Source organism: Sander vitreus, chromosome 23 (assembly GCF_031162955.1).
Source record: "Sander vitreus isolate 19-12246 chromosome 23, sanVit1, whole genome shotgun sequence".
Taxonomy (NCBI): Eukaryota; Metazoa; Chordata; class Actinopteri; order Perciformes; family Percidae; genus Sander; species Sander vitreus.
This window is the reverse complement of record NC_135877.1, coordinates 14,155,510-14,227,598: the sequence shown is the minus strand read 5'-3', so window position 1 is coordinate 14,227,598 and position 72,089 is coordinate 14,155,510. Positions and strand designations below refer to the sequence as shown.

At 40.6% G+C, this 72,089-nt stretch overlaps 2 protein-coding genes and 1 long non-coding RNA gene across 4 annotated transcripts; 2 read left to right on the top strand and 1 right to left on the bottom strand.

Annotated features, from left to right (window-relative positions):
• Nucleotides 1–1,834: 1,834 nt before the first annotated feature.
• LOC144512023 (troponin I, slow skeletal muscle-like) lies at nt 1,835–11,055 on the bottom strand. Of its 2 annotated transcripts, none has more exons than XM_078242554.1 (6): nt 11,035–11,055; nt 2,992–3,033; nt 2,608–2,739; nt 2,441–2,530; nt 2,164–2,346; nt 1,835–2,006 (listed from the first exon to the last, which is right to left on the bottom strand). In XM_078242554.1, exons 1-6 carry the CDS (start codon nt 11,053–11,055, stop codon nt 1,911–1,913), a joined length of 564 nt encoding a protein of 187 aa, XP_078098680.1. In that variant the 3' UTR covers nt 1,835–1,910. The 2 variants fall into 2 exon arrangements, with proteins under 2 accessions (XP_078098680.1, XP_078098681.1); XM_078242555.1 differs by lacking the exon at nt 11,035–11,055 and adding an exon at nt 3,510–3,536.
• A 2,063-nt stretch (nt 11,056–13,118) lies between these two features.
• st8sia1 (ST8 alpha-N-acetyl-neuraminide alpha-2,8-sialyltransferase 1) lies at nt 13,119–28,796 on the top strand. The gene is made up of 5 exons (XM_078242824.1): nt 13,119–13,907; nt 14,966–15,110; nt 19,787–19,896; nt 22,120–22,212; nt 23,426–28,796. The coding sequence occupies exons 1-5, from the start codon at nt 13,729–13,731 to the stop codon at nt 23,904–23,906; spliced, it is 1,008 nt and encodes a 335-aa protein (XP_078098950.1). The 5' UTR covers nt 13,119–13,728; the 3' UTR covers nt 23,907–28,796.
• Nucleotides 28,797–44,779: 15,983 nt separating this feature from the next.
• Nucleotides 44,780–46,470, top strand: LOC144512243 (uncharacterized). The gene is made up of 2 exons (XR_013500976.1): nt 44,780–45,839; nt 45,979–46,470. It is a non-coding gene; the product is annotated as an uncharacterized LOC144512243 (long non-coding RNA).
• Nucleotides 46,471–72,089: the final 25,619 nt, after the last annotated feature.

Genomic DNA, 72,089 nt, shown 5'->3' with positions numbered 1-72,089 from the left:
GTGTTTTGCTCTCAAAAAGGCAGTAATTGACTTTCTTCCTACAAACATTTTCTGTTCATAGAATTAAGTAGTTCCTCAACATTTTCTACAAAAAGAAAATATATACATTTATAACCTTTTGAATTGTTTTCCAATATGAACAACAATGGTTTGTCATGATTAAATTAAAAAAAGTTACCAGATGTAAGAAATAAGCTTTCTTTTCAGACACTTCAGTTTTGTTGCTAAAAATCTAGACAATTGCACATGCAAGCCAGAGAATGAAAATGTGAATTTTAAATCTGAACACAAGTCATTTAAGGAATTTCCATAGCTCAACAAGCTCTTCAGCTAAGTTTTCAATATTCATGGCAGTAGATGTACTGTATTCCTCTGATTGTGGACTGCCACCAAGTGGTACTGACAATAAAGCACAGTGTGTTGCATCCCTTAAGCGCATGAGTGATACTGACTGTGTAGGTTTGAGTTTTGGCACATCAAGCCACACCTCAAAGTGTTTGTCATCTCAACAAGTTTCGCGGAAAACTCCAGCATTGTGACCTTTTTGCATTTCACAGTCACCACGTGGTGTTGACACAAATGAACTCTGGATAGCACATCTGGAACATTTGTTCAACGTGAAGGTCGCTCTAATCAGTGCCTATTTATAGATACTAAGTGTGCATCGAGACCTGGGTTGCTTTTCATTATCAGCTTTCTAAGCCTGTGTGCAAGAGGTCATATATCAGCTTTTCAACGTGACTAAACACACACACACACACACACACACACACACACACATACAGTGGAAGTTGATAAAGGGACAAACTAAGAAAGTGACTTTTCACCATCCAGATTTCAGTCATTAGACATTGTGGACTTCTGGCAAGCGTGAGAAATGTGTATCAGCTGTCCATAACCAGCCCATAAAAGCATACAATACACCCACTGAAGCTATTGTTGGTGTTGCTGTCATATTTCAAATAACAAGGGCTTGGCGACAGCAGCCAGTTGACCCATACAGACCGAAGAAGCACATGCATGCATGCAATGTGTAGGTGAACAACAGCGGTGGCTTTTGCTTTCCAAGGATAGGTTATGGAAATCTCCTGTTGTTTGTTTCTTTCATCAAACTACTAAACTCAAAATACAACTTATCAAGAAGTACTGAAGAAGTAGTTCTAGTATTTTTTTTCTTTTTTTTTCATTATTTCTGAAATGATCAAAGTCTGAAAAATGAGCAAAACATAATTCTAATGATGGTTGAAACTATTATCAGATTGGAGATCAGTTTTCTTTGTTTGTTCAAAATGTGTTACAATCTGGTAAAAGAAACTGTCTTCATCATTATTTGTCACTTGCAATTGTCATTTAAACTTTTGTTTAAATATGTTCTTTCCCTTTTTTATGTGTCTGCAGGATGTATTTAAGCATTATGAGGTTGTATTTAGGTAGGTAACACCTGTTGCACCCCCCTCCCTTGAGTTATCATTTTCCTTTTTTAATCCATCATGAGTTTAGCTGCTTTCCATCCTCTTGCGTGCCACACATAAACTGACGGGTGCCAGTAAAGTGAAACATGATAAAGTCAAAGACTGAAACTTTATTCATATCCATTGTAATTGTCTAAAGATGCCATAACAAAACAAAAATAATGTACTTTGGTAATAAAAAAACAAAACAATGGGTGTTTACTCATTCTACACTTTTCTTTAAGTGCTTTGAGTCATTGCACAGAAATTGGCCATCTAGCAAATGGAGGCAAAGCTGATGTACTCGTGGTTATACATGCTTATGACATTTATGCTTAATTCCTACAGCTTTCAAGTCACTTAGCCTTCACATAACTATTCCATATTTCTGTCGGGACACCTTCTTTTTCCCTGCTCGTATTGACCAGCTTCATCGTTTGCAGGATTCCTCACAGTGTCTCACTGTGCTCCGCCGGCTGTATCGAACATCTTCTTGCGGCCCTCCATGCCTGACATGGCCTCCACGTTCTTACGCCAGTCTTCACTAGTGAGCACCTGGGGTTGAACAGAAATGAACAATCAAAATTGAAACGCATCATCTCCCTAAGGCATTTTTTTTTATTATTATTACCTATTATAACATTTCCAGGCTACTGGGGGAAACCTCAGGCTAAATGTTCGGGAGTGTGGAAACCCAACCAACCAACAGTACCTTGTCCTGTTTGCCATCCTCCTTCTTCACAGATTTAAGGTTGGCTCTGAGGTCCATCGAGCCCTTGTGTTTGGAGCCCAGGAGAGCTCTCATCATCTCATCTGCCGACACCCTCACCTTCCTCAGGGCAGGCTTTTTGAACTTGCCTCCAAGGTCCTGTATCTTCAGCTTCAGCTCATGGATCTGTAAAATATGACAGAACAAATATAAGAAACGAGCACAAAAAAAACAGATAAAATGTGTGTTCAAGCATTAAATATGGTGTTCAGAGACTTACATCTTTGTTGTGTTTGCCCACTTTGGATTCGCAGTCATATCTCTCCTCGTCCACAACATCAATTTGTGAATGAAGCTGCTTGCACATTTTCTGAGGGGAAAAGGAGGGTTTTAAACATGTTACTTAAACATGTTCATACATTTTCTGCTGTAGTTTATGACACTTACTTGTAGTTCATCCAGTGATAATCCAGACAGTTGCAAAGGGGGCAACTTGTCTCCTAGATAGCGCACTTTCTCCTCCTCCCTTTCCTGCCTCTCCCTTTCCAAATCCTCACAGGCTCTTGTGAGGAGAAGCATCTGATTTCACAAAACATATACCAATCAAAACTTGGCCAGAAGATCTGAAGAAAACAACTTTAGTCTGGTAATGTAAACGTACCCAACAGACACCAAGTTGCTAAAGAGAACTTACATCATGGCAAAAAGGGTGTCTTGGTTGTACATAAATCACAATATCTTGTATAATATATAGCAGTGATTCCCAACCAAGGGTACTTCTGCAGTTGCCAGGTGATGTACGTCCAACAAAAAAGGTATGTCCTAACTCACCTTGAGAGAGAGCTTGCGAGAAGCCGTAATTTTCGACTTCGGCTGTAGAAAAAAAGGTATTTGTCATTATTATTTCACGACAGAATAGACTATATTTCAATGATCATTAATCAAATAGTTAATAAAATGATTCAGGTTTGTAAATAGGCACATTTTAAAGAGGACAAAATTACAAGTACACCTTGCACTATCATAAATTGCAGAGTTTTTGAGGACTTTTATTTTGGAATCACTCCAAGATGTTCCTGCTTAGCTCACCAGCAGTTGTGATACATGACAAAGTCCATCGGCTGTGCCATAAACAGTAAAAATATGTATTGAAAGACCTGTGAGTGTCAAACTTGACACCACCTAAGATAATGCTTTATTATTAGGATGAAGTCAAGGGGAAAGCTCTCAGAAATGCTGATAACAACTCCTGCCAGATAACCGCTGCCAGATCTTTGCCATGTGCATCGGGACAATGTGTCCCCTCTCCATGCATGGTGGATTAACACTGTGGAATATAGCTGGCTCACCTTATCCCCTTTGGGATTCATGGCTCTGGGTCTGTCAGGCTCCTGAAACAAAAACCGGGGACAAATGCGGGCAGTGATGCTAGAGGCAATTAGGTTTATATGAGAACATAAAAACAGTTGTATCTATTTAAATAGTGAATACAGCAGTTCATTACACAAATATCAGCCATGACAGTAGCATTTAGGGATAGAGGATTCATTTTCTCATCTCACTTCAACTAGAATCCCAAAAACAAACACATGAGAGAAATAGAAGTGCGTAACAGCACAGTTTAGGGGTAAGGTGGCGCCCCGGTGAACCGCAATGTAATTTGATCTATCAAGGCGCCACAAACAGTCCTTAACATCCCTTGACAAGAGGATTAAAGCAAGGACATGACAAGAGCATTTCCCTTCACTGTATTCAGCATCTCAGTTGGGGTGATTTTTTTTTTTTTCAGTATGGCTACCGACACCTCAACAGATTTGTTAAAAACCTCTCAATCTGACAAAACAGACAGAGCCGTGACTGCAGTATTCACAAGTAGAAGATTTGGCGAATCAAAGCTTCTCATATTTTTACAAAGATCTAGTAATTATTGCAAGGGTAATACACTTGAAAAATAAAAGCATTGCCACTGTAAAACTGTCAAACCATTGTCCCACTGTTTATAGTAACAGCTACAGTACAATATTGCATCAGACTTTCATTGACTTAAAACAGAAAGAAAAAAATGACAATTTACTGAAAGCCTTAAATACTTCAAACACACAATAAAGCAATGGTTGTTTTACCTGTGAATGGGTGTCTGTAAAGATGTAGAGAGTCAAACAGTGGCTGCTGAAGACAATGAGCAGCTTTTTATGTGAGCCGCGTGGCGCGTGGAAAGCAGATATAACGTCTGGTCCCAAAAATGTGCTGGCACGGGACCAAGCATGAAATATCATCTCCCCTGACACTGTGACAACACAAGGGGAGGGTAATAATAAATCATGGGCATTACCTTAATGGTATTGTCTAGGTATTGCCTCCTTTTGGATGAAATAATCTTTTTGCCCTCCCTTCCCCCCACCCCTGAAAATACATCAATGCATATAATAGTCACAAATATTGACACATTGTATCTTTCGCATTTAAGAGTATAACTTAAAGTGGCTATATGTAACTTTCAGTTTGGGTTGATTCTAGCGGCGGCTTTGGACAAGTTTGAAGTTTTTACCACACCTGCTGTCGTAAAGTACTTTTCTTTACGGTGCTGTATTGCCCACTGAGTTAGTGTTACCGGGAGGTCATAGTTGCGATGAATATTTTGCTCAGACAGAAAATCATTCATTTACTATAACAGAATACGTTACGGATGCATTGTTGCATTTCAAGTGTTGCTTACGGTAACTTAGCCTGGATATATCGTGAGCTAAACCAGGTATCACTGTCACTGTGTCACGAGCCACAGCAGTAAGAGATTGTTGTAGCAACCAACGTAATAATAACTTAGATTAATATAGCGCATTTCATGAAACCCATGGACAGGGGGACAAGGGAAAAGAAAATAGTAGTACAACCACATTGCACATTGTAAAGTTATTTTATGAATGAAATACTACATATTAGATACCTGAGGGCCAATTCGGGGTGGGTTTTGAATCTTTTACAATCCCTTAATCTGTTGAAAGCCCGACCGAGTGTGACTCGGTTTGCGGCCGTTGTCTGTCACTTTCCCTTTTAGCTTTTAGTTGTTCCTTTTTTTCTTTGGTGGTCCTGGCCCAGTATCAGCCATAACTACAACAGATAACTTCTTAAATAGAATTAAAATGCAATTAGGCTTTTCCGGTGTTACGCCGAAATCTGTGACTTGTCAGAATGTTTGCTCTGTAGCACCACCTACCTGCCGTAAATCATTTTGGGACTTTGCGGGGGAAAATCGGACCCGGGCAGAGGCATTAATAACAACTACATAAAAATTGTGTTCTTTTCACTGTTAGTCTCGTTTGTTGTTACAGGTCATTTATGATCATCAGATGAAAAATTAAACCGTTTCAGAAACATTTAAAAGTTACATACAGTAACTTTAAAGGAAAGGTTTAAAAGCCTTTTTAATTTTTTGACAATAATTAGTGAATATGTAGCTGGAGCCAGATGCTGGTTGGCTTAGCTTAGCATAAAGTCTGGAAGCAGGGGGAAACAACTAGCTTGGCTCTGTCCAAAGCACAAACACATAAACCAGGTGTAAAAATGTCAGTTCGTATTTTTATGTCAGGTTATATAGGACTATTTCTTGGCAAGGACCAGTGGCTAGGCAACAAGCGATACTTATACTCTTTGTTTTTGTACCAATTAAACAAATAAAACATGGGATAAAACATGTTAATTAGTGAGCTTTAGATTCATTTTGTTATCTGGCTGTTCGCAATAGCTTTGTATTAAGCGTACAAAAGTAAGAATGGTATCTTCTCATCTAACTCTTGGCAAAAATGCAAATAAAATATCAACTGTAATGTAAACTAAACATGTAATCTAAGTAACATTCATGAGTTAGGGTAAGAAGAAGAATGACCCAAAACAGGGCCAAGAGTTTTAACTCTATCTAAGTTATAATGCATTTGATGAGCACAATACAGACGACCTCCCGCATAGCAAAAGCACACAATCATAATCTAAAAATAGGTTAGGCCCCTCTCCCATCATAAGCTGCTTTTAACTTTCAACACATAACATCAGATTTAAAGAAACAATTCACTCAAATTACGTTGTGTTCCTTTTCTGACTGGTTCTGGGTATTTAGTCAAACATGTCACCAAGTACCAAGGTTAATTGCATGCAGGCCGTACATTTGTCAGCTATGCAGAGACTGTTAGCTCTTGTCACTACCACTCTGATTAATCTGAGGGGCAACTGTAGAGTGACATAATCAAGGTTAAATAACAGGAATCACCTCCTGTGATATTTGATCTATTTTAATCACAGTTATTAGGATAGAAAATACTGGTTAGTATAATTATGTAGCGTCCCAAAATAACATGAGTTTGTTCCAATTTTTGCCACATTGGCTCTGAGTTTATCAGAAGACGAGAATAGATAGAAATACTTTATTTATCCAGTAGGAAATTAAGAAGGTGGAATAGGAGGTTTAAATAGCTGCTAGAGTAAAGATATATAAGTTGTTCCAACAGTCTCATTAGGTAGATGGAAAACAGATGGAAAAAAAATGAGACGCAGTTCTTCGTTCTATCCAGATCACTTTTTAGCGCTCTTAATGTTACTCCTGCAATGGCTGCTGTTCTTCAAATGTCCTGGCAGTGACTCTTAAACAGACAGATATTCAAATAAATGTCCTTAAGGGAAATATGTGCAGAAAGCTGAAGTTTGTGTCTAAGTTTCTGTGATTCCAGCTACATTGTTTTATTTGACAATTCCATCATTTCACAGTCAACCACAGTTTAAATAGTTAAAAAAGTGGTAATTAATAAGAACTTTTGACTTAGGTCATGTTTTAGGTCAAGTTTTAGGTCAGGTTTTACTCAGGAATTAACGTATGTTCGAAACTAATTGTTTGAGAAGGGCTGTACTCAAAATACTGAGAGGAAAAAACAGCAGACTGTTGCCATTACTCCACTATATCTTATATTTAAAAATGTTTGTTTGATGCTATATTAATGTGTTGAATATCGAGTACAGACCCTTTAAGTTTGAAGCAGAGACTATGGTTGGTAAGAAGTTACAGTTTCAATGTAAGTTCTATTGTAATTAGATTATGTAACTAATAAATGACAAACAAAATCCCATTTAGAAAACCAGTCTAATTACAAAGCAGATTTTGTTAGATGTTTTTTTTTCTTTATTTCCTGTGTAGCCTACATATCATAACACTTGCTACAGATACCACACAAAATTAACAATGTAGAAAAGTTGAAAAGCTGCAAAACTAATGTCATTCCATTAGCCTCAGCTACACTTTGTCTATAATGCTAATTATCAATCAATCATCAATCACATAATATACAATGATCAGAAATTAGCTAATATTAGCATGCTAACATGCTTAAGTAAGATGGTGAACATGGTAAACGTTACGCCTGCTAATCATTCCCATGTTAGCATTGTCATTGTGAGCATGTTAGCATGCTGACTTTAGCATTTAGCTCAAAGCAAAGCCGTTCTGCCTCACAGAGCTGCTAGCGTAGCTGTAGCCAATGCTATGTTTCTATATGATGATACAGATAAAGTATATACAATGAATTCATTCATTTGTTCATTAAAATTTCTGCGTTCTCCCTGAGGCCTCCTCACTTAAGTTGACTTTGACTCTGTGTCCTTTTAAATGTGTGTTTTGTATTTACATCTGCTGTCATCAATTTCTTGGCCTGACTTCATCAAGATTTCAGAGCATGAGAGCTAATCTTGTCCTGAGCTCTGCCACTTCTTGCAAATCATTTAACCTCTCAGCATCAAGTTTCTCTTCTTTCCACTGGCTTATAATGGAATAAAGCTGATGCAGGTGTTAAGGAGTTTTTGGTAAACTAAGCATTAGCTACAAGGACAACTTTGTAGAAGTCACACACACAACAGAGAAGAGTCCATGTTGAACCTTTGTTCTCAGTGAGTTGTGAGGGCTTCTTCTCAGAGATTAGAAACCAGAGTGAAAATGAAAGAGAAGATATGTCTGCAGGAATAGCATGTTCAAACTTTCTTGTGTCTGAATCTGATTTATCTGCAATTGTTACCTTGAATATCTCATGCCATACGTCATGTCACCCCCATACAAAAATCTAATATATGGTTATTATGTAAAATACTTATATAATGTATGTATATATATATATATATATATATATATATATATATATATATATATATATATATATATATATGTCTCTAGGTATATATGTCTCTCACCAATATTCAAAAATATGTGATACATACATGACATTTAAAAATATAGCAATAATTGCCATTTTCATACATTTCTTTACATATATAGACATGTTTAATAAAGACTATATAAATATTCATATTGGGAATGAATATATTTTTCTTTATATTAATTAACATATATTCCAAAATGTGTTTTCTTTTGTCTTGTATGTATCAGGCTTCAACATATATAACAGACAAATATTGTACCCATACTGTAAATTACTATATTGAACTTAAAATCACCAAATTTAATAAATGCACACAAACCAAGTCAGTTTATTTTTTTATTTATAAACACAAATGTCACCTGCTAATAATAATAAAAATCTCATAATAGGTGTATTATACAAACATTTGACAGTATTAATACATTCTTATACTACGCCTTATACACATACATGAACATTTTCAGTCTGAATTAATTTCTGTAGTTTTCCAGGGTACACTAGCAGACATATAATCTATTTGATATATGCAATCAAAGTTCCTAGTTAAATTAGCGCTACAGTGTCAAACACTATTCGGTGTTCTGCCACTAATACAGTGAGTGAACTGGAGCCTCAGTGAGCAATGAGAGCCAATAAAAGGAGGAAGACACGGGGGACAACAAATGTTCTATCTTTTTTTTCCCGTGATCCTCAGCAGGTGGGAGTGCTATTTCTGGTGCAACACAACTCCCTTCTGTCTCCACACAGACACATACACATACAAAGAGAAACACAGGGAGGCCTTGGTATCAGGGAAGTGCTTGTAATGCACTTTCTACTATAGCATAAAAAGGTAGGTGACAGTTCAAGTGTCGCCCCATAGTTCTCCTTATGTGGTCGTAAATCTAAACAAGTTGAACTAATTGTTAACCTTTTGGGATGGAAAGAAAGAAAGAAAAGGGAACATCCACTAAAGCCACATTATTCTCTAAGGGACAGTGTTAATGCATGATCTTCAAGGATTTTAGTCCATTCTCACCTGCTCTTCGAAGGATTATTTTGTTTTGTCAGTTGTCTGCTATGCAATCCATGTAAACCTATTGTCATGAGCCAGAGGTCTGTGGTATTATTTGAAACCACTGTGTATTGTACATAACATGACCTAAACAATATTCACGACTATTATATAAGAGATACAGTGCACTCAACGTACAATGTTTCAGGGACACTTAGACATTTCATATTTGTATACTCAGTAATGGAAAGTACATGTATTCACATACTATACCTAAGTGCAGTTTTGAGGTACTTTACTTGAGTGTTCCCATGTTATGCTACTTCATACTTCTACTCCACTACAGTTCATTCATTCACAATTCATACTTCGTATTTACTTCTAGTTGCTAGTTACATTCAGAACCAATCATCAGTTTATTAAATATGATGCATTTGTTGTTACGGATTAAACTATAAAACTGTATACCAAATGGTTAAAATTAGCTTCATCTTGACCAGCTAAAATAAAATGCTACGCATTAATGCATCAGTAATAATAATCTAATAATATAATATTGCACTGAAAGTTTTCATTACTTTAAGTACATTGTGCTAATAATACTTTTAATTCAAATGTCAACTTCAATGCAGAATTTTAAACTACATTTACTTAAGTAAGAATGCCCATACTGCTATTTACTCCTCATATATAATAAATAATCTTTTGTTTAGAATCAGAACATTGATATCTAACAGGATGTAGGTGTTTTTATTTTTATTTTTTCCATCTTTTTGTATCTCTGCATCCCTGTCTGTCTCCTCACACTTTCTGGATCTTGTACAGACCTGTACAGTGGCACTGTTGTTGGACACGGTGCACAGAGAGCAGCTGACACATGACTTCAGCCAAATGGCCTGCCATAACATCCCTCTGCCCACTGGTCTAACCTTGCTCAGCCCTCGGAGATCCTCAACAGGGGGCAGTGGATGCCCTGAGTAGCAAACATTTCTCGGCTACCCGCACTTTGATCAGCTTTTAGGCTATATCCGGATGAAAAGGGGTAGGGGGGCAGTGAGATAACTGTAGGATGGTTCTTGTTATTGTGTGCTTGGTTGTATAGGACTAATTTAAATGTGTTTGTATGCGTTAAGATTATAAAGGTGTATTTTTACATGTTTTTTTTGAGTAGTATTATGAAGTGTATTCTATGGGGTGTCTGTTTTTAGGTCTTTGTATACGCTTTTAGCTTTCTACCTCTCCTGCACAAGCTTTTGTTTTATTTAATGTGATGTATATGAGAATATGTATGTAAAAATGTCTTTGTATATAAGTGAATGCTTTGTGTACATATGATGTCTTTTATAAGAGTTGTGTTTCTTACGGTGGCCGACAGGGGCAAACGCCCTGAAACTTAAGAAAACACACGCAAATAGACAAAACACAAGCAAATGAAGAAAACAACTTCATTAATTTGACAACACATGCGCAGCATCCAGCAAACGCACTGCAAATACACACAACACAACCAAATACATAAACGCGCTGCAAATATGAAACGATGCAAAAAGAAAAGCACGCAAACCCAGAAAACAAATGCAACAAAAAAACACAGCATCCAGATTATACAACGGAAGTTCTCCAGACCTCTAGAGGGAGCAGCTAGTGGAACAGCTTGATTTTCGACCCCATGGGGAGAGAGCGCTCTGCCTTTTTAATAGAGTCGGGCATGGCTGCAGCCTGGAGAACTCCATAGACTGTATATTAAATTCATATTATTATTAATAACATAATATATTAATAATATAAAGTCTATGCTCCCGTCTCATGCCCTCCCGGCTGGTGCCGTCCCGGAGCTTCAGCTTTTCAAAATAAATGCTTGCGTCTGGTCCGCTATGTGTTTGTACTTTGGTGTGTTGGATGTTTGTGAACTAAACAGTACGGCAATCATGCTAATGAATACAATAACTTTTTCAGCAGATGTCTTACTTACAACACGATAGAGTTAGCAAAGCAGTTTTGTGTTTATATGTGCGAGCGGGATTTATTCAGTTTGATAAATCCCACGGTAAATTGGCTGGTTTACTAAACAGGGAGGGACTATAAATCCTGTCTGTTTTTTGTATTGTCGAAAATCCAGCTGTTCCACTAGCTGCTCCCTCTAGAGGTCTGGAGAACTTCTGCTGTGTAATCTGGATGCTGCGTTTTTTTGTTGCATTTGTTTTCTGGGTTTGTGTGCTTTTCTTTTTGCTTCGTTTCATATTTGCGTGTTTATGTATTTGGTTGTGTTGTGTGCATTTGCAGCGCGTTTGCTGGATGCTGCGCATGTGTTGTCAAATTAATGAAGTTGTTTTCTTAATTTGCTTGTGTTTTGTCTATTTGCGTGTGTTTTCTTAAGTTTCAGGGCGTTTGCCCCTGTCAGCCACCGTAGTTTCTTAATGTGCAAACAAATAAAAAAGTGCAGCAATTCCTTTTATTTTTGAAGACATTTAGCCCTCATAAACACATCAGAATCAGAATATGACCGCATTAAATTAACATTGAAGATACCAACTTCTCACACACAAATACACATCCACACATTGTGGGAAATAAAGCAACTGCAATGAAGTCTGAACACTGACTTTGTCCACATGAGGGCAGCAGAGGTTTATTTTACACAGCACTGCAGCTGCTGGTGTGAAAGAAGATATATAATAGAAAATGTAATATGTCAGGGCAGAATGTGAGTGTGCTGTTCTATATTGTAGAACAGAAATTGGTATAATATGTCTATATTAAATTAAGATCATAAAATGACTTCGGATTGGAGTTAGGGTGTGGTACTGTGTCTGACGGCTGCAGTGACGTCTCTATCAATCATTTTAAAGATGTTTTCAGTCAGTGAAGTCAAAGTCCAGCAGGGGGCGGCAGCGCTTCACATCACAGATCTCAGCGGGAAGCCAAAACGAGACACTGCAGCCGTTTGCAGCAGCCAGCGTGAAACAATTTTGACAGTGAGGGTTGTAAAGCGGGACTTTCAAAATAATATATAATACCTATGTTAACAAATTTAAGTGGGATAAAAAGGGAAAAATTATCCATAAGGAAGAACCCTAACAAAGCCCATTTTAATGGTGGGGCTGTCATTTCCAAAAGGCTATAAATGGAGAAGCAATGCCATGTGTTTAAAGCAGTGTCCCATTTTTCCACGGACGGTTTGTAAGACAAAGGGCCCCTGGGCGCGCTATTTTTTTTCCCATTATGGCCACGCCAAGACCCGCCCTTCAATAGCTACTATTGGCCAGGCGTACATGCTTACGGTAAGGCAACGTAACCTGATTTGTATAGGTCCTATCCCCTGACCAATCGGCTATCCTAACCTTAACCACTCGAGGTGAAATGCCTAACCCCAACCAATCAAGCTGCTTCGTAGGGCGGGTCTTGGCGTGGCCATAGTAGGATTCGTAATTTTGCCCCCTGGGCACAGATATATAAAATGGCCCCTCTGATAAAACTTTGAGGTGACAGAACTCTGTTATGCATGAGTCATGAAAAGGGATTGTACATGACATTCAAATGGTGCAGCTTTTGCAAATGTGTTTTCTTGACGATTGTCGCTCTTTATTCGGTTTGAATCATTTCAAGCTGCTCCTTTATTTCCATCAGCTGGTGTGGATGCTAACATGTAGCTTTAGCCTAAATGAGGAATAATTGATGCTGTGTGCGTTCTGTGTACATGTATTTATTTTGAAGGTCGACTTCCGTTTTCACCCGTGCCTTTCTGGCAAACTTGACGCGCCTCCAACAGCACAAGAAGCACTTTGTCTCGGCGGAGGGGAGTTGACAGGCGAAAGAGAGGGATGTAGAGGGAGACTGAATTGGACTGGCCCGGTTCACTTGCACCGCAGACCCCGCAGAAGGACGAGGACAGGAGTCCCGAGGAGAGGACCGAAAGGCGGGAGAAAGAGCATCAACTTGGACCGGATCGGGGACCCTCGGGGACCCTCGGAGGATTGGGATACAGAGGGGCACCACTGGGCGGGGAGGGGGCCCGCATGCATCCTCACGATCAGGCTGTTATGATGGTGGTGATGCACCGAGAACAGAGCAGAGGATTCCTGCAGAACCCGACACATTGCACCACAACCCCGCAACCCAGTGTGACCTTCTGCAGGGTTAGACGCTTCTGCTTTTCTTCTCACCATCATAGCCTCATCAACACAAAACCGGATTTCCAAACCAAAGCTTGACCCAAGCAACCGGGTAACGTTAACAGTGTACCCTGCAAGCTCCACTCATTCTCCACCCCGTTTTCGGGGTGAGACGGGGATTCGAATCTCGACGGAGAGATTAGCTTTGAACCGAGGCTGCCTTTTACAGCACTGGATGTTTTGAGCCGTGCAACAGATAAGAGGAGGAAAGATGTTGGTGCGATGCTACCGGGGAAAGCTGTCGGTGTGGGCCGCTCTGTGCGTGCTGGTGCTCTGCTGGTTTTACATTTTCCCCGGCTACAGACTCCCCCGCGATAAAGAAATAGTTGAGGAGGTGCTGAGGCAGGGGGAAGTATGGCAGAAGAACCAGACGGGCATTGATGTATACAGGTTAGTCTCAGGTCTCACATGTCTTTCCATTTGTTTAAAAAGGTGTTTCCCAAAGTGCGGCCCGCGGTCCCCCCAGATTTCCCTTTTTGCCGCTGATTGTTTTACCCTGTATCCACTACAGAGCGTACATGGGGTTCTCTTTGAGTGCCTGTGACCTCCTTTGTCTTCATTTCATTTGGAGTCCCATATGGGCATAATGTCATTATGATTAAACTGTAATATATACCGAAATGGAAAGTAGTTTATATTAGTATTGCATAAAATCCAGCAATTCTGCACAAAAAAACTGTAATTCTACAAAAAAAAACATTCTTAGGTTTGAATCTGTCAAAACTGTAAATATATCCTACAGAAATATTACAACTGCAAAACCACAGGAGATACAAACATCATAAACACTACTTATTTACAGTAACATTAGTAGCCTACCACAGACACTGTGTGGGTCTTTCATTTAGACTAGACTAGATTTTAAAAGCAAACCAGATCAACAGGGCATGTTAGTCACCCTGTGGCAGCCTTGTTTAAATCTCAGTCAGTTGAGAATATGTGCAGACAATTCTCCAAGGCAAAGGCGATAAGGATACTCAGAGAAGGTGACACCTCCCGAGCAGCAGACGGGGCCTACAGGGAGGATGTGACGCTCACTTGGGGCTGTAGCTTTAAAGCCATGGAGCTTTTTAAAGACCTCTGTTTGGTAAAGTTTTTCCCAACGGATTATTTGAATTTATCAGTTGAAAGAGTGAAAAAGCTGAGGACAGTCCCCACTTTTGAACATCCATTTCATGTTATTGAATCTTGATATCCTTAAAACTCCAGGCGTATATAACCTAAATAATGTGAATATTTCCTCTGATGTACAGCACTTGACCTCACACACTGGTTCTTTGTCTTGTCATATTAACACACATCCTACTCTGGCTGTCTCTTGGCAAATAATCAAGCAATTGTTGTAGCCTGTCTTTTATCAGAATCCCAGCTGTCCTGTTGAATCCAATTTGTGTCTAAGTGTCCAGATATCGCCAGACTTTATTATTCCCCACATCCTCTCTGCACAGGAAGTTGCTGACAGAGTGCTGCGATCCGCGGAGGATGTTTGCAGTGACCAAGGAGAACTCGCCGATGGGCAAGGTCCTGTGGTACGATGGCGAGTTTTACCACTCGCACACCGTCAACAATGAGACTTACCCACTCTTTGTGAAGGTATGTTACATAGCTGGAGGAGGATGTGACTCAAGTATTTCCCTCCCAAGTTATTTCCCATTTCTTTTCCATGTCGAGAATGTAGAATTGTGCAAACATGGACAGTGTTTCCCACAGGTTAGAAAGCAATTTGTGGCGCGGGGGTGGGGTGTTATGGGGAGGGTGGCTTGAGCAGCACTGGTTGAAGCCTGAAAATATTGTAAACAAATGAATAACATAACTAATTACACTGGTCGGACTGTTCAGCTCTGTTTCAGACTGATACCTCGGTTCAGGCTGGTCCTCATCCTCAGCACGTGCCTTTTTCAGTCACGGAAAATACTTTTCAATACTCATCTGGATTGAAGCAGCAAACATTCAGTGTAAGAGTAAAAAAATGACAACATTATATATAATAAGTTTATTTGATTCACACAGCTGCTACATATAGTGTTTTGACCTCAACAACCCAACTGCATTTTACCGCAAACTTCCAACTAGTTAACTTTCTAAAGCAGGCGCAATCGCTTGTTTGCTGAGAGTCGGGTCGGGACTCCAACATTAACACACTAACAACATTGTATTCAGAATATAAAATATTTTTATAGCACTTTTTAATGTGTGATTGTGTAAAGGTGTTCACGAGATACCAACCTTTCGTGAACTTCTCAATTTTGCCAGCCATCTTCTCTCGTTTTCATGGAGACAGACGCTGTGTGCACGGAGGGGCTGTGTGTGTGTGTGTGTGTGTGTGTGTGTGTGTGTGTGTGTGTGTGTGTGTGTAGCCTATGTGAGAGAGACGTGAGTGACCGAGAGACGGAGGAGAGCAGGGAAAGGAAATGCAGCTGAACGAATACGCTGCACGTTTTAAATAGCGTTAAAAAAAAATATATAATATGTAAAACGTAATATGTGGCGGCCGATGTTGATTGTGTGGCGCACCGCCACAAATTAGTCTATGTGTGGGAAACACTGATGGACCTAGAGTGTGTATTTATGCCTCTGTGGATGTGTATCTGTATCCATATAAGGGCTATTTTTACATAGCTTCATGCTTGTGTGTGGGTGCGCATGTGGATGAGGGTGTTTGTGCCTGGAAAAAGGAGTAAATGAGAACCTTTGGTGTAAGTGCTGTTGCCGTGGTTTTGTATCCAGGGGCAATACACCTCACTAATAATGAAGATTGGATCCCTATTACTGATGCCACAGATTTGTGGTCTAATATCCTGGTTGGTAAATGCGATGAATATGTGACCCTAATTTGCAGGCGTGAGCTGGGCATGTTCATTCATGAGGGATGGGGGAGGTGAGGGCGAATAAATGAAGAAATGAGAATATAAAGCGAGAGTGGCCGAGCTGAACCACAGTGTGGGTGTGGGTGCATGAACGTACTGCAATGGGTTTTAAATGTTTTTTCCACACTGTTTTATTGCTGATAAGTGTTTATGCTGTGAAATCAGAATACATTAGTTCAGCCAAATTAGAGCTAATACAATGTGTTAATTCATTGATTATTCAATCGAGAAGATTAAGATTAGATTAAAAACTATTTTGATCATTTTTCAAGCAATAATGCCAAATATTTGTTCTCAAATGTGAAGATGTGGTTCTTTTCTCTGTTTTTTATGATTTGTAAACTAAATATTTGGGGAATTTGGACTGCTGGTTGGACAAAACAAGCATTTTGAAGACATCACCTTTTTTTCATCTTTACTGTTTTATGACATTTTATTGACAAAAGCGTTTAATTGATTAATAGAGAAAATAATCAACACATTCATTTGCCCATGAAAATTATCTTTAATTGTGGCCCTAATCCATATTACACACAATAAAACATTTGAAAACATTTACATTTGAAAAGCTCAACAGCATTGTGTCTTCCCAGAAGTAATGTCCTGGTTTATTAATCTACATTATTATGGGTGCTGGTAGACTCTATGAAACAGATATGTCAAATCCTCATTAAATGAATCCGAACATATTTGTATGGCTTGACCCCACTAGAGAAAAGCAGGATGATGATGCGTTTTATTGTAATTTGGGCGAACTGAGCCTTTAAAATGAATCATAAAAAGGTATCCTTAACTAGTTTTATGCAGGACATCACTTTCCTTTCATTCCTTGTTCACACACAGGTTGAGTTATGTAAGCTAATCTTTTCACTGTGTTAAGTCACTACTCTGTCACTGGGATGTAGCTGGTTTTTTATTGTTTTACACTCCAGTGCATCACCCTGCCCAAGGTTAGCGTGACACCCGGCTGCATTGTCCATCTTAGTGCTTGTGTGAGTGTCCATCTAACGATTGCATGGCCTATTTTTGGAGGTGTGGTTTCACTTCCTCTACAAGCCTATATTGTGGCCAGTTGTACGTGTGCTTTTAGATAACTAGTAGTTAGGTGGGATGGACAAAGCACAAGCTCACACACACACATTCTCTGCCTTTTTAACTACCAGTGCTATGATTGCAGGTTTAACCACAGACAACCAGCCACACTATGCCAAGCTGGCAACAGCTACAGTATCTGGGCATCTGCCAGGGAATGTGCCAATTAGGGCTTTGACAGTTAATTGCTGGTTAGTTCAATGGCTCAAACAGAGCATCCATACATACAGTTCACTGGACTGTACAGTAGATTCCTATGATCTCTTCTTTTCTTTTCAGCATCCTAAAATGTTTGACAATTACACATACAAATCTGTAAGGAAGTACAACATATTGTTGTTCATCTACAAAATATGGCAGCTCATTCGCATGCACACTGAGGATCTGCTTTTCTCTCATTATGAAAGTGACACTGAAAACTAAACTATATGTCAAAACAATAGCTGGTTCCAGCTTCTCAAATGTGAGATTTGCTGCTTTTCTCTGTTTTATATCATGGTAACTTGAATATCTTTTAACTTTGGGCTGTTGGTCAGACTGTCAGAAAAAATATGAATTATAATAGGGTACTGTTTCACCAATTCCTGGCATGTTATGGACTAATACATTTATTGAAGGAATAATCAACATATTGAAATTAAATTAAAAATGATTGTTAGTTGCAGCCCTACATTAAAATGAACAACCCAAACCAAAATCGGTCAAGATTTTGGATTAATAACTTTCCAGAAATAGCTGGACCACGTGCTACTGTAATAAGTGTCCCCCTTTCAAATGTTCAGCCCAACTTGCTGGTTCCCCTCCCCTGCTTGATGTGCTGTTAGCAGGACATTGTCCTCTGACTCAACCCCCTGTCACGCTCTAAAAGAGACCCTGAGGCAAGGAGATGTGTGTGTACGTTTTTGTGTGTGTGTGTGTGTGTGTGTGTGTGTGTGTGTGTGTGTGTGTGTGTGTGTGTGTGTGTGTGTGTGTGTGTGTGTGTGTGTGTGTGTGTGTGTGTGTATGTATGTATGTATTCTCAAGTGTGTGCACTCCAAGGGGAATAATGAGCACAATTGTTTCCGCCATCCCGCGTAATCCATGCCTCTGACTTAAATGCAGCCAAGGCAAAAAGAAAGGACATCTTTGGCCCTTGCCTCATGAAGTGGTATTTCACTGTTCTCTGTAACAACTTTAATACTATCCTATACAAGGCTTCAATTGAGATGATGATAGGGCAGTGATTCCCACCCCAGGAGTTACTTGTACTTCTGCAGTTGCCAGGTTGTGTGCTAGAGAGATTGTGAAGTGGCTCAACTAATTACAATTTTTTTTAAAGTACTATACAGTATATCCACATATTAAGTCAGGTGTGACACCTGAACACCACATCTTGCGAGTGAGTGTGTAAAAAGTAGTTAGCAAGCTAGTAGAGAAGTCATAACAGTTAGCTAAACATGATGAAAAAACTTTTCTGTTAGTTAAAAGTAATAAATAAAAAGTTCAACTATTTAGCCAAAAGTATAGGAAATTAAGTAATATATAAACAGTTGAAATAGTTAGCTAAAAGTAATGGATAAAAACAGTTCCATTCTCTAAAAGTAATGGAAAAGCAGTTAATGGTTAAATAATGTGTAATTTAAAAGCAATTTAATTGAACACCTTTGGCAGGTTGTACAAAGGGGTGCTTAAGTTCAGGCTGCGGTGGTATGTTAGATAAAAAAGTTTTAGGACCAGGCACAAACACTGTGCAGAGACAAAGGAAGTGACATTTACCAGACCATAGATTTTATTATCGCAGGGTAGAAGAAGAGTTATCGATTGTGTTTGTTTCCATCTTTGACATTTGTTTTCTCTGAGAAATACTGTGGGTACATTTAGCTTTAAGTTCACATCTATGGTGCACATGTCTTAAGTTAGTCTTGGAACATTGCAATATGCAGATCCAGTTCATTTGTTTTTGTTTACAGGCGTGAGGAAAATGTTTTTTTGCATGGCAGTACATCCTTTTCTTTGCTGATATGTCTATTGTCTGTTTTTCATTTGAAAATGTACTATGTATAAATATAGACTTTGCTCTTGATGCATATCCCAGAAACGGAATCTAATTCATAAACTGAATGACTTTGACTCACTTCCTTGCTTCATATCTCGATGCTGGTTTGTCTGTCAGCACAAGAGGCTGTGAAGGGAAATTAGCAGTAGGCCAAGGTCCTGTGCATAGCTGAACACAGGGTGACTATTTTTGTGCATGTGTGTACGTGGCTTTGTCTGTTAATGTCCAGGTGCTTGTGTGTACGCTAACAGAGCTGCATGTTTCCTTCTGCCCAGGGCAACCCTCTGCAGCTGCCCCTGAAGAAGTGTGCGGTGGTGGGCAACGGTGGCATTCTCCGACACAGCAAATGTGGACAGGACATTGACCAGGCCGACTTCATCATGCGGTGAGACACAAGGCACTCTGCGGGGCTGTTAGTGCAGGCGTGTGCATTGTATATGACTTCTTCACTGCTCCTCCAAATGTGAATCGCCCTTGCCCAAGAGAGTAGCCAATTACCCTCAGCCATAAGTGAAAATGAGTGCTGGTGTCAACTGTAGGCAAGAGAGAGAAAGACAGAGACAAAAAAAATGGGTCACAGCGAGGGCAAGAGAGAAAAAGAGGTTAGGCATGAGTCAGCGACTATGAAAACACTAAGATGAGGGAGGCGATGAGCAGAAATGCATTAAGCAGAATAAAACTGGTGAAGCAAAATAAAAGAACACTTACTGAAAGTAAGAAGAAAAAAATAATATGGAGCCACAGATAGCTGGAAGATGCAGACAATATGCTGTCTGTTCTGCCATGAAGATCAGTTTTATTTTACAGCCGTCTCAGTCACAAGGCACAACATGCATAATACTACTCCTGTAATATTTAAACAAGCTCACTTCATTATAGTTTATAACAGATCTTTTTGACAGCAGCCATGGAGGAAATCTGACCTTAAAACTGCTCAATCTGCCAAACGGCCTGAACACGCCAGATGTCCATCTGATCGTCCGAGAGCAAGAATGTTGAATGTTACAAAATGAATGAGGGATCGTGCCAGAACTGGACTTCCCATCACAACCTTAGCAGGCAGACGGTTACTTTGCATTACCAGCAACAGCAATTTCCACCTCTAGACCCTCTGAGGTCTATTATTTTCAATAAGTGCAATGCACTCTAAGCCTAACAAGTCCCAACCCATCTGGTAACACTAAATTCTAGGAGCGTCTAGGTAGCCGAGTGGTCACAGCGCATGCCATTTAACCGCAACGTTCAGGGTTTGTTTTAACCAACAAACCAACAGAATTCCGTTTTGGGGTCAAATATTTGATACGCTGAGTCTGAAATGGACTGTTTGAATAAGATAATTTTACCAGCCAGTCAACATCACTACTAAGTAGTAAGTACTGCCTGGTAGAGATAAGAAAATGGCTGTTCATCATATATACTGATTTCTGCCAAACTGTGACGTAGCACTTGTAGGCCCCATCTACACATGAATCGACAGTAGTGGTTCAGGCACCCAGATTGAACTGACGGCGATGGCCAGAAAAATGAAAATTGAAAGAACGAGTCAATGTAGGAAACACTACAGCAAGGACACAATGGCAGTATTTAACATTCACAAAAAACAAAGAATCCTTTCCAGCTGTCCTTTATTTCCTCCTTTCCATCTGCTGATCATAAACAGCTCTGATGTGATTAACCACATATGAGACTTGCAGGAGGTAATTATTCCATAATTGTTGTAATTTACTCTACTAAACACATTATCTTGCAAACACGAAATGTATGTTTAGGACGGTAATGTCGTTGTCAATTTAAATTACCATTATTACTGAAGCTGAGACACTGTTTGTTGGTGACAGAGAGAAACTTGTCTGTCAAATATCTGAATATGTTTAACTAGTCATCACTGAAAAACAGGGTGTAAGTACAAAGGGACAATGTCACTCCAGTTATTAAATATGTAAAATATGGCAACCATGCTGCCAGCGTTGTTGTGCAACCACTTCTCAGCCATGTCATTCCACTTTTAATATCTCTCCTACTGTTGCTGCCTGTAGTATTCAGGACTGCCTGAGTCATTACGACTGCGCACAGAGAGACAAAAACAACAAAAGTTTCACTAGAATTACTAGGAGTTTTGGCCAAGAGTATGTTACCACGTGAGTGACTGAAACAAACTGGCACTGGCTATCTGGATCTCAGGAGTACTTGTGCTGGGGCTTGATTAGGACATCGCTTGCAGCTGCGCTGGAGAGCCAGGTGCCCTGGTGAAAACTACGCCTGCACACACACTCCCACAAACACACACACACACAGAACACCAAAAAAAGGAAACACTAATGCATGAGTCACAATAGGCCGTGACAATATATTGCTATACATGGTTTTCATCAACAAAGTCAAGCAGTCAGATATACAGTAAATGAACTCCCCTTTTCATTGTATCTGCTCTTAAAAAAAGACACTTCCTGAATGTAGCGGAGTTTGAACACAACAGACAAAAGGCAAACAAACAAAAACGATTTGAAAATCAACAAGTAACATCAGTAGGCAATAATCGATGCAATGATTCATTTCAACACCCCTAGTGTGAACTGTTAAATATACCGTGTGTGTTTTGTTCATTTAGGTGCAACCTTCCACCGCTTTCAAAGGAATATGTGGATGATGTGGGAACCAGAACACACCTGGTTACAGCCAACCCCAGCATCATAGAGAAAAGGTAAACAGTCAGAATCAATTCTGTTCTCAAACAAAACACTCATCAGTTGTGCAGAGATATTGATAACTTACAGAACAGAGGACATTAAAGGTGCAGTAGGTATGTCTTATAAAACTAACTTTCTGTCATATTTGCTGAAACTGACCCTATATTCCAGTAGAACTACATGAAGCAGGTCATTAAAAGAAAGCTGGCTCCTCTGGCACCACCTACAGCCTGTAGTGTGATTTGCAAAAATCCACAGCTCCCTGTTCAGATGCACCAATCAGGGCCAGGGGGGGTGTCTAACTGTGTGTCAATCACTGCTCGTGCACACTCATTCATTCTCCCTTGTGGAGGGAGGGGCTTAGGAGACCGTTTGGGCTTTAGCAGAAAGGGGGGAGGGACTGAGAAGTTGTCGATGTTCCAGTTGTTTGGCTAAGTCCTGGATCTTCACAATCCTACCTACAGCACCTTTAATGTACAGAGTAAGTTTGAGCATACTAGAGCAGGGTTTTTCCTGACTCAGAATGGGGGGGGTAATTACGCACAACAGTAAGCTTTGGTTTGCGTACAGTAAAGGCAGTGAGTCTGTGTTACCTTATTTGAAAGATATCTATGCATTTTCCTGTTATTTCTGATAATTTGATAAACAAAGATGTCTATTACGCTTGAGTAAATGAAACCCCAATCAACAAACCTGCTTAAGAAAAATAATTAGTATTTAAATACCACCGTTAAAATCACCGGGAGAGTCCGACCCAGCCAGACTCTGGAAGGTAAAACTGAGATTAGCGCTCCTGTTCAAGTTTATGCTCTGCTTTTCAACTGTTGTTTGGTAAATTGCTCTTAAACACAGTCGAAGAGGATTTGAATTGCTATTTCTTCTCTCAATTCTTAGCATTTTGGCACTGATTTTCCTTTGGTGCTGACTGAAACCTCTTTGGGGGGTGCCAAAATTTCACTCTATGCAGGAAAAACCCTGCTCCAGCGTACATAGCTAATGAGTTATGTTGTGGAATCAGTGTGGTGATTTGAGGAGATGTACTGTGAGGTAGTGGGCAAGTGGCAGGATCCCCCATAGTGTTCCTGTGGTGTTACACAGGAAATCTGTTTCCTTTTTTTTTAGACAGGCAGGAAAGGAAAAGGGGAGCACACAGCTCTACAGATGAGTCGGCCAGACACAACATATAGCATAACTCCCATTCTTTCTCTTTATCACTCTGTCTCTCAGATTTCAGAACCTTCTGTGGTCAAGAAAAGCTTTTGTGGAACGTATGAAGGTCTACGGCTCCAGCTACATCTACATGCCAGCGTTCTCTATGAAGCCTGGCACTGACCCGTCACTGCGGGCGTATTACGCCCTGGCGGACACCTCCTCCAACCTCACCATGCTCTTTGCCAACCCCGAATTCCTGCGCACGGTGGGAAAATTCTGGAAAGCCCGCGCCGTGCACGCCAAGCGCCTCTCCACGGGGCTCTTCCTGGTCAGCTTGGCCTTGGGGCTGTGCGAGGAAGTGACGGCCTACGGCTTCTGGCCGTTTTCCGTCGGCCTGGATGAGCAACCGGTCAGCCACCATTACTACGACAACATCCTGCCCTATAAATGGTTCCACGCCATGCCTGAGGAGTTTGTCCAGCTCTGGCACCTGCACAAAAGCGGCACACTGCGCATGAGAGTGGGACACTGCCCCCCTCAGGAAGGAGGGAGTTAGAGCTTCTTTATGAGTGAAGGGACAGCTGTCAGTTGATGTGTAGCGGGCTACAGGAAGCAGATGAAAAAATTTGGGGTGTTAAGCGGCAGGAAGTTGTTGTCATTACAAAAATGGGTGCAGATAGTTCCTCTGAGGAACCTCGGCACTGCACCTGTGTCCGAACACACTGCTGCTGTACCCCCCCCCTTAGCTTATCCCTAATTATAATGAGAATGTCCTCCACCCAGACCAACAGCATCTGTGACAGAATGCACACTGACACATGCAGCCAAACACACACACACACACACACATTCCCAAAACTTGTCATATCTCCTGACATTGATTGTGTGTGTGCATGGGTGCGTGTTTGTAGAAAGCCTCAGCTGAGACTACTAGGGTGAAAGTGGGTGGAGTTGGATGGGTGGGGGATGTTTTTTAGTTTTTTGTAAGCTGACTACTGTATCTAACTGAACTATGGGGCAGCTGGACCAAACCCCCCTCTGGGTCTTTGTCAAACAGATAAAGAAGGGAGTGGAGGACCAGGGGGAATAATAAAAGGCACTGAAACACTGGCAAAATGCTAGGAACAAGGGAGAGATAATGGTGTCCTGGTACCTATTAGCTTGAATGGGACTGAAATTGAATGGAGGAAAAAAAAGACAGAGTGAAAGAGTGAAAGCTGGCTGGTATTTGTATGAAAGGATTTTTCTCTCTGCTTTTCTTCAACCGAGCGCTTGATTGGCATTCTCTGGTGCCAAATAGAGCTCTGTTCAGAGCAGGAACTATTAGAAATGGAGTCTTAAGTACTGTATACCCCAGAATGTTTAGCCAAGTTGCATTTAAACCCTTCACTGGAAAGGGAAATTGAGTTGTGGTGTCCACGTATTGTTTTTGCAAAATGTGGTTTTCAGGAGTTAATGTGAATCATTTTTTAAAGGTTCATCAGTGGCCCTGAAAAGAAGGGAGAAAGCATTATCAACATTTGTAACCAGTAGGTACCTCACCTCAAAGTGGACATTGTTACCTGACTGTCTATTTATATGATCCACTAAAAACAGGCTTCTTAGGTAAAGAAAAAAAAAGTTGTCTTTTGGTATCCGTACTATACTTGCCAAGTGCCAAGCCAAGGGAACAGTGGTCTCTTTGATACCCACTCTCGCACTGTCCTTGTCCTCTCAAATGGCGAGACACTGATATAAAGTGAGGTAGTGACAGAAAAAGACTTGAGGACTCGATGTCCCAAAATGGCATTTTAACGGCTGGCTTTTTTTTTGTTTAGATGCCGGACACCTGCATCTGAGTACAGAAATAATTTAGCCTCTGTGCTTCTTTTATAATTGTGATTTGTTGTTTTTTTTTGTTTTTTTTGTGCACAAGGGAAAAACAACTCGCTTATGTAGAAGCCAACACGACAGACACTACAGTTGTGTGTTTTTTTTGTACTTGCAGATCTTGCTGATGAAAAACTTGATTTGAAATAATTTCTTTCTTTTAAAATGTTTTATTTAAAGGTGCTCTAAGCGATGTTGGGTGACATCACTTCTTGTTGACGTTCGAAGTAATGTCAAACAAAACGAGGCTAGCTCGCCCCTCCCTCCTCCTCATCCCGTCCCCTCCCTTCCGTTCTTCCGTGCACTAACCCCCCAACCCCCACCCCAAAATCCTTCTTGTCGGTTATTGGCTGGAACGCTGGAACTCTGTTATGTTTCGTGGTGCAGGTTGGCACAGTTTGTTTTTGTTGCTGTTTGTGGAGCCTGGGCTGGCCACAGAGACCATGTTTTTTTTTTTTACAGTGTGTTCAGGGGACAGGCAGCTAGCAGATAGTGAGGAGATGTTTGCTGTATGTGACAAAAAAATGTTGTAGCCTAAAAAACGCGTGACATCGCTTAGAGCACCTTTAAGAGTGATAAATGTGACTGTGCCATATTGTCGATACCGCAACAAAAGGGCTACTCTGCATGGAAAGCGCATGGAGAGTACCGCAATCTTTGAAAATACTACTCAGACTACTCAACGTACAGAACATGTCGATAGTTTAGTGCTTTATGCTTTCATTTTACTGTAAACGGAATAAGGTCCAGTGCCTTTTGAGTTGTATTAAGGCAAGAGGGATCATTCAAACGAGGGATATTTGTAATGCTGACCATGCTCTTAAATGTGTTTTTGATTTTCTTGGATCTGCAGATCAATCGATATGTGATAGTGACCCCTGCTATTGTGTAAAATTAAATCAAAGTGAGCTACATACTGCTGGACAAAGTGAAACAGAATCTAATAGTTTGCAGTCCAAATGCACATGTGGCATTCCGAGACTCGTACCTGATGAACACTAGATTATTTTTTACTTATTGTGATGTTTCTTATTTGCACCTTGTTTATTTTTTCTCTCCTGCCCAGTATTGTGAATGAGTGAGATGTGACAATGTATGAATTTTAAGTAAGCATGATGATTTTTAAATGTGTATGTGCTTTTGGTACACAGATTTTTTTTATCTATTTCCATTACATTCTGATTCGTGCTCTCATTCCATCCTATCTAAATGATAAAAGAAGCTGACATTTCTCATCAAAAGGTAGATGAATCTGTCATGTAAATATTGGTCTGTTTGTGTTATGACCAATTAGTTTTTAGTTCTTAAAGCGTTCTTTAAAAATATACTTTGTTCTGTTCCAAATAAACTGCAGTTGTTGCCAACAGAAAACATCTGAATCGTTGACGCTGTGCTCTTCCTGCTACACAGCTTACATTTGCATATCATGTGCAACAATATTTCAAACTTTATATATTAAAATCACAGGTTTCATATAGAGTGGTTGAACACAAGATGTGCTCTACAGTTGCGTAATCATGTTTGTGTTTTTTTTTTTTTATCCCTTATCGTCAGTATCAAATTTCAGAAAATGTATTGGAATAGTTTACTTATTTAACTTCTAACTTTGACAGTTAGACGAGAAGGTTGATACCACCCTCATGTCCGTTAAAATGTGAAGCTAGCAGCCGGTTAGCTTAGCAGAAAAAAACTGGAAAAGCTCACTAATGATCATGTCATATCTCCTGTGTTAAATCTGTGAGTTTTACCTGGAATTTACAATTAAAGCAAGATGACAGCAGACATTTACTAACCAAAAATGTTTTTTCATGTAGGCTCCAAGGACAACAATCAGCACAGTTTTTGTTCATGATTCACTGATTATATTTCGGGCGGAGAATCTGCCTACAGTGAAACTACCGAGCTCATAGCCTCACTGGGAGCCTCGATCAATCCTTACCGATACCGTGAATAAGTTCAGAACATATAAAGACAGAGCTAGCTGTCTTCCTCTGTTTCCTGTCATTAAGCTAAGCTAACTGGCTGCTTGCTGTTCCTTCATATTTAGCATACAGACATGAAAATCATAATGTCAAACTATTTATTTGAAGCTGACAGCATTAACATGAAGTCTGTGAATCACAAAAAGTGGAACAGGACAGAACGAAATAGAGTATGGCACGTACACAATGGCAGTATTGTGCATTTGGGCAAGCAATTGGTTAGAGTCCGGTCATGGAAAAGGTCACATTTTGGATCCCCGTAGCAAGCCATATTATCGGCTGCAGTGTCCTTAAGCAAGACGCTGATCTCCTACTTGATTATTCTTTCTTTTTTTTTTCTTTCTTTTTTGGGCATTTTCGGCCTTTATTTTTGACAGGACAGATGAAGACATGAAAGGGGAGAGAGAGGGGGAATGACATGCAGCAAAAGGCCGCAGGTCGGAGTCGAACTGGGCCCGCTGCGTCAAGGAGTAAACCTCTATACATGGGCTGGGCTCTACCAACTGAGCTATCTGGGCACCCCCCTACTTGATTATTAATATGAAACCTGCCACTGTGTTTTTGCCAAACGGTTATTTCTGTAGCCTTCTTTCATGATGATAATATCTTCTGCTGTTTGGTGGGAAAACAGCAAGTTCATGCTGATGTCTTAGTGCAGGTTTAACACAGCAGAAAGTCCCAGATGTAGAGCTGTAATCGTTGGGAGCCAAGTTTTTCTGTCATGTCTTCCCCTCCAGAGTGTGAGGACATGCTGTGTCACAAATGACAACCTTAATATAAAGTGGGTCAAATAGTAACTGCAAATACTTTTTGGCATTTGTTTTAATCTGATGGAACTGCTGAATGTTTAGGGAGGGAAAACAAAGCTGTTATGTGAAGGATGTTACGATTATATCTTTAAAATGATTCAGATGTAGTTTTTGTCTGTAAAGAATGAGACAACCCGGGTGAATATTGGTGCAGTCCATGTGTTGCTTTCAGCCCATTCAGTCATGGTTGACTCGGTAGAGGGAGGGGAAGGAGGACAGCGGTGTACATTGCTGTCTTGGAGGTGACAAAATCCTAATTATTTAATCCTACACATAGTGGCTCTCAAAAACTTTAATTAAATCCCATAGTTGAAGATTAGGAATATTTTAGTTCTCTGATTAATAATTGACACCATTTTAGTTGTGGTGATACAGTTAATTAGGTTTAAACAAATACAAATAATCATTTGTAAAGACTGTTTGACTCATTTTTGATCAATAGTGGACCAGAGCACTGAACTCTTTTACATATTTAAATATTTGATGTTTTGCAAAGCTTGGTTATTTTAAACAAGAGATGTAAGTGTGCTTTATTTGCCTTGACTGACTGAATTTGTTACATAAAAAAAACTCCTTGAAGGCATTGCTGTTTGCGCCATACTGACCTCCTCTGCTCATTCATGACATCTGATGTGAACAACCCTGCCTGAGCATGTAAAAAATGAAATCAGAACTGCCGTTCAAAATGGATTTAGCCAATTGTATGTGCCACCTGGATTTACAGTAACTGTGAAGGATACATGCAATCATATCCATATATGAGGCGAGCACTTGTACCCAATAAAAGAAGGAAAATAAAAAATGCTTACAGCTTCGTGGTTTCCTTTCACATGATGTTGGAGTGCTAGATGTTTCATATACTTATCGTTCTGCTTATTTTTTAGGTGATAAGTCTTGTTTTATAGCCAACTATTAATGTGAAACAGAAGACAGAAGTAAAACAGTTGTGGTTGAAATCGAGAAAGACCTTTTTTTGTCATGAGTGAAATGTTTATGGGAAACAAAAAATACTATTTCTAGGCTTTTTCTAGGCCCATTTTTCAGGCCCTTCCCTTTGTGTGGGTGTACAGGAATTTTGCTGCCCACATAGTTTGTTTAGTGGTTATGAATATTTCTGCTCCCAGGGAATGGCTTCAGTGAAACCCTCTGCTTGCCACAGCCCTGTCTGCATGGCCTGTTTTTTTGGGGTCATTCATTTTTTAAAGATGTGTCAGTAGAAGCTACACAGCTGTCTCCCAGGCCCCAGTTCCCCGCTGGACCGTTCAGCTTCACACAGCTGTTTTTTACGATCAAGGCGTGGTGAGATAGCTAAGAGGACGGAGCATATTAAGGATGATAGAGATTTAATTATGCGTGTGTGTGTGTGTGTGTGTGTGTGTGTGTGTGTGTGTGTGTGTGTGGGCTGCTGCATGCAATAAGTCCTGCATTAAAAAGGGACAATTCAACCTTTAGGGAATGGTAATATATTTTCTTTTATTAGACAAGTGCAAGTCTTGAACTGACTGTATGCAGTTTGACAGTGTGGTGAAAGGTGAGATTAACTTGTATGTAGGCATGCCATAAATCCAGACTGAAATATAGACTCAAATATATCAGTGAATATTGGATGGATTGCACAAAACTTTGTATAGACATTAATGTTCCCCAGTGGATGAATCCTAATGACTTTGGGGATCCTCTAGGGCCACCAGCAGGTTGACCGTTTTGCATTTTAGTGAAGTTTTTACTATTTAATGACATTTCATACAGACATTCATGTTCCTGTGTTAGCATTCTAACACACTAGACCTGTAGCAAAAAGACATATGTATTTACACATACTTTTTCAACTTTAATAAAACCTTGAGAACTGTCGAAATAGGAGCTTCATGCATTTTTTCCAACAACAGCTATGTGTAATTTTCTGTATGGTTATTTCTCACTTATTTTTAAATGCTCTGCAAGAAGCATGGCAGTCTGAGAGCAGACATGCCTTACTTTTTCTCCACTTACCAAGTCTATGTCTTATGTCTATTTCTGGCACTACTGCAGCCTACCCATAGAAAGTAGCAAATGTTAAAACTTGAGTGGGATTAAGAATCTCTCTGCCTCCCTCACATGAACGTCGTCTCTGCACTATTAAAGCTTATAATAGCAACTCTGGACACGGATGAGTGTTTTTGCCTTTTCACAGTAAACAGTTCAGCCCAAGAATTCACATCACATGAAGCTGAATATAAGGTTGTGTGTGTAGCGTGATGCTTACATTTAATAAGCTAGAAGATATGGTGCTTAGGTTCAGTTACACTGAAATGTAAACACAACATTGTGAATCTCTTGGTTTATTCTTGTCTCAGATGTGGTATAGCAAATATAATTCCAGTCTAGGGAAGACTCATGATTTGCTATGAGTGGTGACTGGACAGTGAATCAACTGTAAATACTATTTTGGATGGCCAGATCACCTCCTTTAAGTCTATAATGAAAGACAGTGGTTATGTCTTTATCTACTTATCATGTCATCACTGGTTCTCTTAGTTTGTGATTCTGCTTGTCTTTAGATTCATCTGGCATCTTAATAAGCTGCAGGATTCATATAGGCTTTTATAAGTACACGGAGGCATGCACTCAACACATAATAGAATTCAAGCTTTGCCAATCTTTGGCCCTGCCAGTGATTCCAGCAGATAGTTCAGTTCAATTCAATTCAATTCAATTCAGTTTTATTTATAGTATCAAATCATAACAAGAGTTATCTCGAGACACTTTACAGACAGAGTAAGACAAAGCCCCAACAATTACAATAATTCCCTCAAGAGCAAGCATTAGTGGTAGCTATTGCGACAGTGGCGAGGAAAAACTCCCTTTCGGGAAGAAACCTCGGACAGACCCAGACTCTTGGTAGGTGGTGTCTGACGGTGCCGGTTGGGGGTGTGATGAACAGTGGCAGTAATAGTCACAATAAAGATAATGGAGCAGTGACTACAATGGTAGTCGTAGTAGTTCATGTCATACTAGGGCACAGCAGGGCGTTACGGGGTGTAATGTGGGACAGCACAGCATGGGTGGACGCAGTAGGACGCAAGGACGCAGCCGGACACTGCAGGGAATCGCAGAGCATAGCAGGGTGTAGCAGGTCCCTAGCGACAGCTGCACCCAAAACCCAGGTCTTGGTGCCACCCTAATCCAAGGCGATATTCTGGGTGAAGAAGAAACATAAGGACTCCGGGGAGTAAACTCCCCAGAGCTAGGTTAGTAACAAGCATTTCTGGGAGAAGGATGCACATAAAAGGAACAAATGAAAAGAGAGATGAAAGAGCAGCACATTGTGTCATAGGGAGGAAGGACATTCCCCAGCAGTCTAGAATTATAATAGCATAACTAAGAGAGGCAGGCTAAAGAGAAGTGTCTATGTATTGAATGTAAGGTATCTTGTTACCTTTATACTGATGGATTTTTGTATTTTTAGCACCAATGTCACAACTTAATTCTGATTAATGTTTTGAATTGTCTTTTAAATATAATAGAGTAAAATGTGCAAGTTTTCTACAGACACGCCAGTGGCTCTGTAAGGCTGTACTTTGCGCTCAGTGCTAACAGTAGCATGGTAACAGGCCCATAGGGACAGTGATAACAGGTTAATGTTTAGCTGGTATAATGTTCACCATGTTTATTATCTTAGTTTAGTGTGTTAGCATAGAAACATTTGATAATTGGCACTACACACAAAGTACATGCCATGGGACCTTTAAAAGCTATTCGTTTTGCAGGTATTTGGTACTAAACTACTGAACAAAGTATGATCTGATAATGGCGCTAAAGGAAAAGTGGGGGCCATGAATGTCTGCACCAAATTTCACGGCAATCCATCCAGTGGTTGGTGAGATTTTTGACTCTGGATTGGCTGGCATTGCCATCCCTAGAATCACATCACTGGCATGGCCAAAAATCATAAAAGTTAATTAAAAGATAGAAGAAAGAAAGATACATGAAATGTACTCAAAAGCGCACTAATCAAGTAAATGCTATTTGATACTTTCCATCATCACCAAATCAGTACATTATGTAGCCTAATATGGATTTGGCCTTTTAGTGTCCCGGTCAGATGTGCAGCGGCGCTATTAAGTATCAGCAGCTCAGCACAGGTTGAAGGACGTCTCTGGAATTGATCAATAGTATAATTCCACTTTATGGTGGCCACTCATATGGTGCTGGATGATATTGTGTTGCAGGCACACATAGAAACATATACTCTGCATCCAACTGCCCACACAGAGATTTGACTATTAAAACAATGGGGTTTGGAAGTGAGCACATGGATTTCCACTAAATTCCACTTCTCCACTTCCTTCTAATGACCAGGAAAAAGTGTGTATGCATAACATTCGTGGTATTTATGCCATTAAGCACGATATCTTAGCTGCTGGATGTTTCTGGTTGATGCTATTGTTATGATTTTAATCTGGGTCTTTCAGGAAGTGGGCAAGGTCAGACTGATGTGACATGAGGGGGGAGTGGTTGTGTTCCGATAAACCTCGAGTCACAGGTGTGTGCGATGAATGCGAATCTTGGAGAAGGTTGCTTTCAGCTGAAGGTGAGTCGAAAAGACCTGGCCTCAAGCGAACGGCTGTAGAGCAGATGTCGCAAAACGAAGAACACTATACAGAAGACAAAGGACCGAAAGACTTTCTTATTTCCCCCACTATAAACTTTTGTATATACACCTTTTAAAATCTGAACTGCTGCAACAAAGAAGGAGCAGGGCTGGCCCGGCAAGGACGCCGACGGAACGGAGCCAATTAAGCACCAGAGGGGTTCTCGAGGCAGTTGTTGTCTTCCGAACGCGAACTATCAGAGTCTGAGGTGAGTCAGTATCTCCACGCAAACCCCTCCAGAAGTAGGAAAAGCATTGCACTTACCAAGGTTGGTTAGTCTCACACTCACGTTGAACCCAACACGTAGAGAAAAGGAGGCAGAGGGATTTTTTTTTTTACCAGCTAGGCTATATTAATCAAACAAGTAGTCATCCAAGTTCATAAATATAGATGCACTACTTGTAGAGACAATAAAATCTGCGAGTCGGGCAGCAAGATGCTCCGCTTCTGAGAAGCTCCTGGTGTGGTATGGCGCATTGTGGAGGACGGAACAAAACCATAACGTAGCCAGAACAAAACCAGCAGTGTGACAAATGCTGCTGCAAAGTGACATCATATACCAATGGCTCAACACATTTTGTATATCCATGATATGACACGAATGCACATGTTGCTGTTGAATGAAAATGTGCCTTATTTTGTTCCTTTCTCTGTTGTACAGTCAGTAGCACAAGGAGTAATGTAAGGAATCAAATAAATGGTTCCTTTTTAATGACTTTTCTGTCATTCCATATTTCATGCTCTATGCATCTATATTTAATTTTCTCTGTTGATAAGTGGCAGTACTCTCGCCCCCTTCACATGCAGGCACATGTACCAGACATACATGCACAGTGGCCATGCCTGAGCTCTCTGGCATCCTGTAAATGCACAAGGGAGGCAGGGGGGGAGACAAGAATCCAAGGAGAGGCCGTTGGGACATGCAAACGCAAACATGTTTCCCCACCGGTGCCCAATGTCAGCTCTCATTACATCCAGCAGCAGGCCCACTGGGCCAATTAGGGTGAGGGGTGCTCTCCTAAAAGCTATGGGATTGGCCCGTCACTAGTAACCCCCTCCCTAGTGTTGACATTATGGAGGAATAATAAGGGAGACTTGGGTAGGTCAGGAATGTTTCAATTAGTGAGTGGAGGGAGTTAAAGGCATTGAAACAGGCTTTTAGAGCTACTCTGTTAGTTTCATCCACTCTCCACTGTGCTCATATTTTCATATTTTGAATTTTTACCTTCATACAGGCATACAGTGGGCTGAGAGCAGAAGCAGGCTAGCCCATGTTCCAAGAGAGGGAGGGTGAGAGGCCTTTTAAAGAGCTTTCTGTTTTCTATTCAAATCATTTTATGGGCGGTGTGAAAAGAAAATGTAATATTATTTGTTTAACAAATACTGACAAACAAATTACTAGTGGGTCACAGGCTAATGCCTTGTGTGTCTTCACATGACAAATGAGGGCCTTTTTGCTAAAAATGTTGATTCTGCTCAAAAAATGTGAATAGAGAGAAAGAAAAGAGCCATCATCTGTAGTTCTCAGCCATCTAGCTCTCCCCCTGGTGGCATGCCATTTTTCACTCCATCCAATCCATAATGTATCACATAGCCAACAGGGGTGGGGGGGGGGGGGTGGTAGCAGAAAGCCTCTGGGATGATTTCCAAAGAATGGAGGGTAATTTGAAGAAAGCTTGAGTGGTCCATTTGAATTGACTGGTAGGAGATGAGATTTAGGGGCTGCAGTACAACTTTGGCCACTTTGGAAAGGAGCTTATTTAGCAGATTGTAATTCTGGGGTAATAATTCAAACCAAGAGGGGGCTAATAAGGGAACCTGTGCACCCAGCAAATACACAAATGAACCAGTTAAAGCTGATATAATCAATATTTTTATGTTAACAATGGATCAAATGTCTCTGTGTAATGTGAAAGGGATCGCTCATAGTGACAAACCCACAGATCATTATTACTAGAATCTTCAGTTCCCTGCAGCTTTACGGAGCATTTTAGCATCTAGGGCCTACACAAGGCCTACATTCATCATGTAGACAGAAACACAACTCCAAATGAATGCTGATGTTGCTTCCTATCTGCTATATATGTAACAAGTTAGCCATAGCAACTTAAAAGGTGATGTCAATGTTGTATTCACAGCTCGTTTTACTAAAGCTTATTTATCAGCAAGCTAACTGTCATTGTGAAATCCACACCTCATTTATTGGTGTGATCTTTAATGGTCACTAAAGGAAACATAATCACATCTGGACAAAGTTAACTTCACAACTGCTCTGTGGTTTAACATGTTCATTCATGACAATGTTAATAGCTCAATACTACATGCGTCAAAGTGTCTTAAAAAAGTCAACCAACACTTTCTATAGTTATTTCTAACTACGGAATACAGTTTGTGTTTTTATTGCTACCTCAGCAAGTAAGAGACAACTGGCAAAAGAGGGACATAAGTCAAACAAGAACAGAAGCAGAGTGAGGAGTTGGAGAAGACAAAGTGGCAGCTTTGAGATTGTCTCTGGACTAATCAAGTTGTCCTGCTCTCTGGACCAATGAGACCCCCACCCGTCTGAATCAGGACTCACTGTATCTGAGTAAACGTCCTGGCTCGGCGCCAGCTGTGGGCAGAGCCTGGACATAAGGAATGAGAATTGCTAATTCAATTGAGGGACGGCATGACCCTCCTTAGGGCCAACAGAAAAAAAAAATCAATGTGGTTAAAAGCATTGGTAATTGGAAAGAAGATGACAAAATACAGCTGCTGACATACAAATCCAGCCATCCGTCTGAGATCTTTACTGGCAAATCAATGTGCAGCACTCTAAAGGGCCTTTCAGACCAAAGGCGGCAACAGCATCGCTGCGCTCTGTAACCCATTGTTTCTAATGGCTTGCGCCACAACGGCATCAAGCTGCATCGAGCAAAGCGTGGCTGCATAGTGCTGTAGATGTGCGTTGAACCCAGCAGCATGTGCAGTTTAAGCCGTGTTTGGTCTGAAAGGCCTATAAGAATTGGCTACATGTTATCTATCATTAGCACAAGCAGGTTAGCTTTCATTCAGGCTTAAAAGCTAAACTGCCCAAAGTGTTTTAAATGGTCAACAAACATCAGTCAAGCCACCAGAGGGAGATCGGCATATTTTGGATTCACTATTGGGGAGCTGTCAAGCTGTCCATCTTTATATACAGTCTATGCTCAAAACTCGCAGTAGACAGTTATAAAGACAGTTTAATCCGTTCCTTACATTTCTGGTGTTGTGTTTTGGGTTTTTGAAAGGTGATCAAACCACCCTCCAGAATTTTTAGATACAGATTATTGCTCTTATTAACAGTTGCTTCATACATTAAACTAGGTCTGCTTTGGAGCAGGTTTATGCGACACAGCATATAGGTCCATGAAAAACACAAAACAAAGCACTAATTACTATTGCTATTAATATTGCTCAAATGTGTCATTTGGTGTTCCACTAAAACAAACCTGGACCAGACACTTTTGACGATAACATAAATTACTTCAAGCTAAAGTATATTATTAATAGTCCAGGCAAAGTAGCGTTTTACTACAGACTAATTGTAAAATAATTTTTTGCAGCTTGGATTGACTAGGATTTCTTAGGACTTTTAGTATGTTGTTCTGGACACCTTATAGAAATGCTCTATGCTGAAAAACATTCTTTTACAATTAGTTCTATTTTTGGCTCCAAAATTAGTTACTTTGCTTGGATTATAAGTAAAGTAGTTTCAAGTGGAAGTCTGTCCTGCATACTTGGCACGTGTAACAGTTGAACGGCTGAAACCACATGATTGAGATAATTTGACGTGCACAGAAAGTTCTTTATTCAAATAATGTAGTTTTTGTGTCACTGCAAGTACAGGTCATTAACTGGGTTAAGGGTTGCAACTGATGCTCGGCTGGGAAAAGGCATGTACCATGTAACCACTATATCCTTTGTTTAAATCTGTCCTCGAACCATATATAGTCAACTATAATCTCCTCCTATACAATATTACAGGCTCATTTGATGCAACAAAGCATCAATCTTTCCAATGCCAAGTGTAATTGTGAATTCAAATTTGCCACCATAGGAATAACCCTGCCTACCACATGTTATCTTGTGACTTAGAAGCTGAACATGCACTTCCTTTAAAGTAATACTGTAATTACACATGTGACTATGCAGAATCATTTTGATTCACAAGTGTCCATGTTGTGACATTTTACCAGCCTTTAAACTCATCACCGTGGCGGAATCACCATTTGCATACATATAAGCCATTAGAGACTCTTTACTTGTTGACTTTTGTTTTCAACTGTATTCCTTTCTAGTGCAATAAAGTCAGGAGGAGGATCCTCTTAGCATCCTGACAAAACTTAATATTTTCTCAAACCATTGAGGAAGACTAAATCCTTCAGTTTTCTTTGGAGAGGGACAATAGTGCTTTAATCTGGTAAAGGTGACAGGCTAAGTGAGTTTTGGACTGAAACATTACAGCCGACTACCCTGCTACCCTGCAGAGACCAAAGCCCCTAAATTATAACTATGAATCACCCTCTTTAGAAATGTGTATGCATATGTGTTTGTAGGCCTAGGTGCACATACTATAGTATGTGCAATCAATCAAGGCTGTTTATATATATATATATATATATATATATATATATATATATATATATATATATATATATATATATATATATATATATAAACAGCCTTTTATATATATAACAGCTGTTTATATATATATATATATATAACAGCTGTTTATATATATATATATATATAAACAGCCTTGATTGATTGATTGATTGATTGATTGATCTGTTAGCATCATCTTTTATTGCTCCTCTTTGCACACCAAGCCTTTTTCCTCTCCTTCTTTAATTTAATGTTGTTGATGCTATCACGAGTATTGACAGGGATATTTTGACACCCATACCAGCAGCCGTGACTCATAATGTTGAAGCTGGAAGGCATGTGTGCAGAGCTTGGAGAATATTGACAAGTGGGTGGAAAGACGAGTAGGTGGGAGAGCAGGCAAGCAGGGGGTCTGTGTCTGACTGTGCTGAAGAGCTTTGTTCATAATTTATTTGTTTCTCCATCTCTCTCTCTCTCTCCCCCCTTTTCCTTTCTTGTCATTCTCTGTGGGAGAAGCGATGGGAATAAGGGCCATGCATTCATGTGTGTGAGTTTGTGTGTGCGTGTGCAGAGGTTGTGGTCTTGTGAACGCGAGCCAGGTCTGTTCCAGGATATTTATAGCTCTCATTAGACACATCCCGCTAGAGCCAGGGTCACAGCAGAGTGAGGTGAATTCTGCAGAGAGACTACATTCATCTTACACCAGCAACACCCACACACACACACACACACACACACACACACACACACACACACACACACACAGGGAGGCACCTGATTTGAGTCTTATACCCCCGCCACAGACACAGGAACAGAATGTACAATAGGACACTTTTACCCAGAATTAATTCTAGCAGAGTCAGAAGCGCCCTCCAAACCCATATTTTAGGACCATTTTGGCATGTTAGCAGATGCACATTTGTTGAGAGATCCCAGCATGCATTTGGTGCAGCAGGTGGCCAGTGGGCGTCGGGTGTGGGGGAGCATGCCAGGGACACAAAGAAAATGGTGGAGTGAATGGAACGAAACTGCATTGTGCACACACACACACACACACACACACACACACACACACACACACACACACACACACACACACACACACACACACGTGTGAGGTGGTAGAGTAAATCACACACAAAGGGTGCTGATGATGTCCCTCTGTTTCTACACTGAAGGATGGAGATATTTTGATGCGCTTATTATTTTGTTGGCATGGCAACATGTACAGCCATTTGTCATTGGATACATGTTGGTTCTGGCACAAATGTAAAATAAATACATAGAGAAATCATAAATTAGAGAAGACAAGATAAATGTGACAACTACTTTTTCTCCTAATCAAGTATTTAGTCTTTAAAATGCCCATCACAAGTTCCTAAAACCCAAGATGATGTCTTCATATTGCTTTTTTTTTCAAATGAAAGGAGAAAAACCTCACAATTGAGAAGCTGAAACAAGGTAATGTTTGCTTGTAAAATGACTTAACCCTTGTGTTGTCTTCCCGTCAACCTTGTTTTTGCTTTTTCCAACGTTTTAAATGGTTAAATTTCTACTATACTTATTTCAGAGCTTATTTCTACGTCCCATATTTGCTGATATAAAACAGAAATTGAAAACGGGTCAATGTGACCCGAAGTCTAAAGCTAAATGCTAACATTAGCATGCTAACATATTCACAGTTACAATGCTTGTAAATGCTGACGCTTAGCAGCATTTAGCACATTTAACATTTGCAGGATTTTAGTTAAACATGTTAGCATGCTAATATTTGCTTATAAGCACCAAACACAAAGTACAGCTGAGGCTGATGGGAGACTCATAGGTTTTGCAGCTTTTTGGTCACAAATCAAAGTCTTAGACAGATTTTAATTTTGATCTGATGATGGTGCTAAATGGGATCACTAAAGTTATTACAAATAATCCAAAAATTAGTAGAAATGTCAGGGAATTTCCAAGTAAGACAAGACAAGTAACATTGAATGACCCATTGCTGCTCAGTTTTAGGTGACTCTGTGTTATGTCACCACTTCCTTGGGTCTTCCAAATGTTTATCCAGTCCTCTCTGTTTATTCTGTTCAAACTGGTCTCCTGGTGAATAACTAAATATGGGGATGGATGCCAATCAGATACTGCCCTGGATTTGAACTTGATGTTATTATTGTTCATCTGACCTTCATCTCCAATCACCTTAATGATTTGACCATTTGTGAGCTGTGACGATAAAGCTTGTTTTCATTTTTCTTCTGCCTAATGCACGAACACACAGATCAAGCCAACTATCACTCTCTGTCACTGTCTAATTCCATTAGAAAGGCTTATACTGGAATGGAAAACTCACCACAAATCATTCAGTCAGCTAGTGATGAAAAATGCTGACTTTTTTTAGACTAGCATATCCTATAAATCATTCACTTTGATATTCAGATGCCCTTTCTAGTCTGTAGATAAACAGGACAGCTGTACCTGAGACAAAAAAGAAAGTGAGATTTGAATGGGCATAATGGAGGCTTTTGGACCGACAGAAAGAAACAAAATTAACAAAATGAAACTGTTTGTAAATGAGAAACTGGGAGATCGAATTTATATTGTATAAAAATTGCTTTTTATTGTGTGGGACTTTGCATCAAGTATGTTGTAAAATGTCCAGTTGAATTTAGGCCGTCAGCGGGAACAGCTGACGGCCTATATCTTAGACACACACATGCACACACACATCACATCAAATGATACAAATGGATGATTGAAAAAGCTGGCGGGGGTGTGTGTGTGTGCGTGTGTGTGTGTGTGTGTGTGTGTGTGTGTGTGTGTGTGTGTGTGTGTGTGAGTGTGTGAGATGTGCTTTTAGGGTGTGCAGTTGGGGGATTTAGCTGAGCGTCTTCTCTCTCTCTTTCAGCTTATCTGTCCTTTCCTCTCTCTCTCTCTCTCTCCACAGAGCCACTGCACTGCGGAGGAAACTTGAACTGTGCCCAGCGCCCGTGAATATCACTCACACACAGCTCTGTCCTGCACAAAAATCAGCGCATGCAAACTCACACACAAACAGATCTACATGCATCCTACAAACACAGCAAAATAGCACCCTATCTAAGTTCACCTTAAAGATGCATATCAGAAAGAGGAAGATTGATTATAGATGTCTTTGAAATTGCTTCTTTCAAAAAACAGAGCTATAGACCATGTTAATGTCATGTTCTTATCAGAAGTATTTTTAAATGCCTAGTTACATCACCTGGCTTATTTCCAAAGCTCTCTGTCAATGTTTGTGTTAACATGCCCTTATCTGTGGACAAAAAGGGATCTTGGTAAATGGGGGGAAAAAAAGCAAAATGGTTTGCTTCTTCCAATGTATATACTTTAAGACATGTTGCTGTGGCATATGCTAATCTGCTCATTTATTTCCCTGCAGTTTAAGAAATTATGTTATTTTTCTCCAAAATTACTTCTAATGTAGCTCAGCGCAAATTATTTCAGAGAGACTTCAATAACTTTATCACTTCTCTCCTAAACTGATATGTTGTGTTGTGGGATATGTCTGGGTTTTTATAACCCTTTAAATCATACATACATTTTATACGATGGAGTCCAATCTCCAAAGACTATGTACAATTCATATTTTGCATATGTAACTTACAAATAAATCTTGCATATCTGCAACAAAGTCTCTCCTGATTGAATTCCAGAAGGTCCATTCAAACTAAACCTAGCCGTATCAACTAGAATATGTCTATGTTGTGTTCACAGCTTATTTATTCTGCTCAGGCCAAAAATCAGTTGTTGCAGGTTTAAATTTATATTTTGTTGACATGATGCATATTCCAAAATAATGTTGTATTTAATACAATAAACCCTGATAACATATTTTCTTACTGGTTGAAAATACTGGCAACAGGATGCATACATTACACAGAGGACAGTAGGTGACAAATCTTTGTCTCTTGGTCTCCCTGACAAATGAATCCCACCACGGCAATACACCTATTGTTATGTACAGGAGAGACAGAATATCTAACCTAGAAATCTAGACGCACCCTAGCAGCAGCAAATGTAATTTGCAGCCAGGGTCAACATCTTGATGTGGGTCTGGCTTGTCAGGCTACAGAATATCCTTTGCACCTCCTGGAATAAGAGTAGAACTCTTAAACTGGCATTGAGGGATATTTATATTAACAATGATCAAATTAGGCTACTTAACCCCACTGACAAATAACACCCAATACATGCAGATTCTAGCTGGTTTCTGTCATGACTTTATGGTTGAGTCTCACAGTTTTCGGCCCCACCCAACCCATATAAAACTACTTTCAGCAAACAAGCTTAGAGACGCCAAGTGTACACTAACTGTCCACCACAAAATGGCAATGAAACAAAGTAAACCCGTGGCCAGTGAAGAAGCATTGCGGGAGCTTGTGGACCAAGCCAGAGAACCATTAGCCTTAACAACTTGATATGCAGACAGTATCAGTGATGTATTTTGTGAGATTATTGCTCTATGAAGTGATTTTCTTTCCCATGTGGTAAAAAAAATGCATCGTGAAGTATAACTTTATCACAATAATCTTTTTGTTAGTTTTAGTCATTCTATTTGATATAATTTAAAATATAGTTATCATGAAAGCCAACCTCAAGCATTGCAATTTATTTCATGAAAGGCTAAACCACATTATAGAAGGCACATTAAAATCCCATCACAACTCCATCCCTCAGTATACCACTGCTTAAACAACAGACCATACCGACAACATCAGCACTAATCTCTCCGGTATGAATGATTAACACAAGATCCAGAGAAATTGCAGCTCTCATTAGTATATGTCTCTGTGAAATTGAAGATGTTTATGAAGGGCAAGATTCCCTGAATATACTTTATATTACTTATTTAAAAAGCAATTTTCTTAACAATACAAAGTGCTTTACAGAAGAAAACTCGATCATCAAAACAGAGGTTAACATCAAGTTGTATCCCTATTCCTAGCAGCCGGCTTAACATTATGTGACAGACCGCTAATGTTTGCGCGAAAAGAGCTGGATGTATCGTTCAACATGTTTCGAAATTCTTATGCAACACTGTTACTTTACTTTACTTTACTATGAAATCTGCAGCGAAGAATCTTCAAAGCCGAGATAAGGAGCGGAGAAGGAGGGCAAAAAGTAGAACTACAAATTATTATTTTTTACCAGAAAGATGCTTTTTACTCAAAGAAGAAATATTTAAGCATGATTATTTTTTACAAAACACGATAACAAAGTAGCTGAACTATACTTTGCAGTTTGATGTCAGAGGATGTAACAGAAAGAAAGACAATTCCTCTGCTGACCTTCTGATCCTCTGTAAATCCCCATGGGAGAAACTTATCTTTTGGCTGTTTCTCTTCCACTAAGCACAGGGTCAGCTTTAGAACGACAGTGTTCAGCATCCTGCTCAAGATATCAGCAGTTGACCATTCACTTAGTGTGGATTAACATACATTTCCAGCATAATTGCCATTGTCCCTCACCTTCCACTCTTTGTGTGTTGCCGTTCTCAAAATCCCTTCGCTTCAGGAAACAATAACAAAAACGTTTTTAAGAGAATGTTTTTAAGGCAGGCCTGCTTGGTTCTTTCTGGGAATGGTTGTAAAGATTTACGAAGTATATTTTTACAGCATTTAGTGTCTAACTGGAACGTGTTGGGACTGATTGATCGGGATTGCTATGGACGAAATACGCTGGTAAGAGTAAATTACGTTTCGCTATCCAGCTAATTTATATAGCTAGATAATTGGGATTGGTTTAAAGAACACACACACACACACACACACACACACACACACACACACACACACACACACACACACACACACACACACACACAAACACTGGTATGACTAAGGATATTTTTTCAAAGACACTCAGAGCCTTTAAGAGACCATTGATTGAAACAGAATGTCCACAAGAGAGTATTTGATATGTACTTATAATACAATGACCACACTGTCATCTACATGCTGCCCTCTGGTGGTACATACAAATATCTGCTCAGTGTTTGCAAAATGCATTTCATGTTGGAGTCTGCCATCTAGTGGAACACAAACATATAATTTCCTTAGAGAATCATGTCAATTATTGACAAATCACTTATACCATAATATTACTTTAATGGCCTACACTTACAGTGATCTAATTGGGATGTATCCTTGTGTATTGTGTTATTTTGTTAACTGCTTTGTATAATTTTTTAGTTACTCAATAAAGAAAAGAAAGAAATAGAGGATGCCGCCTGAAAATGTCATTGTCATTAGTTAAATGATTAAAATGTATTGAAATATATAATAAGATCACAACAGTTTTTTTTCTGTATAATCAAACTGACTTGGTACTGCTACACAAATATACCTGCTGCCATTGACATACTTGGTTGGTTGCACTTTAGAGTGTTACTGATTCATTTTCATTCGAAAATAAATGAGAAACTATCCTTTTAGTGAATAAATAGTTTCTCTCTATAGTTTCTCTCTAGCATGAGTGCAAGGTAACTGTGCTTATCATTTGAAAAGACCAGTGCACTCATCAAACCACGTATCACTGTACTGGCCATTACAGTATGAAAAGCTGTTCACTCCATTTGCACAGAAGGGGACTGAAGTATTAAACATTGACATATCTCTTCTGTTCAATGTGACTGTTCAATTTAGTCGGAGGACTGTGGGTTAGAGCATTTGATGATAACATTGCAGAATTATGGGGCAGAAAAAGCAAAAAAGACTATATGAAAAAGAAATGAAATGAGTAAAAAATAATTTCAGTTTATATGATTATGCAACTGGCGTTTGGATATGTGATGAAGGGTTGAATAGGCACTGGTGACTGACAATAGGTGTACCATTAAAATGGACAATATATGCAATAAAAGTGTCAAACATAAAAAAAAATACCTTTACAAACAAAATTAACACAAATAAACCCTGTTACTGTGAACATTTCAAAATGAGAGTTGCATTTTGTATTATGTTGATGGCTTGAGTTTGTTGGCTTGTTTCTATATTTTTCTGTATGTATTCATGTAATTCCTTATTTTATAATGACTTATTTATTTGATATTGACCATGTTGGGTATAAATAGCAATATACTGTATAAGTATGGAGATGATACCCAAAGTGTCCAAACTAAATAAATAAGATAGCATGAAATAAATGCATACAAATGTTTATTTTACTTAGTTTTTATTTCAAAATGTCCTTTTTACATACTATTTTTTCTCACAACTGAATTTCTCCGAATCACTGATTTTCCAAAATGCCACAAAGTCTGTTTGTCAAAGACAAACAGGGCAGAACCAGTTATGTGACTAGCTGTTTGAAGCTGGTAACAGTTGTGAAATAAAGATAGGTTTTGAAAAGAGGACAATTAGAGGTACACTTTCGGATTATTTTACAATTTCATAATTATATTGTATATTTTGTCTGCTTTTATTCACGTGATTTTTTTAAAAATTATATTACCTAATGTCTCATTTATGTATTCAGTTTGTGTTGAAGTATCAGTAAGGGTTTCGCATGTCTCATTTCACACCAGGAGGTGGCAGCACTGCCTTGCAATCCCTACTGTTAGTTTCAGAACGCAAAGGATTGTGGGTGTTTTTTTTTCTTCATAAATCGCAACGTAGGCCCTCCGTTGTAACGTAATCTTGACTGGAAGAACTTTCGAGTCAGACGTGTTGTTTGAGCTCCCTATATTTAGAACCTCATTGTTCTAGTTTCTAGCTTTTTGAGAGTCAAAGAGGATCATTTGTTACTAAAGGCTATCCCTGCCAGTTCTTACTTGGTTTTAACTCAGAGAAGCCACTTTTAACTTGCTCTCCGAGAGAAGAAACCGCCAAGTCACTCAGCCGCAGTCGACATTTTTTTTCTCCACTGTTATTTTTTGGGTCGGAGATGTGTGTAGAAGCAATGGATACCAGATCGAAACACATTAAAACCGACTGCCTGCGTAAAGCCATGAAGCCTGGATCGAAGTTGAGGTGGAAACTGTTCCGTGTCGCCACAGAGGGGGACGAGGCCCTTAAACAGTGTCGAGCCAGCGCGGTGAGGGCGACCATCCGAAAATACCTCCATCGGGAACAGAGGCGGACACAGCTGGCTAAACTCCACAAAGTCCTGGGAGACATCGGAAAGAAAGAGAAAAGACAATCCGTGTGTAAGGCGAAAGATAAAAAGCAGTCAGTGTATAAGGAAAGTCCCGCTGCGGCCTGTACGCACCGTCAACCATCGGGAGCAATGGCGCCGGAAAACACCACGCAGTACCTGATGGGTAATGTGTACGAAGACATGAGGGCGAACATCCAGACAGCTCCCGTTTCACATGAAACATCTAACGTTACACCTCTGTATAATGAAGCTCTTTTACCCAGTGTGTATGCTACAGTGGAATCTGATTACGAGAGCTGCCTTGCCTTTCAACAGAGAGACTTCGAGGAAGCGTTTGACCTTTTTTGGTAACCGGATTGAACTGGTCTAGCTAGCGTTACGTGACGTTATGAAATTGGTCTGTCCTCTCCAGTGACTTTTCGAAAAGGGCGGTTAAAAGGTGTGCAATGACTTTGTAAATTCTTTATGTAAGAGTGTGATCTATGCATCTTGTTTGTTTTTTTTGTTTTTTTTTATAAGCACATGATGTATGATTGCTTTGTCGCATGATTCATGGTTGGGCTTTATTTGTCTCACAGCGGCGCACTAGACGGTGCCCGCCCAGTAGGGAGCGCTCCTGAGCCCTGCGTGGCGCCGCCCAGAGGAACGAATCGAACGCACCTCCACTCTCGCCTGGCCACGGTTTGTGAAATCCAGGTAAACCCGGGCAGGTATTGTGTTGCACTGCATTGTCATTGATGGCAACAGTACATTGTGATGCGATGTTGGGGCCGAAAGTGCTTTCCACAGTTACTGTTGTCTGAGCGTTTTCCAGGTCGCCCCTGCCCGGACACATGGCTCTGCTGTGAGAGAGGAGCAGGAGACCAAGGAGGTCGGTCTTCACGTGACTGGCATAAGGTGACATTTAACGCCCTTTGGTTAATCTTGACTGTTTGCAAGAAATCCAAATGTCATGTGCGAATATTGTGCCAGCCAACATTAGTGTGTAATTGTATTTAAACAAATTATAAGTGATTTTAGTGTTTTTTAAAGCGTAACTATGTTTAATAAATGGGATGTTATACAAGAAATTATTGACTACTTGTTTTGTTTTTGTAAATTGAATGTCTAAGCAACCCAAGACAGCTGTACATATTGAAACTTAAATAAATCACAATGGTAACTTATAAGGTATATTATGTAGGGGTGCACAACTCAGTGTCACAATTCAATATTGATTTTTAGGCTCACTATTCAATTCAAAATCAATTTTCAACTCAAACGATTCTCGATTTTTAAAAATAAAACTACTCGCAGTATGTAAATGTAGTTAATTTTCCCATGTGATTGCAGTAGACATACAATTTAAAATAAGTGTATAAATGGATTGGGGCACACCCCTAAATCAGTGCTTTGAAAGTATTTATCATGTTCCAGAAACCAGAGTTAATCTTGTTTAAGAGTGGATTATCATACTGCCTGTGTTTTTGTTCCAGTGCTCGGCACAGATCTGGCACCGCCTGCCTGTTCTCATCTGTGGCGCGCTGTGTCGGGCACCGCCGGTCAGACTTTTTTGGTTAATAAAATGTACCTGAATTCAAATGTATAGGATATTACTACAGACATTCCTATTATATGTTGCCACGTCTGCTGTACGTTTCATCAGCTGGAGCGTGCAGTGCCTGCTTGACATCGCGTTTACAGAATGTTATCACTGTCTATGCTCACATCGTTATGGTTATAGTTATTCTTTGTGGATGTGGGCCTTAGTCTGTACATTTGATTCCTCTATCATTAGACTAATTATTCAGGTGAGGTTAAACTCCACAATCAAAGGTTCATTTTAATTCTGGATCACATAAAATGTCACCCTGTCCATACTACACAATGTGTAAACCGATTGACATATTTAAGTATAATGAAATTATGATGAAAGTAGTGCTAAAAACATTTGGGATGATGTACAGCTATATACACTTATTTCTTATTACAGTGATCAAACAATTGTAAAACTAATGTGCTCCTTAAAGTGCATAAAAGACCAGAGTTTAGGGACATCTCATTGTTCAGCATAGATTCCCACATTAACTTTTTGTCTGGGATGTGTGAAAATATCTCAGGCTGAGCCTTTAATGAAAACATGCAGCTCTAAATTTCCTAAAGAATAACCAAAGGGATATGTATAGCGAGTCAAAAGATTGGCCAGATGAAAACCATCAGTAGCACTACAGCAGACAACTACTGACACAATTTAAAAGGACTTGCAAGTCCCCAGAGTAGGGCTGGGCAATATATTGATATATTAATATCGTGATATGAAACTAGATATCGTCTTAGATTTTGGAAATCGTAATATGGCATACATGTTGTCTTTTCCTGGTTTTAAAGGCTGCATTACAATAAAGTGAGGTCATTCTGTGTTACCAGACTGTTGTAGCTCTTCTATTATGTTTACCTTTACCCACTCAGTCATGTCTACATTACTGAAGATTATTTATCTTAAATCTCATTGTGACGATATTTTGTTAAAGCACCAATTGTCAACCCTATATCGCCGTAATATCGACATCGGGATATTAGGACAAGAATATCGCGATATCTGATTTTCTCCATATCGCCTAGCCCTACCCCAGAGCATTGCACCCCTTCATACAAAATACCCTTCAAAAATGACCTGAAGCGCTCCTATGGTGGTGTTGATCTGTGCTACAGTCATATTTAAAGCTACCACATGGTGGCAGTAGTGTCCAACAAACCTGATAAGCTCATGCAGGTCACTCAGAGCTGATGCCAGAGGGAGGGGTGTTGATTATTGGTTGTCCACTTTTGGACCACGTTGAATGGCATTTGTTTTTGCAAGGGGCACACTGCTGCACTATTTAGGTGAAGTATTGTGGCAGCATGCTGGCAGGGACAACTGGCAACAGTTTACTAGTGTGACAACTGAACAGATTTAAACCTTTCATAGTTTAAAGACAATTCCTGTTTAAATAGTTAGATTTTACTTTATGGACTTGGGTAATTTATATCTGATATGAGGGGTTTTAATGGAGAAACTGCTCTGGCGTCTTTGAGGAGCTCTTAAAACAGCACACAAAAAGTCCCATGTCTTTTTAAGGGAGAAAAACTTTGCAGTGCAGATAACTTCTCTTTTAATCTCGGCCTGTCTGATTCAAAGGCTGATAGCTCTGAGAAATGTCCCCGTTTGTTGCTGCGGAGTGAGGCATTGGCTTCACCTTCTCTTATTGCTGCCGCGTTCAGGTCCACTGTTTGCTCCCTGGATTCAGCGCCTGTCAATCTAAAAAGCTCACCCTGTGGTCCAACTGCCAAGTGTGATGGTCAGCAATTACACCTGGAGGTGCACTGTGTGTGTGTGTGTGTGGGGGGGGGGTGTAGACTAGGACAGGACTGCTGAGGGCTGATTAATGGATACTCCACCAGTGTCTCCAGCATCGATCCACTTGTGATTGGTGCATTGCTGTGTACATGTCCATTTTAGTGTCCATCTGGTCATTTAAAACAATAGTTTAGTCTCCAATTAATCTAGAATAGCCCAGAGAGTATTTAGTGCAGATCAGGTTAACTGGACATGCCAAAATTAGAAAGCAAGCATACAAATCAACATAAATGAAGAAAAAAGTGTCCAATAAATGAATAAAGAATGTTCTTAATGGAGCTGTAACTATCATAAACAGCATAACTATCTAAACTGAAATAACTGCCTCAGAACTATTTTCTGCTACGCTTTGTACTGAATTACATTTTTCTTTACATTATTGACCCACAAGATAAAGCATTACCCTCTACATTAGGTTAACAAAAACAACACATATATATATATGTGTGTGTGTGTGTATATATATATATATATATATATGTGTGTGTATATATACATACATATATACATACATAAATCCAGATAGCAGGACAGCAAAAAACAATGTTACCATATTGCTCTCAGGACCTTTAAGCTACCAATAAGGACACAAATTAAAGCTGAGTTAGCAGTTCCACCAAATAGAGATTTCCCTTCTAAACTTATCCGAGGGTTTTATGTACATACCATTTTGAGGCACAAGTAGGTCAAATCTTATATTTTGCAAAGATTTTAGCGGATATCCCTAAAAAGTAAATGCTGATTTGTGTTACAGACTTTGTTTGGGAATCCCTGCCAGTTACAGCACACACTGATCTCCCTCTCAAGGGGCCATGTTAAAAGGAAACTATGTATCCTATTTTCTTTCCAGACAATCACTTTCAGCAGTTGTCTGTCCCCACCTCAGTAGAGATACTCACTCGTGTGAGGAAGTTTGGGAACTTGGCTCCACATAAAGAGAGAGGGCGACCGGCCAAGAGCTGGGATTTTGCTCTGATGGGACTTTTGGACACAGCCACTCATTTTAATTGGAGCTGTTAAAAGAATCTGGTGTGTGAGTGAATGTGTTTGTGTTGGTGTGAATTTGAGCCCTACTTAGAGTGTGAAAACACATCAAGGATAAATGTCAGGCTACAGTATGTGTGGAGGGAATTAAGGGGTAATCTTCATCCTCAAGTCCTTCTATAGACCCCACATGAAGGCAAAAATACTGAGCTGACAACCGGCGATGATTATCTGTGCTGTGCTGACGTGTGTTTCGGTGTGAACTTCAGGACGCACCCTGGAGAAATCAGATTACAAGAGTTCACATGAATCACAACAGAGGAAGCAGCAGCGATTTAAGCTCCCACAAGAAGGAATTCTGGCATGAGATCCTTTGTTGAGAGAAGTGGCTAACGTGTAAATATTTTAGTATTTTTTCCACTCATGGCTGGAACCTCAAAGATATTTCTAACTGGAAAATGGGAAGGGTGTAGGTAAGTCGTCAGTATGCTGAATGATTAGCATTAAGAGCATATCCTTGTGATGTAAACGCTGAAAATGGGATGGCTTTGGAAAAGCCATAAATGTGATCTAAATACTACTAGGACTATTTACTATTTCAAGCTATAGATTTACCTGTTTAAATCCCTTTAAAGGCTTCCTCAGATGGAAATCAAATTCCCAGTGTTTGAACATTTTTCCGTACAGTAGGTGGCAGTAGAAAGATTATCATGGCAGCCATCTTGTGGTTAAAAGACAGACAGGATCTGGATGATGAGTGTCTGAATCTCTGGTTGATTTCTCATCATCTGGTCTTCCCACCATTTTAACACAGTTTAGTCTGATAGATTCCATTTAACTGCACTAACAAAACATACTCGAATAATGGAAATCAATACACCTTTTATTTTCCAAGGGTAAAGGTGAGGCCCTATTGCCACAAAAAAAGAAATGTTTTGATAGTTATTGATTTCATAAATGTGGCATGATTCTGGTTGAAAACACAAGTAGAAATTGTTTAAAATATTTAGCACATAGATGATGAATTTCTAGGTGGCCCTCTATAAGGTATAAACGCGCAAAAATACAATGTTTAGACAGGAGATATATGTATATTTAAGTATTATTGTTTTACTTTTGTTGTAATTTTTGAATCTGTCAGAACTGTGGAAAAGGCTTTGGATGTTGTAGAATCTGGTTGGTCTGGTCTTCTCTATACAGTATATGGTGTTGGTGGTGTTAATGGTGTCTGTGTTGCACTGTGTTTCTGTTTTTCACTGTTGTGAGTGACTCACATTCAAGAACTTTCAAAAAATCTCAGTGGGAACTGTAAGGGTGTCAGGGGGTTAAAAGGGAGGGGGAATGAGGGGAAGTCATGTCTTGTAAAGGGATTGCGGTCGCCATTGACTGTAGCTTGGCTATTTAAAAATGTTTGTGTGGGATGTCTCGTGCTGCGCTAGTGACTGTTCTCTCTGACCAGTCAGTGGTCTTTAGTGCTTTAACTCCACTGTCTACTATCGGCTCAGCTCGCTTGGAACCTTGACCGAGGTGGTCCCAAAAAAAAGTACCAGGTACTTTCCACAACTTTTGCTAATGGAAAACCAAAAAAGAGCAAGTCACGTTGAGTAGAGCTGTGCTGTACCATGCAGTGGATATGCAACATTAAGTGGTCATGTTAACCTGCTGACACCCAATACACCTGGCACACACACACACACAGAGCAATGTTTTTTGTGCATGTACAATATATAGCCACACTGTCTAGTTTGTATCCCGAATGAAGGACGTAGTGTGCAGGTACATTCTAGTTGTCCTTCCTGTTTAAAAGTCCTAGCATACTGTAGCATGTGCATCATTGTCCTTTCTAACAGGAGGTACTGTATGTTTGTGTTTTACTTTTATTTGTCAAGGTTAGGTGTTCGCTTGGCACTTGTGCACCTGGCGGCACACTCACACAGTAACACACATTCACAACCACAATGGGATAAGTTTGCCACTGAGCAGCTCTAGTGTAGCAGTTGGGGGTTAAAGGTCTTGCTTAAAAGCACTTCAGTGTTGGAATGGAAGAAGGGGACAGTATTGCTCTTGTCTGGGTATCAAACCCCTGGGGTCACAAGCATGTTTCTCAGAGCTGTAGGCAACCCAATAAATTGGTGACTTATTCACCAATTGATTATGTTGATGTTTCCAGTTTCCTGCCTCCATCTCCCTGTGTTTATGAAGGTTATTAATATACTGTAAGACAGTGTGCTGGTCCGAGACCCACTTTAGCCATCCATTAGAGGTTTGTATGGTGACCCAAATAGAAAAAAGCTAGCCGTGCCCAGTCCAGGGTGAGCGTTTAATTTCAACCACACACATTAAAACACGTTCAGACAAGCACACACTCGCACAAAAATAAAAAATAGGGCAAGGAGAAGGGGGCATTGACGTTACCCTGTCTGCCCTTTGGGAATTAACCCCTCTGCTATACTGGCTCATTAGTCAAAAAAGTTCACGGCGAGGAACTGAGGGATGTTTGTGCCACATCTATTTCCATCCTCATCTCCCCATTTCGCTTCACTCCTGTGCAGAGAGCTGGGGACATTAATGGCTGTTGACCCAGCAGTTACAGGGAAATAGGCAGGTAGGTGTGTGCTTGTGAGACACTGGACACTGTGTCCACGGGAGGGATTTGCAGTATGCGGTGACAGTCCTCTAAGCCTGTTGTGTCAAGGACATGAACACCTGGTATATCCAAAGTGAGAGAGAAGACCTGATTCAGTCATACCACACACACACACTCCAGAGTGTGCAAACATTACTCTCAAAAGTAAACAAGCAGACTCTTTTAATTTGCCCTCCTTTCAGTGCTTCTTTATGGGTCTTTTAGTAAATATCAAGTTGCTCTGTAGACAGGGGGTTGAGTGCTAGAATAACTAAACAGGAGGAAAGTGCTGACAGGATTCATGCAGTTTCTCTGCTCTAACATTTACACCATGTATGTTTAACTACTGCACGACGGTACATACAAACACACACACACAGCATCTTTCCTGGATTCCAGCAATCCTGTGTTAATTTGTGAGCACAGCGCAAATGGCAAGTGTGACTCATCCATTCTAACACCCACACACACGCACACACTGGGCTGTCAATCTACAAACAAAGCATTGTAGCCCGAGTGCCGGATTCTTATGTCAGACCTCGTTTCGTAGACAGGTCGGGGGGTCAGAGGTGTAGACTGTCGGTCGTGGCTGCTGATTAATGGGTGATGGAGTGGCCATATAACTCAAGGTTTAAGTTTCAAGTTATTTATTGTCAGACGCACAACAACATGACATGTCAAATTACACAGCCTTTTAAAAAAACCTTTATATTGAAAGTTTTAGGTCTGCAATGATGTTTGGCTTCCCATTTCTGACATAAAAAAAAGAATGTAGCATAGGTTAACTATGACTTTCATTAACCTTTGTTGGCACACAATAAAATGTAATAAACACAACAGGTGTCTGGCATGACCTATGTGCTCTGTAACTGAAATAAAAAAGTCAGTAAAAGTAAAGTAGTTTGCAGAGACAGAAACTATAAATATCTAGTGTAGAGTTAATATTACAATGCAAAATACTAATTTAAGGATAGTGATAAGAATACAATGTATTTGCTGCTGTGCTTATTTGTCTGTATGAAAAAAAATCAATGATCATTTTGTGCAGTGGGACAGTCATATTTCTCAGTGCTCCTTTAACCAGTGTTGTTTGGCCAGTGCAGCTTGAGGAAAAAGTGCAGAGATCGGTGACAGCGCTCTGTGTGTCCCTGTCACTGCAGAAGCAAGGACAACTGTGTCATTGTCAGATATTGTCGAGGGCAGCACAGTGTAAACAACAGATGGTTGAGTTAGTACCTGAACGGCATGTCAAGTCCAACCATTCAACATTCAGCTCAGCAGTCGCTGTCTGAGGAGCCGTGTATGAAATAACATCTGCTTCTCAGTGGGCTCAGGTGTTTTTTATGAGCTCACAATTTTATGGTTTGGTGTATGGATTATGGTTTGTGTTCGATCTCTGAGCTCTTCCAACCTTCAATATGACATGTAATAAGTCAGAAATACCTTCTAATACCATCTTCAATAAAGAAAACCTCTGTCTCTAAGGCACTAATATTCTTTATAGAACCATACTGATTTCGGAGTGTGCTTCAAATTACACATCTACGGAGCTCAGCAGTTACAGATTGGTAACAATCCTTCAAGAAAAACACGTTATTCCCACTGGAGCCACCTATTTGCAGAACATGGCACCCTCACGGTGCTGTAAGGTACTAAGAGTCCGTATGTGACATATGATGACTGTATGTAAACCTATAATACGGATGATAAAGTTAATATAAATATGCATACGTTTTAACCACAGTGCGAGTCCCAAAATGATTACGATCCACATTTTTAATTTTAACACAGTATATTAAAATTTCACCCATTAACATTTGTCCCTCAAAGAGAGCAGGGCAAAGGCTTGGTAGTACAGATTAAGTAGTTCACAGCTCTAAAAGTAAATCTTGATTTGTACAAACAGGCAACTGCAAATTCTCCAATTAGCAGTTAGTTATGGGATTTCTGCCTATACATAATAAAAGATTATTTATTTTTGACGCATGTTGCAGGGTTTAATCCTAACTTAATTAAAGTCTCAGCAGCTGTCACTAAAATGAATGTGTTTTTCCCAGTGAATGAATTATCTTGGGGGTTTGGCCTAAAAGCTCACAACCACCTCACACAAAACAGATCAGCATTTCCCAGAGATCACTGACGTTTGATGAAAACACTTGTTTTGGAGGCATTCGAGCATGATTCCACCTGCCAGCGGCCACTTTGTTCTGACTTTGTTGTATGGCTGGGTCAAAATGAGGTGTAATAAGCTGGAGTCAATACAGAGCTGTGAGTTTTGGCAGCAGCTAAATAAGATGGAGGGGGATCGATATGATGACAGAGCCGAGGACAATATGAGCCTGCCCCCCCTCCCCCCATTGCCTGCTGCTGGACACGCTGCCTGTCAGCTATTTGTCACCCAATGCACACAGCAGAGAGGTGCAATCATAAACACACACGCACAGCTTACTTTTGTTTCAAAGCACATACAGTGTAGCACTGTGTGTGCCCATGCATACGGTACATGGAAATGTCCCTGCATAAACATCAAATTATGCTCTCTGTATGTGGATGGTAAAAGCCACTCACAGTCACATATGATCACAAGCAACAATAAATGTCCAAATAATCCAAAAAGATAAACAGATTAAAAAAAACTGCACACACGTATGGAAGAAGATGAGGACAAAAGCCATGGAATCGATCATGCTTACTCTGCCTCGCCAGTGCCAGGAATAAAATTCTCTGAAGGATGACTCACACTGTCTCACCGCCTTAGGATGATATCTGAGAAAAAAATGGAAAAGTGACAGAACAGCAGCACATACAGCAGCATAAACAATCCTCCTGCACCATTGTGGATAAAGACTGACCCTTGGACCTGCAGATTTGAAGCCATTAACTGAGAAAAAGGTTAATTAATTTGTGCTTTGTCTATCAGACAGCAGGCCTGCAGCTGTTTATGAGACGGCACGCATCTTCCCCCCTCAGTGGTATGTTCGCCCTCAGTGCCGCTCCAGTCAAAAAATGTCCACATTCCCTCTCGACGTCTGGATCTAAATTTGTTCCGTTCTATCCTGAGTCTATGTAGTTCTGTCTGTGAGCTCTCCCAGAAGAAATGTGTCAACTTGTCGTTCTGGATGTGCATCAAAGTCTTAAATGCCTCCACACAGCCTGGATACACAGTGCAAATGCAACGTTACAGTATGTATCTAACAAATTGTCAGTCCGCTCAGGCAGAACAATAATATTGAAGAATTGTTGACAACTGTGAGAAAAACAGCACATGACACACAGATAGACAGCTCAGGGACAACAGTACAAGACATACAGTGCAGTACACAAAAACATACACATTATACTGTACATGTACACACTATATGTCTTCAGGCAGCATGGCAGTGTCTAACTGGATGTAAAAAAAAAAAATGAAGAAAGAAGCCATTTCAACACTAGAAACCCTTCTTAACCTTATCCGAATGTGCATCCATCCAGGAAGATGGAATATAGAAGAACAGATAAACAATAATAGGAAAAACAGACAGCATAGAAATAGAGAATATAGAGAGCATAGAAATAGATGAAGAAGACTGTGGCCCAATGCATGATAGAGTGTAATTTATCCAGTAAAGGTATACAAGTATTTTAAGAGGGATTGGTGGAGGAAGGGCCTTTTGTAGGTAGATCAGGTGCCACTGATTGGATAGGAGTTGGTTGATTGGGAGCTTCCTGAAACAATGAACGAAAGGCAGGAACACAGAACACCATGGGTCATAACACCAAACATGTTGGCTAAATTCAGTTTCTTTTTGTTTTTGTTTTACATTGTTCCAAGTAAAAAGGGCTGCACAGGAGGAGCAATGGAGGTGAGTGAAATGATGGATGGATGGGTGTGAGGAAGGCTGGTTAAAGGGAGGTATGAGCTATAGTTGTCGGAGAGAGAAGAGATGGTGGGTCAAGGAAGCTGAGACAAACAGGAGAGGAGGGTTTAATCAGGTTATTTTTTTATAATTAATGCCAGTTGTTCATGATTAATAATATAACCATAATTAATACATTGTGTGTTGGACCTTTAATGGACCGCAAACACATTTAGCGGATGTTGTGTAATGAGGCCCATGAGTCACATTATCTGTGCAGGCCGTAAGACTAAACTTGCCCCCAGTTAATGACACGACTGTGTTTTTTAAAGCACTGGACCTGGGAAGCCTTTCATGTCTCTGTTTGTTGCTATGCTGCCCTCTTGTTCACATGTGTGATTGCTTTGATTTGGCCAGTAATTACTTTTCTCACAGCCAGTTGTGTAGTCACTAGAGGATACCCTGGAAACATTTCAATTAGTTTAAAATCATGATTCCCTACACTTTCTATTAGATGGAGATATAAAGTAATGATTGTTTAAGGTTTTCCGCATGTCACGTAATTTGTGGTGCTTTAACACATTAAATGGTGAAAATTCACTGCTTGTGCAGTAAAGTCATGACGTTTTGTGGCAGGCTTCATTACTTACTTTTGTACTTTATGACTTGGCGTGCTGCCCGTTGTAATCAGGAGCAGGTTTTCTGGCTTGAGGGCAAGTTGAGTTATGTTGAGTAGATTTCAGCTGTTTACATCTTGTGTTTCCTCAGCCACTTGGTCAGATTAGGTTCAGACATCTTATAATGTTCATTGTTTAGTCCACACTGTGAGCACTGGAATGTCATGTCAGTGAAAGATTGCTGATTTACTCAGCTTATACTCCCCTCACATTCAATACCGTGCAGCTTTAATCAACGACGCGGCTGATGTCTAAACACATTAAGAAACGTGATGATAGTGAACAGATTCACGACTTCATGTTTGGGTTTAATTTACAATTTATTTGGATCATTTAGCCAAGATTAAAGAGGGTTTTCCCTGTTTCTGCTAGAATACATTGTTCATTTCTGATATTGCTCAGCATTGCAGCACTCTCTTTTCTCTCTCTCACATCCCACCAGTCTGTTTCCCATGACAACCATATCTACTGTTCATAATTATGCAAATGATATGGATCTCTGGGCCAAATAGATGCACATAAACAACCAACCCCTTCGACTCTCCCTGTGTTTGTCGATCTAAAGTGGCGATGATTACCGTTGGAGGTGGAGGCGTGAGTTTAATTGAATGTCACAACTCCTTTCTTTTTCCACTTTTGCAAAAGGTCAGTTTTGAAATGAGCACAACTGTACACAAAGACACAGGGGGTGTGTAATTCCTTTTTCAAATGTAAGCCTCCTACTCATCAAGAAATGGACAAAATTGCAAAGAGATTGCCATTTTGGTACTTTTCCTTCCCACACTTTTGAAGACTTCTGTAGGGTCTATTTCTGTAGCGTCTACGGTCAGTGAAGTGATTTCTGGTCCGTCAGTGCTAATACTTTACATCAACCAACCACCCGAACAGTTTCTTTTTCCACTCCTGCTTCCATTTCCAGGCAGAACAAACAGTCCTTTCTTTCCTTCCATTTTTCCCTCATTCGTCCATCAGTGTAATTGCCCTCTTTCCAGGAATAGAAAGGAGCTGCCACAGTCCTGTCAAGGAGCCGGTGGTTAAAGCGTCCTTCAGGAGACCATTCAAACGCTCTGGAGTTTAGGTTGTTTCTGAGCAGTTTGTGAAGTTGCTCACACCTCGGTTGTGTCACCACTGTTACTTTTTCTAGACTTGAACTCACCACAAATAGCTAGTTTTTGGTTTTGTGAATCAGCAGCTCAATCATTCACGTCAAAGTAATAAGATGTGATTATGGGATTTGTTGGCTGTGCTTGTAAAGAATACCAAATATGTTCTTTAGCTGATTGGGAGTCCTTGAGCTTGCAGAGCAAACAATCCAATTATTGATGTACCTTTTAAAGATAATTCATTCAAAACCTAAAGATTAATATTTGTATGTAGATGGTCAAACTTTAATGTAATATACTCAGTTGAAGAAGTCTGTCCTTAGTGGGTCTGTGGCTTGGACTGGGTGTTCTGAAAAATTCACACAATTACAGAAGCCTGTATGATACCTCCAAACATTTTCATTACATTTCATTATATTGTCCTGCCCCAACTGGCAGTGCAAGTAGGTACTGTGCAAATACAGCTCAGTCCCTGTATGGCATTAAGTTGGGAGAATAAGTGGCTGGTTCGCCCTCTCTGCCACACAGCCAGCTGTGAGTCACTCAAATTATGTGCAGCAGTCGCCTTCATCTCTCCCAGTTTTAGTTCTGAAATTATGTCGCTTTAATTTATCATCTAAAAGCATTTTTAAGCTGCAGCAAGGACACCTCGCTCGCCTGTAGAAACAGCCTTGAAAGATTATTCTGCTGCTCTGGATGCTTTGTCCTCGTTCATTGCCTGTACCCTCTTGTTCTGTTTCCTTCTTAACTGTCCTTCACTGTAGTCTGTCATGTCATTCATCCATCCCGTGTTTTTCAAAAGATGGCGAGAAAGAGGGAGATGTGTGTCTCTTGTCGAAGAGTCTTAGCTGCTCACTTAATATCTGGATAAGTTAAAGGGACTTAATTTGGGAATATGCCTTTTCTCTTTCTTGTGGAAGAGTTACATGATACCACTCTTTTATTTTATATTACACTACAGCTGGGATACAGTTATCACAGCTTAGCATAAAGACTGGAAATGGTAGGAAAGAGACTCTGTCCAAAGGTTTAGAAATCCGCCTATACCATGTTTATATCATCAGTATAACATGAAATAGAACAGGCTGCGCTGCATTGTATTGCATTGTATAAATGCCAGGTTACTAAAAACCCTAGGTACAGTTTGTGGGAATGTTTGAAAACACACACACACACACACACACACACACACGCACACACACACACACACACACACACACACACACACACACACACACACACACACACACACACACCAATGTAAGTGCTAATGTACTACAAAACGCCTAAATTACAATTCCTGGAAATGGGGTAGTCACACATTTCCACCAAGACTGTATGCTGCTGACAACATTTTTACTGGCTTGCTATGTATTTCTTTTTTAATGTTTGTTTTCTTCATTTATTCAGTCTGTCACCAATCTTTAATGCCAACCCACTGCACTGGAAGCAGTACAGTATTTCTCATAGCACAAAACCATTTTAGCACTAAGTGATGTAAAACTATTGGATGGATAAGATGGTCACGATGGGGCTCCAGTCAGAGTCAATCTGTACCGTTTGTACTAATTGCCTTGGTTTGGCATTTACCTGCAATGTCCTTATTAAATGTGAGTGTACAGCATATGTGTTTGGAGGGCAGGGGGTAGTAGGCCTAATATGGAGATCACACACGTTGCATAAGCCTGTGTTTATGAAGCCGTCACCCTCACCCTCTTTGTAAATTATCTCATCTCTGTCATTAGCCAATCTTGTGAGTCTGCGTCCCCGCCAGGCTTGCTGCTAAAATACTAATGAGGCCCGTGCACTGCAATTACAAAACACACGCAAACCCAGAAACACACACCTCTCTCTCTCTCTCTCTCTCTCTCTCTCTCTCTCTCTCTCTCTCTCTCGCTCTCTCTCACACACCCAATAGGGGGGCATAACAACCCTGGTGCTGCGCCTGACTTAAACTGATGAATGGGCTATATTAATATGAGACATTATATTAGTCCAATTAAAATCTAATTAAAAGCATTTAGTTCAAAAGGGTCTAGGGAACCAGACGGATGTGGATGTCGGTCGGTCCACCACTTTGGTCCAAACTGAGATATCTCAACATCTACAGTCTTGCATTGCCAGACCTATCTCCACAGCGCTGTGGAGTAAGGTCTGGCTACACCATAGCTATATTCTAGGCTAGGAGGAAAAAACATTCTGGGTTGTTTGCATTTCTTTAAAAAGCCCCTATTATTCATAGGGACCACCTGACGGCACAGTTCTTCAATACTAAGGTAGTTGCCATTTTTGTGTCTGGTTACAGCATTTATACGACACACACAAGAAGATTGGCGAAACACACTAGTAGGCCTACAATATGCTTCTGTAGCCTAGCTCTATGTAGCCCATTGCTATAGCTCCTCTGCCTGAAACACTAGCCATTTTCAAAATAGCCTACTACATACTACAGACGAATGCAGTATGCAGTATGCAGTACCTACTTTCCATTGTCAGCGTGTAGCTTGCTAGCTCAGAGGTTGTAGCAAAGGGATTTTGACACACAGATAGCAGCAGGTCAGGCTTATCCTGGTAATGTACTCGGATGATCCAGGCTGCAACATCTACTACGTGGATTAGCACAAAATTCGTATATACATTCATGTCCCCCTCAGGATGAATTGTAATAACTTTGGTGAACCCTTAACTTTTCAGCAAATACCTGCAACGAATTTTTGCAAAACGTTCCCATCAGCTGTACTTAATAGTGCATTATGGGATGAACTGAGGCAGATGGTTAATACCTTGTATTGTTGAGAGGAAAGCATTTAGCATTTGTGGTAGCTTAGAGACACACACACACACACACACACACACACACACACACACACACACACACACACACACACACACACACACACACACACACACACACACACAGAGAGAAAGGCACATTACATGTGACAAAGGTCCTCTGGAATGGGACTGAGGACGTCACAACCACATGATAGGTGCCTTTAGTCAGCCACCCACACAGGGCTTTATTTTATCTGAATGTTTTTTAATTAGCTGTGGAGATACAAAAGAATGTAGTTCGATATGGAGCTAAATCAGGGCCAAATGTTTTGTTAATTTGAAAAAAATATATATAGTTGAAAAACTAAAGCTTGAAATTGAAAATTTAAGTTTTGGTCTAAAACTTGAAAAATAAAACCATGTATGCAAACTAAAAATAAGTGTACCAATTTTTATTTCAGTTTGAATAAAATTTAGATTAAATTCTGGAATTATTTTGAATAAATTATTAATTTTCATTTTTCACTTTTATATTTGTTTTCAGTTCCACATTTCATGTTTTCAGATTCAAAACTTATTTTTTTATGGCTTCAAATCTTTTTTTCAGTTTCAGACCTGTTTTTCAGTTTCAGATCAGTTTTTCTCAGTTTCAGACTTTTGGTCCTGATTTTGCGTAGGGGGCGTGGCTTCAACTCAGAGGGGCGTGGAATTATGAGTGACAGCTTAACAAAGAAGGCAGAAGACTCTCCTCAGTCATGTTGCCTTCAGGAAATTGTGTTACTGTGAGAACTATGACTGAATGCTTTCTATCCACCATATACATGTGACTTTTACTAAATAAACTGATGCCAGTGACAAAGTTCCATTTAAAAAACTGTTTTGGACAACACGTGGTACCAATTAGACTATAAGAGCAATAAACTGTGCCAGATTGTGCAGTTCAGCAGGAACAATGACTTCTCCCACTTCCAGGTACGACTTTGAATGTATGCACCACAGTATTCACTCGGCAGTCAGTATGGCGCCGCTCCGCCAAGGCAACCCTGGCGCCAGCACACAGGTAAGACATGTGAAAGATATTAGCATTTTTGAATAGATACTTTGGGACATCTGGTGGGGCTTACTTCTACGCACAGTCTCGGTTCTGGAACCATACTCCTGGATAGGGGTTGGACTCTTTTCTTCTCTGGAGTTGCCCAGGATGTGAGGCGCCGGGCGGGTGCGGGGATACTCACAAGCCCCCGGCTGAGTTGGAGTTTAACCCGGTGGACGAGAGGGTCGCCTCCCTACGCCTGCGGGCTGTGGGGGGGAAAACTCTGACTGTTGTTTGTGCATATGCACCAAACAAGAGTTCGGAGTATTCGGCCTTCTTGGAGACCTTGAGTGGAGTCCTGCATGGGACTCCAGTCGGGGACTCCATAGTTCTGCTGGGGGACTTCAACGCGCACGTGGGCAATGATGGAGACACATGGAGAGGCGTGATTGGGAGGAACGGCCTCCCTGATCTAAACCAGAGTGGTTGTTTGTTGTTGGACTTCTGTGCTAGTCATGGATTGTCTATAACGAACACCATGTTCGAACATAGGGATGCTCATAAGTGTACTTGGTACCAGAGCACCCTAGGCCAAAGGTCAATGATCGATTTTATAATCGTTTCATCTGATCTGAGGCCGTTTTGGACACTCGGGTGAAGAGAGGGGCGGAGCTGTCAACCGATCACCATCTGGTGGTGAGTTGGGTCAGGGGGTGGGGGAAGACTCTGGACAGACCTGGTAAGCCCAAACGGGTAGTGCGGGTAAATTGGGAACGTCTGGAGGAGGCCCCCGTCCGACAGACTTTCAACTCACACCTCTGGCGGAGCTTTTCGTGCATCCCTGTGGAGGCTGGGGGCATTGAACCCGAGTGGACAATGTTAAAAGTTTCCATTGCTGAAGCTGCGGTGAGGAGCTGTGGTCTTAGGGTCTTAGGTGCCTCAAGGGGCGGTAACCCACGAACACCGTGGTGGACACCGGTGGTCAGGGAAGCCGTCCGACTGAAGAAGGAGTCTTTCCGGGATATGTTATCCCAGACGACTCCGGAGGCAGTTGCAAGGTACCGAAGGGCCCGAAGGGCTGCAGCCTCTGCCGTGAAAAAGGCAAAGCAGCGTGTGTGGGAGAAGTTCGGAGAAGACATGGAGAAGGACTTTCGGTCGGCACCAAGGTGCTTCTGGAAAACCGTTCGCTACCTCAGGAGGGGGAAGCAGGGAACCATCCAAGCTGTGTACAGTCAGGATGGCATGCTGTTGACCTCAACTGAGGAGGTAATAGGGCGGTGGAAGGAGCACTTTGAGGAACTCCTAAATCCGACTAATACGCCCTCTATGGTAGAGGCAGAGCTGGAGGATGATGGGGGATTGGCATCAATTTCCCTGGTGGAGGTTGCTGAGGTAGTTAAACAACTCCACAGTGGCAAAGCCCCAGGAATTGATGAGATCCGTCCAGAAATGCTTAAAGCTCTGGGTGTGGAGGGGGTTGTCTTGGTTGACACGCCTCTTCAACATTGCGTGGAAGTCTGGGACGGTGCCTAAGGAGTGGCAGACCGGGGTGGTGGTTCCCCTTTTTAAAAAGGGGGACCAGAGGGTGTGTGCCAATTACAGGGGTATCACACTTCTCAGCCTCTCCGGTAAAGTCTACTCCAAGGTGCTGGAAAGGAGGGTTCGGTCGATAGTCGAATCTCAGGTTGAAGAGGAACAATGCGGATTCCGTCCTGGTCGTGGAACAACGGACCAGATCTTTACTCGCAAGGATCCTGGAGGGAGCCTGGGAGTATGCCCAACCAGTCTACATGTGTTTTGTGGATCTGGAGAAGGCGTATGACCGGGTGCCCCGGGAGATACTGTGGGAGGTGCTGCGGGAGTACGGGGGTGAGGGGGTCTCTTCTCAGGGCCATCCAATCTCTGTACGACCAAAGCGAGAGCTGTGTCCGGGTTCTCGGCAGTAAGTCGGACTCGTTTCAGGTGAGAGTTGGCCTCCGCCAGGGCTGCGCTTTGTCACCAATCCTGTTTGTAGTATTTATGGACAGGATATCGAGGCGTAGTCGGAGTGGAGAGGGGTTGCAGTTCGGTGGGCTGGGGATCTCATCGCTGCTTTTGCAGATGATGTGGTCCTGATGGCATCATCGGCCTGTGACCTTCAGCACTCACTGGATCGGTTCGCAGCCGAGTGTGAAGCGGCTGGGATGAGGATCAGCACCTCTAAATCGGAGGCCATGGTTCTCAGCAGGAAACCGATGGAGTGCCTTCTCCAGGTAGGGAATGAGTCCTTACCCCAAGTGAAGGAGTTCAAGTACCTTGGGGTCTTGTTCGCGAGTGAGGGGACAATGGAGCGGGAGATTGGTCGGAGAATCGGCACAGCAGGTGCGGTATTACATTCAATTTATCGCACCGTTGGGACGAAAAAGAGAGCTGAGCCAGAAGGCAAAGCTCTCAATCTACCGGTCAGTTTTTGTTCCTACCCTCACCTATGGTCATGAAGGCTGGGTCATGACCGAAAGAACAAGATCCAGGGTACAAGCGGCCGAAATGGGTTTCCTCAGGAGGGTAGCTGGCGTCTCCCTTAGAGATAGGGTGAGAAGCTCAGTTATCTGTGAGGAGCTCGGAGTAGAGCCGCTGCTCCTTTGCGTCGAAAGGAGCCAGTTGAGGTGGTTTGGGCATCTGGTAAGGATGCCCCCTGGGCGCCTCCCTAGGGAGGTGTTCCAGGCACGTCCAGCTGGGAGGAGGCCTCGGGGGAGACCCAGGACTAGGTGGAGGGATTATATCTCTAACCTGGCCTGGGAACGCCTCGGGATCCCCCAGTCGGAGCTGGTTAATGTGGCCCGGGAAAGGGAAGTTTGGGGTCCCCTGCTGGAGCTGCTACCCCCGCGACCCGACCCCGGATAAGCGGATGAAGATGGATGGATGGATACTTTGGGACATTATCCCCACAGTGGCATTTTTTTTGTCATTAACACAGGTGGAAAATAGGTGGACAGCTGGACAAAGCTGGAAATGAAGCATTGCTAGCACTATGGTTAGCATTAACTAATGTTAGCTTCACACTAGCTGGTGTTTTTGACACTAATTTCAGTGTCCAGCTCAAGTTTTTTGACTTTAACGTGTAATGTCTTTGTTAACCTCTGCTTGTCAGAATGACCATTACTCGACAGTGGCTGCGATGCTTCATTTCCAGCTTTGTCCAGCTGTCCACCTATTTTCCCTTTGTGTTAATGACAAAAAAATGCCACTGCGGGGACAATGTCCCAAAGTATCTATTCAAAAATGCTAATATCTTTCACATGTCTTACCTGTGCGCTGGCGCCAGGGTTGCTTTGGCGGAGCGGACGCCATGTTGACTGCCGAGTGAATACTGTGGTGCATACATTCTGAAACTGAAAACAAAATATAAAAGTGAAAAATGAAAATTAATAATTTATTCAAAATAATTCCAGAATTTAATCTAAATTTTATTCAAACTGAAAGAAAAATTGGTACACTTATTTTTAGTTTGAATACATGGTTTTATTTTTCAAGTTTTAAACCAAAACTTTAATTTTCAATTTCAAGCTTAAGTTTTTCAACTATATATATTTTTTTCAAATTAACAAAACATTTGGCCCTGATTTAGCTCCATAGTTCGGCATAGGGTTGGTGGCTGACTTCATTTATACTGATTAATCTGTACAGCTCATAAACACATTCCTCCTAGTGCTCACTGTGTTCTGCTTTGCTAAAAAGCAGGATGTTAACAGCACATATATTCCATTTTTAGGTATTTGTGTTTAAGTTGTCATACTGTTTATATAGGCATAAATAGACACACAGCCACTCCCGGTTTTGAGTCAGGTTGTTGTTTGTGAGACAGAGAGGGGAAAAAACATTCTGTTTGTATGCTGTTGCCAGGTAGAGCTCTGTAGGGATTTGGTTATGAGTGTGTGCATGTATGTGTGTATTTTGGAGAAATTACTATCGGAGGCTGTGTATGTACCTTGCATGGCAAAATCATTTTGTTGACTGTGTGGAAAATCAGTGACATGTCTCTTTCTCTGCCTGGCTCTGCAAAAGCCCAGAGGCGGTCGCCGCGTGGTCCACATGGTGGCGCTCTGAATCAACGTCAAATCACTTTTTAATGTCCCTGACACTTGCTCCTGTTCTCACCTGATTCTCTCCCACTTCTCTTTCCATCACCATCTCTTATGTCCTCTTGTGCTTCTCTCTGTTTTCTCTCTTCTGTTGACAGAGGCTGAATGTCTCACCATCTGCCATGCCATGTTGCTGTGTTGGGAGTCTCCGAGGGGGAATGTTTTATCACTGCTGTTCCTGGCATAGATTGAGGCCTGGCCTGGCCTAGCTTGGCTGCACTTGCACTCAGCAGGCACACACATAAAAAAACCTCAGTGTATATGAGCATATGAGTTGATACAGGGTGTTTTCTGCCAAACTGATGGAGGGAAGCGGACGGGGGTGGAGAGAAAAAAGGAAACGAGAGTGAGAGTTGGTTAATTCTGTCTGAGCTGGAAGCCTCAGCCCCCAGTCAGAACATGGGGGCTTGTCTCTTCTAGTTCCAGAAAGCGCAGTGAAATGCCCTGTGGAGGAGCGGCATGGGCAGCAACCAAAAGAAAGTCAGTGTGATCAGCAGCACTCCCATGCCTGTGTCAGGGGCGGAGTATTTGTGTGTGTGTGTGTGTGTGTGTGTGTGTGTGTGTGTGTGTGTGTGTGTGTGTGTGTGTGTGTGTGTGTGTGTATGTGTGTGTGTGTGTGTTTAGTGGAGAAGGAGTGTAGTTGGCTCTGATTAACTCTGCATGGCAAACGCATACACACACATAGCCTACACACAGGGTTATTTTTAGCCACTGTCGCACTGTTCTCCCAACCCCTGTGCCCCCCTCCCCACCTCCTCTCCACAGTAAAGAGAAGGACAGCGAATCATCAGGATTTTTTTGGGCCAAATATCTTCTTTCGCTGCTTTTTTCCCGTTGTCAAATCGTCATAGGAATGAGGTGTTAGAAAGAGACAGCAGGTGCGCAAATCAATCTACCCTTCTCGTGGTCTCATTTTCTCCCTTATATACTGACTCTGACAAACAAAGATATTGATGTGTGTCTTCCAAAGCGCCTCTCAATGTTGTACACATGGCTATTGAACAGTGACCTTTAATGTCCTGGTATAATCAATCACAGACCTGTTTTCCCACAGCACAGCCACCAGGTATATATAGTGTCCATCACTCTCTGGGAGATTCTTATGTTAGTTTAACAGATTTTTGAGCTCAGTTGTTATTCTTTTAATATTCACACATAATATCTGCATCTTTTCACCTTGCACAGTATTGATCGGCTAGTGCAGTTAAATGAGGCCATTTCTATTTTGGTCATACCCTCACTTTCCTCATGTTACATGATGTAGATTGTTGATAAGAATTGCATCTCAACATGTCTCTGTGATCAATGTGTTTTTGTGCTCCGATTGATTTATGCAGCAACTTTATCGACTACTTCTCTCTTGTCACGTGGTCAGGCACATGCAAATATACATGTAGGGTAAGTTTATGTAGTGCCAGTGACAGCTTCCCCGGGGCACAAAGAAACTGTCATCCCTTCTGTCTGACTTGTATAAACCATTTGCCACAGTCACACTGCAGTGCTGAAATATACTGCCAATCCCTCCTACTGCATGCCTGCTTTAAAACACACGCTAACCCTCTCTTTGTGACGAAAAAATATGTATACAGAGCAAGAATGATGTATGAACTATTTTGGTTGGGCAAATTATACACAAGAAATGAAATGGTGTTTTAATGTGGTTAGAAGATTGAAGAATTATAGTCAAGGCACAGAACATACAGTTAATAATTTGAGAGCAATTAAATCATCATAATTATGAAAAATGAATAAGAAATTACTGTGAGCAGCCTAAGTAACGTGTGTGTGTGTGTGTGTGTGTGTGTGTGTGTGTGTGGGGCCTAGCATGACGTGAAAGTGCGCCAACGTTTAATTACTGTATCTTAACTTACATTTAGCTAGTTAGCATGTGCGCCATAGCTGCTCATATTTTTATATTTTCAACCAATGTTACCATAATGTAAGGTAAGTCAGGCCTTAAACACCCATGTAAGTAGTAACTGTAAAGGACAATATCAACAGTAGCCTAGCAAGGTGAGTGCTAGCTTACTTTGTTTCCAAACGTTAGCAGATTCCAGGAACCAGCAGCCGAGGAGAAAGGTGGAGCTGCAGCTGAGGCATTGGTGAGATTTTTCTCCCCCAAATTGCTATGTTCCATGGTGTAGCTAGTTTTCCATGATGTTCACCTATTAAACAGTTAATGCTTAATTATGTATGTTTTCTTAGAAGCCTATAATTCATGGAAACCAGTATTTTTATTGCCTCATGCTGTTTTCTCATGATAATTTTAATGCCCATTTATATAACGCATTTAATCAGGAAATACATTTAGATAAATAAAATAAAACGGTTATGGCCCTCTAACTGATTTTGGCTTATATAACTTATATAATTATATTAATCTATTATGTGCAGAAAACCAGGTACCAGTAGCAGGGCAGAAACAAGAGGATAGAGGCAAAAGGCTTTCAGGTGAGTGCCACTGGGTTTCAATTTAAGTGCTTATAAGTGTGCTATATTTAAACTGATATGTTTTTAACATCTTCTTATGGAATACCACATTACTTTGAAAAGTAGCTCTTATCACATGAGTGCCACTTTACCTGCAGGGCTGCATTACGCTGTAAAATGTGTGTTCAGGCTGTAATGTTTCTAAAATTATAGTTTTCTGAGCTCACCTGTTTAAATAGCAAAAAGCTTTAAATGCATGCCATTTTTGAAGAAATCTGATCTAGGTATTTCACCTTAGGGGACATTTTGACATAATTAATGTGCTTGACAAGCTCACAAAATAGTTTGAGCAGAGCAGCGGTTGCTTAAGTTGTGTGTTAAGTGGTAGTAGTTGTAGTCATAGGAATAGATGTGATGTATGTATTTTAGATGCTGACATGTAATGTGATGAACTGTAGTTTGCCTGACTATGTGTCTGTTTTACTTTGGCATGGCTCCATTTGTTTTGCTCATAGACTGTGATAATAGTTTTTTCCCCATCATGGGTGTTTGGTCTTTATTATATTATTTGATGCATTATGCACTGTTGCTATAGGCTTTAGGTACATGCTCAGGTTGTCAGTAATGTTCAACAGTCTGGATCACTTCGAGTTTACTGACAGTTGGTACATCACATAATGTGTTCCTAAGCTGTGTATAAGCATGCATGTATAGTCATATTAGCTCACATTCATTTTATTTGTTTCTTAGTACTGCGGTCAAAATGATTTACTTAATCATTTTCAGGAACAAAATACTTTCTATTGCAATATGACATTTTAGATTGTGACTGTGAATAGACTATGAATAGGCAGTGCTTGTTATGATGTGCCAGAGTCGCGGTGAATACAAAGAACATAAATATCTCACTAAATCAAGTTTAATTAATTGTGGAAGTTAAAAACCATGATTGCAGTTATTGTATGATTAATTGTGTTAATCAGACACATGATAACTTTCTCAGTTTGCAAACTAGGTCCTTTCACACAAAAAAACTAATTCTGGTGCGTTTGTTTGGGCTGGTGCAAAAGCTTCCAATCAAGCTCTCCATAGTATTAGAGTAAAGAAGATGTTTTTTCATCCTGTTTCTATCTTTTCGTCTTTATAATTAACATGCTGTAGAATTGCAGTCTTGACTAATAATGCTCATAGTTGTTTCTTCGTGAGCTCTTTACCAGAGAGCATAAATATACACAGTAAAGTGCAGACTGCTGCTAGTCACCAGAATATGATTTTCCCACATAGATTTATATAGCGCTGATGATACAGGATGAAAGTCGCCAAAGCGGCTCTTGGTTTGTTTGTAAAAAGCCAGTGTAAACACGAACCGGACCACATCTATGTATTATATATTTTTTTTCCAACTGCTGAATCAGTCTCTTGTTTCTCTCACTCTGACATTCTCCACACTCTCCACTTCTATTTATTACAACCTAGATATTCTGCAGGAAAGATTGATGTGATTGATGGCGCTGCTTGAAAATGAGTGGAACTCGTCATTTCCTTTCATAGGTCATTAGTGCCGCCGTAGACAGCAGGGACTTCAGTGAGACGAGATAGCATCACCTCAGTCATTTTGTTACCATTAACATATAAATCGAAACCCTTTTAGAGTTTGTGTTTTTTTACAAGTCGTAAGCTCTTGGTGTCATGGTGCTTAACCAGCGCGGGAGTGACACTGATAGATCTGTGTGATTTAAAGATTAAGTAAAAGAGTGTATTTGAGAGGGAGCGTGTGGCCTGCAAATACTTAGTTATCCATTATTGCCCAAAACACTCTCGCTGTCATGTAGCGGGTAGGCGAGTATGCTGCTTCTTTGATGCTGCCAGCGACAGCTCAGAAATTATGTCAAAACTCATGCCACACACTGCCAATATTCCTCCAGAGGTCATTATTATCACCACATAAATCAATGTTTTGATCTAAAATAATCTAAGGTTTGAAGTGTTGATCTGTGGTGAGAACAAACATCCTTTGGGAACATTACAGCAGTATGTGAAGCCAATCTTTTATTTGTTTCTCTTTCTGCCCCACCTGCCATTACCTGGTTTGGCATGTTTTTTTTATGTAAGCATATTAGAAATCTTCCCTAAATGCTTATTCATTGAGCCTGACTGGTAGGTAGGTAGGTAGGTAGATAGATAGATAGATAGATAGATAGATAGATAGATAGATAGATAGATAGATAGATAGATAATTGTCATTGCATATCTCTACACAACGAAATTAAGATGACATCAATCACTCACTTAGCAGCATAAAGACAGAAGGATACAAAGTGACAATGTCTAAATGTCAAAAAATAAATAAAAGTATTAAAAAACCCGAATAAGAAAAAGCAGTGCATTTTCAAACACGGTATGGTTCAAGTCCAGCTAAGCTAAGTCTTTCAACCTTTCAGTATGATTAAACCAAAATAGTAAGAGTCTCCATTTACGCCAAATTAAAGGATACGTTTGGATCTTTAAGGATTCTAGTCTCAATTTAATACCATATGTTCTAGCTATTTGTTACTGTAACCCTTCCTCAGTTCCATTTCTTAACATTAGATGTAGTATCTGTGGATGTAGTGGTCTAGTATTCTAACCTCCACACCACATGAAGGATAACTGGAATATACTTTCAAAGGCTGTTGGTAAGAAGCTAATTTTACTGTTTGGTGTATATCTCTCATCTATCAACACACACACACACACACACACACACACACACACACACACACACACACACACACACACACACACACACACACACACATACATACCAACATCCTTAGGGAGTCAGTTCTAAGTTTGGGTGCTGCTAAGTCTTGCCAGGAAACCCTATACCCCTCATTGTCCCTGGGACGTGAGCACTTCACTTCACATATGACATTTGAAGAAAGATGGTGCTACAAGTGGGTGGGCGATGTCGGTGTAGATATCAGAGATCTCGTTTTGTGTGTCAATGCTCCTATGTTGTATTCAGAGGGATGTGTGGCTTAATGCATGGCTGTATAAAGGGTTGACTGCATGTGTGTTAATGACTGTATTTACTGAGTGTGAAGCTAAACATGCAGCAAGGTGTGAGGTGTTTGATGCTGCAGGGTGCAGGAAGAGAATCAGGGATGCGAGTACCTCCTGGTGAACTCGTATTTCCTGTTTGTCTGGGGGAAGGTTGACACGGTTGGCTGCAGGGAGTGTGACGTTTTTTCCAAAATAACCAAGGGCTTTTGTGCTATGCCGTCGGGGGTGTAGACAGGTGGAGCCGCTGTAGATCTGCCCTTGTCAACTAAAAGCTCAGTGGTCACATCAGCAGTTGTTAGAGACTGAATGGTCGAGGTCAGCCAAAGGTTGTGTGAGTGTTTAAACAATACATCTTAGCAAAGCAGTTCAACTATGCAAACAAAGTGTTTCAAACACACTGCATAAACACAGATGAAATAATTTTATGATTATTCTGGAAAATTAGCTATTAGATTAGGAGACCTCTAAGGGCTTAAACTTATTTGGTGCCTTTTGCCCGCATACCATTATGGGAATTGGGGAACTTCTGTAAACACACCTCTGTTAACCTCTTGGCCATGATGCCAAAATGAATAAACATGAGAGCTCTGATACAACAAAGGGGCAATGTTGCACACTGGATCAGCTCTCTCTCTCTGCAGCCAGCAAAGCTAGCTAAACTTTTCCCACTATTGTTATTT

Bases quoted from the DNA above. Each gene is read 5' to 3' on its own strand.
- LOC144512023 (XM_078242554.1), bottom strand. From the start codon at position 11,055: ATGCCCGACTCTATTAAAAAG. The intron at 2,740-2,991 runs GTGAGTTAGGAC...TTGTGAAATCAG, and splicing joins CTCGCAAGCTCTCTCTCAAG to ATGCTTCTCCTCACAAGAGC. The intron at 2,347-2,440 runs GTAAGTCTCTGA...CATATTTTACAG, and splicing joins TGGGCAAACACAACAAAGAT to ATCCATGAGCTGAAGCTGAA.
- st8sia1 (XM_078242824.1), top strand. From the start codon at position 13,729: ATGTTGGTGCGATGCTACCGGGGAAAGCTGTCGGTGTGGGCCGCTCTG. The intron at 15,111-19,786 runs GTATGTTACATA...CCTTCTGCCCAG, and splicing joins CTTACCCACTCTTTGTGAAG to GGCAACCCTCTGCAGCTGCC. The intron at 19,897-22,119 runs GTGAGACACAAG...TTGTTCATTTAG, and splicing joins CAGGCCGACTTCATCATGCG to GTGCAACCTTCCACCGCTTT.